The sequence below is a fragment of the Lactuca serriola genome, chromosome 3 (genome assembly GCF_051521515.1).
Source record: "Lactuca serriola cultivar US96UC23 chromosome 3, Lser_US96UC23_V15, whole genome shotgun sequence".
Lineage (NCBI taxonomy): Eukaryota > Viridiplantae > Streptophyta > Magnoliopsida > Asterales > Asteraceae > Lactuca > Lactuca serriola.
In genome coordinates, this window is record NC_136410.1 from 232,625,974 (window position 1) to 232,698,062 (window position 72,089).

Here is a 72,089-nt window from a genome sequence, read left to right on the forward strand (position 1 = left end):
TTGATCTAATTGAAGATATTTATCAATTAATAAAATATTTGTTTCCTTATGTGATAATTGATTAATTATTTTGATTAAATTGGTAAATTGTTTTGCAAGAAATCATTAAATGAATCAAATATGGATAATTATGTGATTAATTGTTAATTAAGATTATTTGTTATTTGATCCTTGTGTTATGAAAAGTTTCACATTTTCCCCTTTAGGTTTTATAGTTTAAATTTGACCTCAAAAGTTTTGTTGTTTTGAAATTTAAATAGTTGAAACCCTAATGTTTTGAAAAAGGTTTCAAAACTTGCCATCAAGTTTTGGAATTTAAATTTTGATTAATAGTTTAATTTTGATGTATATTTAAATTCTAAACCCTAATATTTTGAAATGTTTCAAAACTTGCCCTCAAGTTTTGGAATTTAAAAGTTGATTAAAAGTTTAATTATGATTGTTAAATTCTAAAACCCTAGTTTTGTTTTGAAAAGTTCAAATCACACCCTTATGGTTTTATTAATTAATTAAGGTGTATAATTAAAGGAGGTTTAATAAATCCATAAAAGTTTTGGTTTAAAATTTAATTGAATTAAAGGTATAATTATTAAATTTGACCACCTAGTATTTTGAAAGTGTAAAATACACCCTATACTATATATAACATTAAAAGTCTAACATTATATATATATATATATATATATATATGAGTAAAAGTCAGTCTTACCGTTAGTAGGCCTCGTTCACGAAGCTAGTCTATAAGGGGTGTTTAAGGAAATTACCTATAAAATGGCGATTGAATGGGTATCCACTCTTACCCACCGCACTCTTGACTAGTGGAGGGTCGTTATCCGAACAGGTAGGATAGGATAGAAACCTTCCATTATAAGTATAATGAAGTACAAAAGTAACTAAATGTTTTACAAATTCCCAATCTTAGTTACTTAGGCAAAAAGTGAATTGATGCAATTCCATGAAACTACACTTTGTACCCTTGCGAAGACGTTAGTGGAGCGTGTGTGGTTTACCGGCACACTAAATGGTTCTAAGCAAAGGTAGCAAAGGGTGACTCAATGTTTGTCATAGTTCGGTGGAGCGTGCTTGGTTTACCGGCACATCGAATAGGTGACTGTAACATGTGGGGGCACCATGTAGTTTGCATGGTTATTCACACCCGCTTTGTGATCCTCGGCATCCTAGTCACAAACAAGAGGGGCATATCGAGATTTAAACATGCCATTGAAATGTTCAATGAATCTCATAGGATCTAGGAGTTTTCATAGATTTAAAACTTAAATTTCTTTTTTTTTTCGTTTTTTTCATGGTGGAAATTAGTGAATCGTCATTCACTTACCTCCAAATGTTCAACAATTTGGGTTACGGCATCCCTCTCCCGAGTTGTAGAATATTGTGTTGGGTCCTAGCCTTAGTATCTCATTTGGGTGATTTACTAAGGACTCAATCAATCAACTAACTTGAATTCGTTTTCTCCCGTTTTGTAGATGTCAAAGTTCGACAACTATGGTCTTCCCAAATCCCGTGGAACAAGCTTTCCACATGAAGATGATATTCCACGATTCGATCGAGGAACAACAAATCATGCTTCACTTCCTCCACCTCCTCCAATTATTCTCCCTAACCCACAAGTTTAAAAGCTTGAAAAGTTCAAGATCACTCAAGCCCTTTTGGCAAGTAAACATAAAGAAGGAAAGCTGGTGTGTGCACACGTCCTAGGGATGAAGTCACACATTGATAGGTTAAGAATGTTGGGATCCGTTGTCTGTGAGGAAATGGCTGTTGATTGGGTTCTTCAGTCACTTCCTAACTCATATAGTGAGTTCGTAAGAGAGTACTATATGATGAACCGCGACGTGACCCTTATAGATCTCACCTATATGCTTATTGCTGCTGAATGAGCAATGGTTTGGCGCAATAGAAAAGCAAAGTTGAATGGTGAATCTGCCTTCAAGACCTCTATGGATATAGACAATGGCAACGAAAGACATGCTATGATCGAAAAGTTTGATCATAAGAGAAAGACAATGTCACACCCCAAAACCGGAACGGCGGAAACGTTCGGGGGTGGACGACGTCATGTCAAGTATCACGAGATATGTATATGGTAAGCAAGTAATGAACAACCATTTCATATAGAAAGAAAGTGTTTACAATGTATGTGTTCATAAAACATAGAAGTCATAAACAAATAACAAAACAAGACTTGAAGCTATAATGCTCCATATTCCGAAGTCCCAGCACGAGCACCTGTCTAATAGTCTCCTGAGAATACAAGTTATTTGAAAGAGTTGATCAACAATTAAGCTGGTGAGTTCATAAGATTTTAGTGATGTGAGTAAGCTGTAAAAATGTGGTTTAAAATGTATATGTAAAGTACTGTAAGCTGTAAGGTGTTGTTTTGTAAAGTTTGCCTGTTCCTCAAGAAAATCATATATTTCCTACTTAAAATGGGAGTTGAGTAAAATGACACTACAAGCCTTTCTATGCGTAATACGTGGGTACAAGTTATATATACTTGGAGTAAACAAACAATCGATTATGCGCATCTTCCCTCAACCTACAACCCGACGTGGTACAGTAAGTAAGGCGGATAGCACATATTCCATTGGTTATTAGATCGTTGTCATATATAACCTTGGGGTATTCACTTGTTACTCATGGAGTTATTTGTAATGGTTCCTTTATGTCTAATGGAGAGTTCCTTTTAAGAAAACCTATATTTCTTATAATAAAATATTGACTATGGTGATTGCTTTTATAATAGCTTTGTTTATACTGCTATATATAATTTGGTATCGGGTAGATAATAGATTGGGTGACCTCGGTGTAAACCCACATCCAACGGGAACAAGACGTACAACGAATAACACACATCCTATTAGCTGTCGGATATTAGTCTTATATATAAACATGGTGTATAAACTAAGGTATTATAGAGTTAACTCACTTAAAGTCTTTAAAACTGTACTGGCTTAATAAAATGGATTAAGCCCTTAACTGGGAAATCACTAGTTTTGTATATCCAAAAGTACTGACTTTGAAACGAAAGTTTTGTACTAGAAAAACTGTGCATTGATTCTGTGTCCTATGACCTGATCCATACTTGGTACCCTTATGATGACTTAACGTATACTAAGCATAAATATATATATAGGTTCAGGTAGATAATAGATTGTGGGAACTCAGTTCAAGACCCCAATCCAACGAGAACAGGCAGTGAGGCGGAGAACACACATCCTATTAGCTGTCGGAATCTATTAGCATATATGTATCCTGTAGTGTATACATTAAGGAATCATAAGGTTAGCATTATGGTCCTAACCTTTGAAAGTAGCCTTTTACCAAGACTCGATTGTTTGAAAGCAGTCTTCTACCAAGACCCTACTGTTTTGAAAACAGTCTTCTACCAAGACTCTACTGTTATGAAAGCAGTCTTCTACCAAGACTCTATTGTTCCTTTTTCAACTGTAAAGTACATTCTCCCTAGTTTATAACCTATCTCGATTAGAGAATAGATCAACCTTCAAGTGTTACCGACACTTTATGAAAGTAATGGGAGAAATGAGTACCCTGATGTCGTTTATAATGACATACGGAGGTACTATCAACCTAAAAACATATGTGTGTTTTATTACGATCATAATGTGAAAGCTAGAACCCCTACTAACCCGCTCTCATGTATGGAGATTGAGGGAACCAAACGCGACCCGAGCAAATCCATGCAAGCCGTGTAATTCACATTAAAGTTAGATCCTGTCTGCGTGTTGTCATGCTATAGCAAATTTACTTATTTGTTATGTTCTGTTCTGGTATTGTTTGATTCTCTTTACTGTTTGTTCTGTCCTGTTCTGTTCTGTTCTGGGTGTGCTTCATTGTACTAGAAGTAATGAATAGCATTCTCCTAAACTATACCTATAATAGTTTACTAATGTTCTAATTGGACCGATACTGAAAAGACTCATTTATCTACAAAGTTATGCTTATACTTTAAAAATGGAGTTTTGTATAACTATAAAGTAACATAACCTTTAGAAGAGTTTTGAAATGTTTTAACAACTTATAAATAACATAAGTAACATTTTGAAAGAATGTTTAACAACAAATAATTACACAATTATCATTGTGTTCAACTTGTATTCCCCCCTTAAAACAATTAAAATAGTTAAAAGATTCATTACGGGGTATGAACTCACCTGATGTGGGTGATTCAAACGGGTATGCGCGTACGGATGAGAAGTTCCACGAATAAATTTCCGAGACACAATAAGTCCTAAATGATATTTAAGGACACATAATGACATGAATATAGTGTTTATAAACAACTATATGAAAGGAAACACCTTCCGGGACTAGGAAACACCTTAACCAAGTGTTGGAATCACATGTGATTCAACCTAGGAGGGTATAAAGGCACTTAAATGCGTTTACTACCATGAGTTCACGGACCAAGGGAGTTTACGGCCTTAAACTCATGGTTACTCATGGGTTAGTGCAAGTTTGAAGTCTAGGGGGTGATTTAGGGACATTAGCTTTAACCTAGGATGAGAAAGACCACATCTTTTGGCACTTTTGGGGTGTTTACGGCCCAAATGAGTTTACAACCGTAAATTCATGGCCAAATATTCTTATGAGGGTCCTAAAGGTCATAAAGAAGCATTCTAAATTCATGCCTAAGCCCTTGGAAGTGTTTGTTGCATCAAAACACATCTATTTTGAGTTTACGGCCCAGAGACCATTTGGTCATGTGTTTACGGCCGTAAACACTTATGGAAGATGATATTTTGGTTGTTTTAGGTCCTAAACACATCTAGGTAAAGTTCTATACTTGTCTCTTGGGTTATGGAAGGCATTTAGGGCATTTTGGCACACTAAAATGGAGTTCACGACCCAAGAACTTCATTGGCCGTGAACTCACTTTTGGTCCTTGTTTTTAATTGCTTTTGATGCCTAAACATGTCAAGGTTTGTCCCATGTTTGGTTTCCAAGGTCTAGGGGTCATTGGGCACACTTTGGCCCTTGAAATGGAGTTTACTCCCCAAGGTGTTCTTGGGCGGTAAACTCACAGATCTTGTTGTTTTCCTATGATTGCTAGTGTATTAAGCATATATAAAGCTTTAAAACAACACTAGATAGAAGTACTGACTTTCCGGAACAAAAGTCCGAAGATCCTTGAGAGAGAATTTGGCTTTTCCCTAGTTGGAATTGTAACTAATGAAAAATTTGGTTCAGAATTCTATATATAGTCCTGGGATTTTTGGCAGAAAATATTTTATTCCTGGAATCAACTCTAATATCATAGAGTTTTGGAATAACGGAGTTGCACAAAAATCCAAGTGCAACCTCTCTCCTGATATTTCCTTAAGTGTAAATCCTGAATTGCTCAAACTTATCCTAAAAGTTTGAAAGTTAGCAGCAACAGACTTGGTTTCTATCGAAGTGGAAATTTTTGGGTTGTCACAGACAATGTCTGAAGTAGTTCCATGTCATGTTCCAAAAGAGTCAATTTGCTTTTATTGCCAAAAGAAAGGGCATTGGAGACGAAGCTGCTCCATTTACCTAAGAGATCTAAGAGATGGGAGAGTCGAAACGTATGGCTCTAATATAGGTAAAATCCATTAACTAACTCTTTTAAGCTTCTATTCCAGATTCTTAATACATAATGTGATAAGATTACAATTGATGTTTTGTAGGATCGAAGAAAAGAAAGGAAGCTTAAGGGAAGAAGTGAGCAGAATCTAACCGTGAAGGAATGGATTTCAATCGCATTTCTCGAAGATTAGATTCTTGAGCTAATACTTAGAGTTAGGATTAGATTGCTAAGAAAGATGTATTAGCATAGTTTTTCAATGAATTACATTGTAAGGACAAATTTTTTTTTCCGCAATAAAATAAATTTTGATTTTATATTATTTATTTATCCTTGTAATGGCGTGTATGAAAAATTGATGTTTTGAATGATTAGCAATAATGGATTTGATTCTTAGTTATGTTATTTGTGGAAATGTCGAGAATTTACCAAATAGGGAGAGTTTCTCATCACCCAAGTTTCAATTGGACAGAAACTTGGAATCATGCAACTTGGTTGCACGATGAATGAGAAATTTCATATTTGGAAATTAGACTAATTCATTGACAAAGTGTCAAGTGAAGGACTAGGAGATCGAATACACAAAGTTGCGTGTTGATCAAGTCCACCATAAGAGTAACAAAGATATTCGTCATGATTTACTAAAGGTTTAGTAAATATGATTATACTCATAAGATTAGGTGTAATTATGAATTGATTAAAAAAGTTTAAATCAATAGCAGAACGAATAAGAAGAATCAAGTAGGCAGAAAGATAAAAGTTTCTCCATTCTAAGAAGAAGGGAGAGTACCTTTTATGCTTTATGATAGGTCTTAATGATTAAGAACCATATCTCAATTGATCATCTAAGAGAGTCTTAGTACAATTGTATGTCTAAGAAGAGGAATCAAGAATTGAAGAAAGGGTTAAATCAAGAAGTCAATCATACTCCGTTCCAAAACAAGTCTTAAAGTTAAGATTGTGACATTGAGTGATAAGTGTTAAGAAGGTTTATAACATTCATCAAATGTGGAAAGTTGTGATGTCTTGGATAAGACAAAGACCAACTAAGACCAATTTATGAAGTGTTTTGATAAAAACTACACTAACTCTTGAATATTTGGTTGTCAAGAAATGTTTATTAACAAAAGAATCTTATATGTCAAGGAGTCAGTGGGAGTCTTAATGCTCTTGAAAGGTTTCAAGAACAAATCAAAATAGACCTTATCGATCATCACTAGCACACGAGTTGAGGTTTACAACCTATCGTGTTGACACTATTTTGTTTCTGTGTCATTCCAATTGAGTTAATTATGCATGTGAGTCCTATGAGTTCTCATTTGAACGCATAAAAGGCAAGACACCTTAATCAATGAAAGGTACATTGATAAGAAAGGGTGAGCTGCTTAACTACTTGGAAGACATGGTGGGCAGCTGTGCTACCATAAGGCAAGAAATCAAGATTAAGAAAGTCCGATCCATATGAGTTTGAATTTGTCGTAAACTTTGGTTTTGACAAATTCACATGGATAGGAACAAATACACCGTTTAAATCTAAGTGTCATAAGATTTCCTTCTTCATGAAAATGATTGTGAGGAAATACTTTCACTAAGAAAGATTTTAAGAAGATAGTGATTGTAAAATTGCATTCTCGAATTCGATTATGGTTACGGTATCCCTTTCCATAATTTGAATTGTGAGGTTTGGCAATTGTTTAGACACACATATGAACTATCTAAGGCAAAGGTGTATAAGTTCAAGAAGCCTTGATAAAAGATTATCAAAGCACTAAGAAACATGAACTTAAGAAATTCATAAGTATTGTTTTTCTAAAAGTTAAGCTGTTTCCGAATACATGTCAAAGCTAGTGGGAGCAGAAGTGTTATGTTTATAATAATCATCATGATAGTGGGAGCATAAATGTTATGATTGTATGATTATTAAGGAAAGTATTGCAAGTTGGCAATATTAATTATAGAAAAAAAGAGTCAACATTTGCAAAGTTGTAAGGATGGAATAGTTGTTTTGCTATAATTAAGGGAGAGAAGATTATGCTTCATTTCAAATCTAAAGGCTTAGGTTGTGGAATGTTAATAAATTTAGTCAAAGGTATATAGTGTGTTCTTAAAATTTCGATTATGATTACGGCATTCCTCTTCACAATTCGAATTTTGAGAACATAGCAAATAAAATATTATGGCAGAAGATTGATGAAGTATCAAATCTTTATGCATCGTGTCCCATACGCTTCGGGTATAGGATTGATTGCAAATGCTATAATATTTGACCATTCTAAAATTTTCCAAATGTCTAGCGCATTTAGAGGGAAAAAGGACGAGAATCGGTTTTGACTAAGATAATTAAACAACTATCAAAGGACAATCCAAAGTTCGCCAGGGATTGGTCGCTTGTAAGTAGTTGGAAGTATAGTATTGGATGGACCATATCGACATTATTATGAATAGATAAGATTCTATTAAGAATGAGTTGTCATATGGAAAATATGGAAACGTGTCCGTATTGGGAATTGAATATTGAAAATCTATGTCTAGATTAGAAACTTTTATGCAAAAGGATGTTCAAAGGAATGTACTTTGAGTGAGAGACATCATATCTAAGGAATTGTATTGTAACAATATCTGATAGAGGACTTTGTAATATAATTGGCAATAGTCTTTATGACTTTGGTGCAGTGATATTACGAAAGGCTCATTGCACAAAATGTTAGAATCTAGCATATTCTATAAGTGGCAAGAATTTGATATTCTTTCACTTATGAAAAAGGATTTGGAGTTGTGAAATGAGTATGATTGGAAATGGATTCAATGTGATCTATTTCACAAAAGTAAGAACCATAGGTAAACATTGTGTGCATACTAGGAGCATGGGACAAGTGTGATAATTCAAAGAAGTTGATTAACCGAAACAACAAATAATGAGTAATCGATATGGTGATAAATAAAAAGTGTTTTATTTATACTCAAAGGTTTAAGGCCATATGGGATTAGTATTATTCTTGTGTTTCACTTTGCATGTTTGACTTCCTGAATAATTTAATTGGTTGAGAACAGTCAAATTATTCGAACGGGCCACAGTCGTTCATATGTTGGAAGTAGGTATGAATAAAGACTGTCGTGAATTGGTGTGTGGATTGTCTAAAAAAGTATTAAACATAAGCAAATGTTTGTTGCAACGTTCATGAGTGCTTAGGAATGTGATTTGAGCATTGGATTAAACCCACGCTCACTTGGATCACTCCATGAATTGTATCACGAGTGATTGGTGAGACGATAACATCTTATATTCTTGAAATCGAGATGTGTGAGTTGTATCTTGCAAATCAGTTGCACATTGATAATATGTAAACGCACCAGTAACTTGGTGTCATAAAACATATTGTTGTGTATGATTCGGTGAGTGAGTGCAGGCGAGCATTGAATCAAAGTTTATCCGTTCTTTTTATCCAAAGTAGGATAAAAGCGATATCTTTGGGCCCCTCGATGATTTAGTGATGACAAACGTAAATGTTCGGCCGGGCTAAGGCTAATTTGATTTGTTCAATTAGTCAGTCGTCATAAATCGAAAGTCGAGATATAGTACAAAGAGAATGATTTGAAATCATGTCTCATATGATATCCAGAATGGAGGAATATATGATCCCTTATCTAAAGGACACGCGTATCTGATAGGATCAGAGTTGACAGCGGCTTTGGAAAGCTACGATTGCAGATCAGGATCTGAAGTCATATGCATAATAGTTATTAGACTTATCCAAGTGGGAGACTGTTGGATTAGTGTCTAAGTCCATAACTATTTTGGTATGTACTTGATCCGATGGTGCATGGTCCTTTTGGGTTGCCTTCACCAAAGCAACTTGATAGGATGAATTATGGAGAGAAAGGATTAAATATGATTTATTAATATATTATGAGAATAATATATTAAAGGAGAAATCATATTGTTTAATTAATATTAGTCAATAATTAATTGGTAATTAGTTTTGTGACTAAAAAAGATTAATTAAACTTAAGGGACTGAAATTGTAATTATAAGATAATTGCAATTGGGCCATGGATTGCCTTGTATTAAGGAGTGGACGAATTATATGGGGAAACCCATAAGGAAATCGTCCAAGGCCTTAAGGAAAGGGATCCATGGGTTGCTTAGGGCTTAAGCATCCAAATTAGGGTTTCCTTGTTGGATAACCCTAATAGCCTCATATATATATATATATATATATATATATATATATATATATATATATATATGACCCTTATGACCCAAAAACGTGGCTAAGCATCCTTCTAGGGTTTCACACGTTTTAGGGCAGCCTCCTTCCTCTCTCCTCCTCATCCTCTTGCTCTTGGTGTTTGTGAACCATTAGAGGAGTGACATTTGTGACTCTAAGCTTTCTAAAGTCAATACAAGAAGGATTTGGGATTGTTATTGCTACATAACAATCAAGGTAATATCTTAAACCCATTCTTATGTTAATATGATTACTTGTATGCTAGAATTAGGGTTTATAGTCTTGGATAACTTGCATGTACAATAGAGAAACCTAGATCCACGCATTAGGGTTTGTATGAGCACATAGGATGTTCTTATGACCAAAACCCATCAGAGTTGACCTTGGACTAGGGATGGGTCAGTCAATTAACCTAAGGATACTTACGAGTGGCTAATCTATGTTTATGGGTTTGTAGCCAGAGGATTACCGGTGCAGCAGCCAGACGTCTAGCAGTCGGACTTTCGGTAGCTACTCTTCGAGGTGAGTTTCCTTCCAGTAGTAACGGGTCTAAGGCACCAAGGCTGACCCGTATAGATGATATGCTAGTGTCGGAGTGTGGGTAGAGCCCGTATCTCATGGTTGAGTTTGATTATGATATATGTCAGTATGATAGATTTGTCTATACTCGTTGTCTGTGTGATACTTGTATGTTATGGATTAACAACTGAGTGTGGGCGAGGCCCGTATCTCTCTGATAGTGGAGTGTGGGCGAGGCCCGTATCTCTCAGATAGTGGAGTGTGGGCGAGGCCCGTATCTCCCAGATAGCGGAGTGTGGGCGAGGCCCGTATCTCCCAACTAGCAGAGTGTGGGCGAGGCTCGTATCTTCATGAGTGTGGGCAAGGCCCGTATCTCCTAGTTGTTCATTGTATGTTGTATGGTATGAGGTATTATAAGGGAACTCACTAAACTTCGTGCTTACAGTTTTCAGTTTTGGTTTCTGGTAACTCTTCTTCGAAGGGGAAGGAGCTGGTGCGGTAGCGGCCCATCACACACATGCCTCGTTTTCCGCACTATGAGATCTTCCTGGGGATTTGTACTCTGACATTATTATGTTTATGAAAATGTTTTCCAGACATGTGATATCTTTTATGAAATGTTATGATCAGTGAACGTTTTTATTTCTAATGCTTTACTAAGTATATGTTTTAAAAATGAAATTTTTGGCTTGTATTTTTGGGATGTTACATAAGTTGATGTCAATTGAGGAATTAGTTGGTATTTCAAATTAAAAGTGATAGTTTCATTTTATTACTTTTTTTTATAGTTTATTTTAGCATTTTTTTTCATTCATAGTTTAGCTAATTTTCATGCATATTTTCTTTTTTGTTATTTTATGACCATTTCAGGTATTTTCTACTTTCGTGAGCATAATTGCAGATTTTAAGGAGACTAGCAGATTAGGATCTTTGGGAAGCAATTGGACTTGGAGGACAACAAGGACTTTGGGATTGATAGCTATGGAGTGGGCTTGTTGATTATTAGAAGGCTTGGAGGAAACGAACTTTAAATTTGCAAGAAATGGAAGAATATTTGATCGTACAAAGATTATTGACCGGGAGTTGGGGCCTCCCAACTTGTTTAGGGTTTATCAAGCTTTGGCTAATCTTCATGTCTTGAACCCCTTGTTGAGTTTTGTTTTGGCAAAGTTAGCCCTAAATTCCATGCATGGACGTAAAGCTTGCAGCTTTACGTGGTATATAAGCCTTGGAAGGCTAGATCTAGAGTTTGGGGCCTTAGTCTCGCTTAAAAGCGTCTAAATAAGAGAAATGGTTAAAGGGACTTAACAAGTTGGTCAACTAACTCGACGAGTTGGTTAGGGTTTTAATCGACATTCTGGACCCTGTGCAAATTCGACGAGTTAGTGAGATAACTCGGCGAGTTTACTCGAATTTTTCCAATTTTCTGAGAACAGAAGGAACTCGACGAGTCGCATAGATGCACTCGACGAGTTAAGTCAACATAGACTGTTGACTTAAGTGTTGAGTTTTATTGAATTTTAGAGTTTGGTCAAGTTGTGAACTTTGGAGACCATGGAGGGGTAAAATGGTCTTTCACCCTTTCTGAGATTTAGTAGAGGGGTTAGCTTAACATCTTTAGAGGTGTTAATATAAATTGTTAATAAGAGGTGATTGTGATATATATAGGCGGAGTCTAGATCGACAGTTGAGTGTAAGACATTCTTGCTTTACTTACGAGATGAGTCTTCTTACTATACTTACCTGAGTGGTATTTACTGTGCGACCGAAGGGTCTTATCTGCTTAATAGTTATCATTTTGAACATTTTTTCCTTCATCAGATTATTGAAAATTAAACATAAATAAATGAAATTAGAGGTAATAGGCACTAACTTTGATTCATATGTCATTTTCATTCTTAATAAAAAAACAAAAAAAAAAAACTTTAAAAATGTAAGTTGAATATTCTATAACAATGAAAAAAATTGCTATGAAAAATTAAATTTTTTTTTATCGATTTTCGACCTATAATAACAACGGAGTTAGAGCTACATAGAACCCTTCAAATGTATAAAATATTTTTTAGTTTTAACTAAAATAATACATTTATGTTTTCAAAGTAAACATTATCTAAGTGCAAAGTTTTTGTTTTTATATTTTTATAGATTATTTTTGTAGCAATAAAAAGGTAAGATGGTAAAATTATATTGGATTGTGTAAATTCAAAGGTTGGTTTTACTGTGCTATTTTAGTAATTTAATTTTGAAAAATTATGGACTTAAAAAATGCCATCCGGCAAAATTTAATTTTTTTTGTTAGATAGAAAGATATAAAATAAAATAGAGTTTCACCTTTACATATTTATATCCTATAAATAAAGGTAAAAAATAGGATGAGTTAAAGATGCCTTGCTAAAATAGACTTTATGATAAATATATTTTTGAAGAACTAAAGTAACATTTTAGAGGGTGAATCGATTAGCATGAAATATCCAACTTAGAGTTTTATATTTATGTGAGACATGATGTTGGAAGTTCGATTCTTTTAAACTACCTATTGTGGTGTTACATATAAAGAATTTTTCCATGAAAATCGTTATGGAAGCTAGGTTTGTCTTGTAAAAAAGCTCGAACTCGAGGTGCTCGTTGAAATAAAAGTTTTGATTGAATGAACACCACATTGGTTGTAGTGTCTTCAAACAAACCCAATGTTGAGTCAATCGTTATGGAAGTTAGGTATGTACTGTAAAAAAACTCTTGCGACTAGGCTCCTGCTTAATTAAAGAAGCTCTAAATCAGGGTGCCGATGAAATATTACAAGTGACTTTGCTTAATTCGTTTGGCCGTTTAAAAAAATAGTGAATTGGCTAATAAGAGGGTGTTTGATTTTCCTTTTGAAATGACTTTTTGGACTTTTGGCTTTTCAAAAAGGAAAATCTTCAGAAAAATCCTAATATTTCACCATAATTTACGAAAAAGTCCCAAATTAAAATTGGTTTATCAAAAAGTCCCGATTACCGGAAAAATAACGATTTGACCTTTTTTTCCGGTTTACCGGTTTCAATATTTACTCGGTTTAATTAAAGTCTCATTATTTTACCATAATTTACATTAAAGTCTCATTATTTTACAATAATTTGAGACTTATTCGTAAATTATGGTAAAATAATAGGACTTTATTAAAACCGGGTAAGTAATGAAACCGGTAAACCGGGAAAATAGGGTCAAATCATCATTTTTACTGGTAATTGAAACTTTTTTATAAACAAATTTTAATTTAAGACTTTTTTGTAAATTAAGATAAAATATTGAGACTTTTTCAAAAATTACTTTTTAAAAATCAAAATTTTAAAAGTTTTTTGATAAATTGAAAAGATTTTTAATAAAAAGAAAAAGTGACGTGTAGAAATTTTTGGCTTTTTTACTTTTAGTTTTTAGTTTAAAAAAAAACACTGGCAAACCCCGAGTTACCGAAAGGATTGGACAAAACAAAGCGTTGGTGAGAGCAAGCGAGCCTTTAGCTAGAGAAGCTTAACGACAATGGCGACCATGAAGATAACGATGAACGTTCCTCAAACATTTTTCCAATTCAAAGACTGCAAAGTAACTTTCTGCAAACCCTACCTGTACTCCGATTCCATTTCTCGTAGATTTCTTATACTATGACTGCAATGCAGTAAATAAATCCATATCCTATTTGATTATATAGAATAACATGTTAGCTTATGCAGTTCGAACTCAAAATTAATCGGAAAGGAGTATATAACCTAGGATTATACCTACTGAATAATTAGCTCAAATATGTCAACTGCGGGACTGAAACTTCATGCTGATTTGCCCCGCATTTCTATTTGAGATGTAAATTGCTTACGCTGCCACTGCTAAAGTTTTTAGGTCTTAGTGTCATGTTAGAATTAGGGTTCCAAAAGGCAGTGAGCTTGAGAATCTATATGGGAGGAGGACGAAAATTAGTTTGTTTATGGTGGAATCAATGAGAAAAGTCTCTCAATACTTCCTCATTTGTCAAATTGATTATGTTGTGTGAAAATAACTTTATACGTAGGAGTTGATGCTGCCATTGTGAGTAGTTATAGCTATGAGTGAAGCAGAATGCATTCAGACATTATGTAATGCTTATTATCCTCTCCAAAACTCCCTCTATTCCATGTAGGAAAAAGAGAGGCATAGGTTGATTGTTAAGGTCAATGCAAACGCAAACCACCTTTAAGTCCATTAAGTCAAAAGAAACAACACCTTAGTCTTGTAATAATGTGAAAAAGTTTTCATCAATTCACTGGATTTTATATCAAGTTCCAAAAATTGAAAAGTCATTAAATTTTGAGGTAAATTGCATATCAGTATCCAAAATGTTCTAATGTATATCAACTGTTACACTGCTTCCTGTCTACAGCATCCTACTATTAAGAGCAACCACATACATGTTCTAAGTTGGCATACATTATCAACTATCAATCTTTTCTCTACAATCCAAAGTCGAGATGCAAGGTAACTTACTATTTTCTTGTGTAAAAATAATAATTGTTTTCACAGATAACCAAGTTATTTAAGTAGTTAAAGTGTTAAACCATAGGTTATAACCTTTTGCTTTACACAGAACAATGGACTCCTGCAACTCCCGTAAGATTCTTGGCTCCTATGTTAGACCACTACTTGCTGTTGAACCAGGTGATCTTCAACTTTTCAAAACCCCTCCAATAAAATCCATAAATAGCAACGTACTTTCATATGCTATGTATTACTATAATGTATATCATCGTACTTTTATCTCTCTTTTACAACATTTTACTTCTATTTTTTTCTTGTTAAGGCATTGTACTTTCAACAATCTTGAATCTTCCTAATTACAACATTGCACTTTCATTTATTCTTATTAGGACATTATACTTTGAAAATTTTATGCAACTAAAGCAGTGATTTTTTGTTTTTTATTCGATGACACTGATTTGATTGGATAGATTTTCAGATTACAATGCTATAATTGGAATAAATCCATGAAAGTACTTGCTATTTATTGCATTGACTTTTAACTGAAATCAGATTTCAGAAGTTATTTATATAATACATGGCAGGTGTTGAAGCTTCAATATCAGATGAGAATGTGGTAGTTATAAAAAATGCTAATATAGTTGTGGAGTCCCAAGATGATGATAAGATGCAAGTGAGCTCAATGTCTTATACTACTAATTTCTTATGCCATTTTCATGGATTATATATACGTTGTGCCACCTCACTTATACGAAAAGATAAAGTTCTTTTTTTTTTTTTTTTTTTATGTCTTAATTTATTATTCAGACATTTAGTGAGGATATTTGGTGGCAGGTAAAAGTGGAATTATCAGGGAAGGAGACACAAATTGTATTTGATAAGGTTCTCACAAATTTGGCTCGAACAGCACCACCAGTTCCAGGCTTCCGCAGACAAAAAGGAGGTAATGTCTTAATTTACAGAAAAAATGACTAAATTGCCCTTGTCTTTAAAGTTTCTTTTTTCCAGTCAAGAGTTTTTATTTCTCTCTCTCTCTCTCTCTCTCTCTCTCTCTCTCTCTCTCTCTCTCTCATATTACAAGTCCTTCAAATTCCAATTCCTTTGACATATTCCAATTTCTTCCAGAAAATTTTGCGAGCTAAAATCTCTTTTTGTTTAATTTTAATTATCCTCAAGTTATTTTGTGATGTAAAAGCGAAAGCACTGAAATTATTTGGTGAGAATTGAGATTTTAGAGTATTTGGTGCCTAGGGTTTCTCCATATACAAACCAATTTTCATTGCTATGAATGTTTATATTTTTCAAAGTATAATAATGTCCTGATAAGAAGAAAATTGAAATTACAATGTTATGTCAACATTGTACTTCCGATTGTTTTCTTATTAAGACATCGTACACCTAAAAATCATCCAATCATAGCTTTATACTTTTACTTTTTTTTTTTTTTTCTTATTCTGATATCATACTTTGAATAACTAATGAAAATCCTTAGTATGTGGATGACATATTGACATTGCTATAATGAGGTAGGTTTTTTCAAATTACAATGTTGTAATAGGGAAAATGATTGTAGGGTGTTATAATAAATAAAATAACATAAGTATGTTGCTATTTCTTGCATTTGAACCTATTGATTATTGCTTACTTTTCCACTCCATTCTTGTTTGTTTTGTATTTCTAACCTTGTTTCTCTTTTGCATGTGGATGGTGGCTTTCAGGGAAAACATCCAAGGTACCATCACGTAATCTATTTATTTTATGCAACATTTTACCTTTTTCCCAAATTATGCACCAAAGTGTTATTTTTAGAAATATTTTTTTTCCATAAATGCTAATTAATGCAACAATGTTTTACTGTTTTACCAAATTATGCAATAATGTTTCACTATTTTTTTTTATCAATTTATGCAACAATGTTTCATTTTATTAACAGTTTACACAACAATGTTTCATTTTACCAATTTATGCAACTCACACAAGTTATTCTACCATGTTTTACCAATTAAATATTGCATGTGTTGGTCGTAAAATGAAATGTCATTGTATATTTTATATAAAAAACCACTTTGTTGCATAAATTTAGGAAAAAAGTGAAATGTTGTTGCTTAAATACGCATTTAACCATTTTATTACATTACAAATTTAGAAAAAAAAGATGAAACATTGCTGAGAAAAATTAGATGCGTAATCTGATTGTATTATTCACTTTCTAGAATTATAATATTTATAGACAATTGCTTGTTTCCATGTTTGCCATGAATATGATGCAACCATTGGAATTTTAATGCTTTTGTCATTTTTCTTGAGATGATGGCAGTAAAAGGCTAACAGCAAGAAAAAGCAATTTACTTTTAATTACATGTGTATTATAGCACCCTATAATTAATTTCTATTTATTACAACATCCTACTTTTAATTTTTTTTTATTAAGACATTATACTTTGATCAATCTACCCCAATTATAGCAATGGAAATTTCTTATTTGGATGTTATTGCTATTATTGGTAGATTTTTCAAAGTACATTGTTGTAATTGAAAGAAATGAAAATACGATGATATAATAAACTAATCAATGAAGTATGTTTCTGTTTCTTTCATTTAAACCTTTATTCTATATGTAACTTTGGTTGTCCCTTTGTGAAATGCCTCAAATACCCTCTAATTACAATAAAATAAGGAAAACCTTTTGGACTAGAATCAGTAGCATCATCAAGTAGTATGACGATGGGCAGTTCGGTAATTCTAACTTTGAAATTTACCAAAAAAAAAAAAATCTTCCGATTTATATAATAATTCGAAAACTTTTTTCAGGTCCCGAAAAGCTTTCTATTGTCAATTATTGGTGAAGATCGTGTTACAAAATTTGTCATTCAAGAAATAGTTACTTCCACTGTGGCTGATTACGTGAAAAAGGCAAGTTATTATTTCTGTTTTATTTGGTCATTTCTTAGTATTTGGCATGATGGAATTGGTGAAGGACTGGAATGATTCAATCCACAGGAATCGAAAAAAGTTGTTTGTTTGTTTTTTGATGGAATGTGATTTCACAGTAGTTTTAGTCAACAACTTAAAGTTCTGTTTTCTAAAAATAACTGTAAAATTGCATTGCTTTTATTATAATTGTATTTGGGTTGGTTTGAAAAATCTACCCAATTATAACATTATAGGACATTATACTTTGATAGATTATTTCAAACTATAATGCTGTAATAGAAAGAAATAAAATTCGAATGTTATAACATACAAATCAATGAAATTACATTGATATTTTGTTGCAGAACAATATTTTGGTAAAAGAAAACAAGATCAACACAATTCAAAGTGCAGAAGAGCTAAAATCATCATTTAACCCTGGGAGTGATTTTGGATTCAGTGCAACATTAGAACTCGAAAAACTAGATACTGAAACAAGTAGTTCAGACACGACTGAAGCATGAAAAGCTCTTAATTCTTGTATGAACCACATACTATTTATCTTACTTGTATTAAGGAATGTCTCTGTTTTCTTTTTAAGATACAATTATGTAAATGAAATGTGAAATGCAAATCATTTTGTTTGTGTGGAAATTAAGATGGTTTTCATTTTATGACTTCCCATTTAGTCATGGATGATAGACTTTAAAATGTATTATAATTTTTTGCAAAAGGGTTATTCTTGTTGGAACATACTAGACTGATATAAGAGCTTATTGTCTTAATGAAGCCCAATCCTTATTGGAATTGAAAATTGTTGAGATTCAAACTTTTGACAATTTTTGCAAATATATCATCCCAGAACTACTGTGTTATATGGTGGGGCATGTTCAACCTTAATCAAGGGACATTATGATATATCTGTTCATGTTAGCTGTGGGACCGGTTGGTTAATTGCTTTCACCAAAAAAACATGTAATGTAATATGAATGTTGCTTCATGTTTACATCTTGAAAAAGAAAGTAATGATTAGTTTAAATGGAACATTGATTCATATCAATTATCAAACTCGATCTAAAGAGTGGGTTACTAACCACAATGAAAAGGGTCAAGATCAAAAACATATATAAACATACACATTTCATCATTCGTTAGACCTTCTCTATGTGATGAGATTCTAATTGTTGAGGTGTAAACTTTTATATAAAAAAAAAGTTTCTGGGTTCAAAATTCGCATATGACCAAAAGTCCAAAACATAGCTACAACTTCCCAGTTTACCTAGTGATTTCACCCTTGGGTGGGTTTAATAATAGGTGTTGTATGAATAAAATATTGTTGGGATTAAATAATGTAAAAAACATATTTGAGGAAAAAAAAACAACACCGATAAGGAAAAGGAAAGAAAAATAAACAAGGGTAACTTTCTAAAATGTTAATTTCTTAATAACCTTTGTTAAGTCGTTATTTCATTATTAAATAAAAAACCACCTCACATATCACTTAAAACCTATCAAGTAAAAAAAAAAAGAAACAAATTTCATCATAAATATATAAAAAAAAAAGATAAAATTAAAAGCTGAAACAAAACTGTATGCTTGTTCCCATCTCTCTACAATTTTAAACAGATAGCTCTATAAACATATTGAGACTCCGAGATGCATAACACAAACGAACAAACATAAACAAACATAAACAGTCAATAAGTTTCATGTAATATAATCTACTACGTTGTGTAGGTGTATATTTAGATAGATAATAACTATCACCACCACCAAACCCATCATCAATGCATGGCAGGGCGAGGTGCACGTGGGCGCACCGGGGTCTTCGAAGGACTTACCCTGCAAGCAAACAATCACACAGATACATGTCAAAACATGAATTTTATCACACTTAACTACTATTATTCTTCTAACAGTAACAACCCCTGAGCTGGACCACACTGTCTGTCTGGCTAGCCCAAAAGCATCATGTGAGATGTAAATCAGGTACTGAGACTGAGACTGAGACTGAGACTGAGACTGGAGCCCTTTGAAAAAATCTATCCGATTATAGCATTCGACTTTTAATGTTTATTTATTTATTTATTTTATGAAAGTAAAGTATGTTACCTTATCGGCAATGATCCCAATACCGCACCACTACAGTTCAGGGCAGCAATTGCACTCTCGGCCTATAAATGCAAGAAATAACAACATACTTTCATTTATCTGTTTATTAGTGTTAAATACAAGAAACATCAAAATATTTTTCCTCATTTGTTTATTATTATTAGAGTTGAATGCAAGAAATAGCAATAAACTTTTGTTTGATTTGTTCATTATAACATCCTACTTTCAGTTCTTGCTATTACAACATTGTAATTGGAAAATCTATCGAATTATATTATGTCATCGAAACACAAAGTAATTTTCACTGAATAACTGGATAAAATTTTCATAGTATAATATCTTTATAAGAAATAAATATAAAAGGGTAATTCTATAATTGGGTAGATTCTTCAAAGTACAATTTGTTAATGAATTCAAAAGATGTGAAGTTTAAAATATATAGGCCAATCAAGTTTGACAAACATATTGCATATTAAAGCAAAAAAAAACAAGATAAAAATACTTTAAAAAAAAAAAACTCACCATCACAAACTCCACAAATGCAATACGAGAGGAATGATGATAGTCTCCAAGCAACCTCAAGCGATAAACCTATCAAAAGCAAAGTTAATAACAACATCTTATTAACAATTCATATCACAACAAACTACTCAAAATGTTTTAAATGTAAAACAAAAAAAAAAAACTATAAAAGTATAAACCTCTCCACAAAGTGATTCAAAAAAGAGTTTGACATCTGCCTGAGTAACCTGCTTATAACAAAACACAGATCACACAAAAACATTCATAAAATACAAACACACACAAAAAAAAAAGATAAAACTTTAACTACCTTCTTATCAATGTTAGTACAATAAATAGTCCTTGCACACATTTCCCTTTCATCTTCAGACTAAAACAACATCAAAATTAATAGAGTTAGCACAACTGTGTACAATTGTACATAAATTATTTATTCAAGCTTCACAAGTCAAAAGTCAAAAGTCAAAAGTCAAAAGTCAAAAGTCAAAAGAATCTCACTCGAGGCAGAAAAGTGGGATTCACTGGTGCTATTGCAGTCTTTGAAGGCAAAACCCTAACTGGATAGAAACCAAGCATTGTTCCAGCAAGAGTTAATGCATTCTTTGCACCTTCTGCAAAAACATCAGAGAAACTAAATGTAAATTATGTAATGCAAAACATATATATAAGATATTACTTATTAAAGGCGCATAAAAAGGTTATATTTGCATACCCTCATCAGTAAACTCAACAAAAGCAAAACGAAGAACAGAATTAGGGTCACCACATACACGGCAATCAACAACCTTTAGTGGAATGAAAATAACCGAATAAGAGGAATAAAAGTTAGACAACTTTGATGTATATGAGCAAAATCAAAAGGCTTTAATGGTGGGAGTAACATGTTTAAAACTTACCTGTCCACAATGAATAAAAAGTGCTGCAAGTTGTTCTTCAGTTACCTGTAGTCAAACATCAATAGATTATTATTAGAAATTATTAGCTTGTAAAATTCAATGAAGTTGATATGATTACATTATGTGATAAACTGATAATATAAATCTTTTTACCTGTTGATCAATGTCGGACACATGAACTGTTCTCTTAATGGCATCTTCTTGTTGTGCCAAGTTAGTTCGGCTATTCATCCTCCTCTTTCCATTGCTAAAATGACCCTTCTTCTAAACATAAAACGATAAAAACCTAGATCAATCAGCAACAGAAATATAGGAAACTGCAAGTGTTGATTGATATCAATCATGAAATGAGTTAAGACAAGCAAGAAGAAATGGAAATGAGGATATGGATAAGAGTATACCCTTCCGGTGTTAATGCCATCGACATTGGCAAAAGCTGTGTGGTTATTTTGGAGTAGGAAATCATTAACAGCAGCATAACCAAAGTGAGTTGCAGGAGATGGTGGTTGTAGTAAAGCCCTATTATAAACGTTCTTGGAGAGTGAAGGGGGAACAAATTCTTCAGCCATAGGATTTAATTTCGACAGGATTTCCTCCAAATCTCTCATATCTTTCTTAAAACCCTCTTCGTGGCCATCGCGATCAGCCCCATTCACTACCAAATGATGCTGATGATGATTCGAGACACCATTTCCATTTATTAAAGTGCCGTTTGTGTTATTAGACGTTATCTTCTTCTCCTGATTTGACCTCGAAATCAAAATCGAAGACTCTGTCTGATCAGCATCCTTTGATTCCACCTGGTTATTCGACACACCGTTCTCAACAATAGCCATGGTATCGATGAACCACCGACTGACACTCGTCTCAAGGAGCTTTTCCCTGCTTATTAATTTTTTTTCCTTTATAGATTTTAGTCCGATCAATATTCGATGATAAACGACACGATCAAAAATCGTAAATTGAAATTGAAGAAGGAAGCTGTAAACATTTATTAAAATTACCTGTTTGGAGAATCTAAAATGGAGTGCTCATCAATTGATCGAAGTAAGCTGAAAGATCGTCAATCGAGATTTTATATATTGCGTATGTAAATCAGATGAAACTAGAACAAAAGTCAGAGGGGAAAGAACCTTGTTCTTCAATAATGCATCACTGTTTCCTTGTTTGAGAAAGAGAGAGAGAGAGAGAGAGAGAGGGTGTTCCTACTTCCTAGTATGGTCCGTTTCGGCACTCTAAGGCTTTGATATGGCACAGGGTCCAAGAAGTGTATTTTTATTTTGATTAATGGCGATTAACACATTTTTAGCATTTTTACCAAATTGACAATAATAAATAGGGAAATTCATTAAACTAACTATTATAATATAATTTTTGCTTTTTAAAAAACAAATATTTATTCCGGAATATAGCATTTCAGAATATTTTTGGTCATTCTGAGTTGGTGTTGGTTGGTATTAGACTTGTCCAAAACTCATACATTTCATATTATAAAAATACATTTAAGAGATTAGTTTGGATATACAGACGTTCCCAGACAATATTAAGGTATTTATATTGTCATTTTTGTTGTATAAACTCATAAATGTTTTGGATACTAAACAAAATGAATTCATATAAGGAATTTCTTAGAATACAAGTTTCTAGTTGAGGACAACGACAACGAATCGAGAAATCTATGCAATATATTGCTCCAGATTATTAAGGGTGACAATTTTGGACCTAACCCAAAACCCAACACGAACCCAACCAAAAAATAAACGATTTTGAGTTGAGATTTCTAACCCGTTAACCCGCCTATTTCATGGGTTAGGTTTGGGTTTGCGGGTCGACCCGCCAAATATATAGGATTTTTAAAAAATATTTAATATTTGTTAATTAATTGGTGTTTGCTTGGAGCATGTCCTAGAATGCTAGAATCGATAAATCCAAATCAGTTGTAACGCCCGATTCTCAGGTATTGCTTAAATAAGATTTATTGGGTTAAGCTCTACTTGACGAGTTGGTTGACCTACTCGTCGAGTAGCAGCTGGATGAGATCGCATTTTAAGTGACCTACTCGACGAGTCCATGTTGGGACTCGGCGAGTAGGAGTTGGCAGTGGAAACCCTAAATCCCGGGGTTTGCACCTCTATTTAAAGGAGCCTTAGCCTCCTTTGGCCTCTTTGCAGTCTTTGAGAGCCCCTTAAAACCCTAATTCGTGTGTGTGCCTTGGTGTGGTGTTTAAAGCTTGGAAAAGAGAATCTTGGAGGAAGAAGCTAAGAGTGCAAAGGAAATTGAAGCAAGGAAGGAGTGGGAAGCAGGCTTTACCTCAGCTAGCATCCTTTGGAGGTATCAAAGTGCCATCCCTACTTCCCTTTATCCCTTTTGTTGAGTTTATAGGGTTTTTTTTATGGATTTTCAAGCTGGTATGATGAGCTATGGGATAGATCTGAAGTTGTAACTTCAGATCTGGACCCTCCTTGGATTCTAGAAGCATAAAGTCATAGTCTTAGTTGTGATTAAGGTCCCTCTTGAGCATAAAGTTCCATTAAGAACTTAAATTAGGCATTTAGAGCCTTTATAGCCATGCATGCACGTAAAGTTTGCAACTTGACGTGATAAGCATGCCTTAGAAGCTTGGATCTATGAGTTGGAGCCGTTGCATGGCTCAAAACTAGTCTGTATGGAAAAAGGACTGAATGGACTCGGCGAGTCGCAAGGTTGACTCGGCGAGTCACATGAAGATGGCCGTGAACTCGAAGAGTTGGATGAACAACTCGGTGAGTCCGATGAAGTTTTCCATAAACTCGACGAGTTGAAGAACAACTTGGCGAGTCGGATGAGTTTTCTCTTGGATATGTATTAGTGTGTATCCGTCGAGTTGCAAGGAGGGAACTCGATGGGTGGCCTTAAAGTTTGATCGAAAATCAAAGAAAACTCGACGAGTCACTCCGATGACTCAGCGAGTTAGAATATACTTCAGGGAACTCGGTGAGTTAAGGTCAACATGGACTGTTGACTTTGACTGAGGACTTTGACTTTGACCAGGGGTTGACTAGTGGGTTATGGAGTACCATATAAGGTTAAGGACTTATGAGTATGATGTACTATGATAATAAGTGGTGGACTCTGTGTCAAGTGATCCGAGAGTTGGAGTTTACCCTTCGTGTCGACATCATTAAGGTGAGTTATCCTCACTATATCGATAGGGTCTACGACACCAAGGCCGACCCTTTAGTTGTTATTGTTATGGTATGCTACATGTGGTTATGATCTGTTAGATCGGAATCAGGGTAGACAGTATGTTACGCTCTTATAATCCGTAGGGATTGGTATGTTAGTGACCTGCTAGGTCCGTACTCTAGTTACAGGATAATTCTATGACTGATGATTAGTGTGACAGATGTGTTTGATGTTTGTATATGCCTGTATATGATAGTATGCGCACATGGTTATTTGCTTGTGGTTGGGTTGAGGCGGTCCTGCTTTGTGCTGAAGGCCAACATACCCTATGAGCGGTCCGGGGAGACTGTAGGCCCACGTGGCGGACCAGTCATGCCTAAGGCTCAGGATAGATTCAGACAGACTGTAGGCGCGGTCGGGCGGTCCAGTCAGGCCGATGGCCCAGTATGCATGTTGATTGATTGATTGTTACTAATATGGTATTGTCAGTGTGGTATTGGTATTTTGGGGGTAGCTCACTAAGCCCTCGGGCTTACAGTTTTCAGTTTATTGTTTCAGGTACTTCAGGAGATCATGGGAAGGCGAAGGCGTGACCGTACCGCTCCTCATCCTTATGTTATGATTTTGGGACACTCTGATGGAAAATGATTTGAAAACAGTTTGTAAACAATGCTATTTGGTTTTTATTTATGTTTAAAAAAGTTTAAATTTGGCGTAAAATTTATGGATGTTACAAGTTGGTATCAGAGCCTTGGTTTGAGTGAATTGGAGGAACACTCATGTGAATCCAATCTCAAATCAAGGAGATTTTCGGAAAATAAGTTTTAAAATGGATTTCAAAATAAAGGATGGAGGATGCAAAGGGTACGATCAACCGAAGCCTGTAAGTAAACCCCAAAATACCATGCAGGTATTTGATATTCTGATATGTTAGAACAACATGCTAGTGCTAGGATAGGGATCTTCAGGAATCACATGATAGATTTGCCTGATTGCATGATGCCCATTAGCCTAGGGTTCCTTGTATGTGGAATTGACATCATAACTGTAGATGTTTAATGTATGCCTCACGACTGTGCATAATAAAGATCTAATAGCCTGAGAATGTTGATTAAGCCCTCGGGTAGGATTGGATATTCGAAAGTCTATTGGGTCCAGCGTTATGTGCAACTAGCATGCACTAGCACTGCACGGGATGATGGAAGTTTCATGGATGTGTGAGTCATGATAAGTAGTGAAACTAGATGCGAGATATTTAGTATTCCCCTAGAAATGAGGGTTGAGCGCATTTCCTATGTTGATGATATTGTTAGGGCGTTGAGGTGATACTTGAGACAAATATGGGTAGGTGTGGAAGGTAGTATAGGCCCGTACTACTGAAAGCACAGGACCCATATGCGTAGCAAGGAAATCACAACCCCTAGAGTTTTGGGTTTTGGTCTCCCGACATTATGTTATTTATCTGATGACTTGTATATATATATATTTCAGTATGGTGGTGACTAGACGTGTTGCTTCGGGATCCGGATCAGGATTAGGATCAGGATCGGGGTCGGGAGACGGAGGGTTGGAGGTGCCGGTAGCACCTGAGCCCGTGGTTCAGATAGGGACCGAGGAGTTGGATGCCAGGATCCGGGAGATCATGCACGATGAGATTGCTGCTGCGTTCCGAGCGCAGCTGCCAGAGATGTTTGGGTCGATTAAGACCGTGATAGTTGAGTACTTTGATGAGCGATATGCAACTCTAGCAGAGACAACTGCCGCTGCAGCCACTTCGGCTGTAATCGCGGCAGGGGTTAGAGGAGGAGCCGACAGGGCTTTCCAGTACCGGGACTTCGATAATACGAAGCCCCCGACGTTTGATGGTACACAGGATGCGATTAGGGCTATGAGGTGGTTATCTGATGTGACAACCCGAAATTTCCATTCTGAACAAACCATATCAAGCCAATAGAAGTAGAACAGTTTCAGTGAAAATTCAGACTTCGAGTATAAGTTTAGCAGTTTTCAGGATTTACACTTAAGGAGATATTAGGAGAGTGGATGCACTAGGGTTTTGTGCAACACTGTTATTCCAATACTCTAGGATATTAGAGTTCATTCCGGGAATAAAAATATTTTCTGCCAAAAATCCCAGGACTATATATAGAAAACTGAACCAAATAGTTCATTAGTTACATTTCCAATTAGAGAAAAGCCAAAATTCTCTCTCACGGATCTTCGGGTTTTTATCCCAAATTGTGAGTACTTCGATCTAGTTATGTTATATAGCTTAGATTGTGTTTAGAAACATCAATTACAAATCACGGGGAAAGGACTAGGTAGCATTTAAGCCACATATTGGAGTTTACTCTCCAAGAACGTTCTTGGGCGGTAAACTCCCGAATCTCACAGATTTAATATGTAATTGATGTTTCTAAACACAATCTAAGCTATATAACATAACTAGATCGAAGTACTCACAATTTGGGATAAAAACCCGAAGATCCGTGAGAGAGAATTTTGGCTTTTCTCTAATTGGAAATGTAACTAATGAACTATTTGGTTCAGTTTTCTATATATAGTCCTGGGATTTTTGGCAGAAAATATTTTTATTCCCGAAATGAAATCTAATATCCTAGAGTATTGGAATAACAGTGTTGCACAAAACCCTAGTGCATCCACTCTCCTAATATCTCCTTAAGTGTAAATCCTGAAAACTGCCCAACTTATACTCGAAGTCTGAATTTTCACTGAAATTGTTCTACTTCTATTGGCTTGATATGGTTTGTTCAGAATGAAAATTTCGGGTTGTCACATCATCCCCTGTTGAAGGGAATTTCGACCCAAAATTAGAATTTAGGCAAGGAAGTAGGAACGAATGATCGAGTCGCGAGGAGGAAACTTCCTAATCGATTGGTTCTAGCGCACCTAAGTGAAATTGGGTTCTCGGTTGGAATCCCAACGAACCTTCACTATCGGGTGATGGCGTTGTTTCATCCGCTTGACCTCTCGGTCGAGGGTCACTATGGTTCTAATACGAAGGCGAGGATCTCGACGAGTGGACTTACAAGAGTCCTATCGGAAAGGTATGGTTTCACGATCGAGACGCTAAGAGTAGAATGTACGCTAATGAGATCGAGGGGTAGGTCTAGTTTGTGTGAGGCACATGACCGATTCTTATAAGAATCTCGGAGGTCCTAACTATATTGGATTTAGCTTTCCACGCGATACAAAGCGTATTAAGCCATTCCCAAAGTGAGTTCTCCTAAAGAACTTGGTCACTCACTTGGAATCTCCAAGGTTTCTTTTTCTTGATTAACTTCCCAGTCAAGGGCCACCCCTTGCTGGGTCAGAGTCGAAAGGGTTTCTGTAATTTGCAAGGAGTTCTGAATGAATTAAGATAGTAGGTCTGTAAGACCTAGAATTTGGCATATGACTGTCGGCGTCTCTGGTGTCGACAAATTCTCAACGGCTTTGACAAATTGTAAGAGTACTCAAAATTTCCCACATCACTAACAATGTGTCATAGAAATTTAACTCTTAAATTTCAAAACTCGTGCCTAGAGAACTTCGCAAAAAGTACCTCTAAAGGTAAAGTTTCCAGGGGTTCCTTCTTACTACGAGGGTAGATAAGTAAGTTATTATATGGAGAAATGATGAACTGATCCAAGTAAGAAATACGTACCCTATTCGTTTAGCTCATGAAAACTATGGGCGTATTGGTCTTATCCGAGGGGTATTACTACGGACTCGAAGTGTCCGCATCGAGTTTGGAAGGTAGTCTTCCGGACATCCTTCCCTAACACTCGAACTGGTGATATTCAAATCTCATATCCATTCCTGGAAGTAATTCTTTCCTTGTGTTTGCTCAACCATTTCATCTATGCGAGGTAGGGATAACGACTTCTAATGAAAAATCTTGATGGAGTACTCGATAGCCGAGGTACATACGATGCGATCCGTCGATCTCTAGAAGAATATGACCGGGGTTCTCCAGGGTGAGAAGCCTAGTCTTCTAATTCTATTTCTGTGTAGTTCGTTAAGTTGTTCGGGTTGTTTTTAGTCTTTGTTGGTGTTTAGACTTTAGGGCGCTCTGTTTACGGGAGTCATACTGGGTTCTAAGTTTGTTCACATGTCGATGTGATTACTCGTAGACTTAGGCAGTTCTCCATCCTGAAGTTCATATTAGAATTCATACATGGTTTCAAAATCACAATCTCGTGTACACGAGTCGTATATAATTAAGATTGAAAAGGTAGTCGAATAACTGGTTCTTCTTTAAGCTCACATCCCATTGAGGGAAAAGAAGTTAAAGTGGAATCATCAATTCTAAACCTGTAGAACCTTGATTATATATCACTCTTATGCATACATTCCTCAATGATAGATCAACCGCATGAATCCCTGGATTAAACTTGACGTACTACACGAGTGGTACTTCGGGGGTTTCTTCGGAAAGAAAGGAACTATGAGGTACTCCTAGCATGAGTACTTCGGTGTTCTGATATGTCGGTTTCGCTAAAAGACGCTTACTGAAAAGGAGACGTACGTATGAAGCTGTTTTCGTGAGGATGAAACTGAATCGAGTCGTATGATAATGTCGAAATCATACTAAAACTTAAAGACATTAGATTTGAACATAAGGCGTTTATAGACAAAACGCAACCGTGCAACCATGAACAGAGTTACAATACTTTAGACTTACAACAACACCATTGCTGCGAATTAGGTATACTACAAAAGACAAGTATACGCAGCACGAGCATCCTTATACTGACAGGATCTCACAAAAGGTAAGACTCTAGTTGCACTATAACTGGATAGTTTATAAGTCTGTTACAACGAAACGCCTTAATTACATTAACGTGGGTTCCGGAGCAGGTTCTCCCGCAGCTGTGATCCTGAGAATCCTCCCATCTGCGCCAGAGTTCTTTGCTATAGGGCAATCTTTCTTGAAGTGCCCTATCTCCCCGCATTGGTGGCATGACTGGCTAGTACTAGCTTTGGTAACGGGATTGCGGTGTTTAGCCAGTGTTATGTGGACACGAGTGCCTTCCTCGTTACTCCACTTTGAAAATTGCTTCTTAAAGCGTTCAGCTTTATAAGTACTCTCGTGTGTAGGGTTAGTCCCGATGAAAGGGACTTGAGTGATGGGTCGTGCCGGTGCTCCGCAGCCACGAGCATGGTGCCTATTTTTAGGAAATTGCAACATTGCATCACATGGGAAGCCCCATGATGATGGAAACTACACTTATCACACTTCGGGAGTTTTCCCTCGTATGGCCTACTCGGTACGGGAGTGGCAGGGGTTTCTACTTGCTGCTGTTGCATAGCCAGCCTTTCGGATCTCTTGTGTTCTTTCCGGGATTGACGCTTTCGTTTCTTGTTCTCTGCTTTTCGGCTTTGCGAGCCTGTGACTGTTACTGTTTGACGACTTCCTGGATGGATACCACGATTGGAAACTTCATTCCCATCAGCAACATTGACTGTGCTGATAGCGCTACGGTGCGCAAGGACCGCGGTTACGGCAGCCACCACGGCAACTATAACTGCTGTTTGAAAGGTAGCGGCGTCCATAGGAAAGGCGGAGGTTTCGTCGTTTGACTGATTGCTTCCGGATGATGACATGATTCTGTAACACGAAAGATAAGGATTTTATGAGCGATTCTGGTTGACCCTTGATATACTTAGATTGTTCATGAAAAGAGTACGACTATGTTCTCGAAAGTTTGACCTACATCCCTATGATGTAGTCCTAGTACAGAATGGAAGTATGTTCGCGAAGGTTTGACCTACATCCCTATGACGCAATCCTAGTAATGAGTAGGAGTATGTTCGTAGAATGGTCTCAAAACGTTTGTCGTTCAATCCAAGGTATCGTGGTTGGTGAATAAAAGGATCCAACCACTAAAAGAGACTTGGAAATGTCTCCGGCGCTAAATTACTATAGTCCAATGACTTGACTAAAGCATGATTCAGTTAGACTCCAATGAAAGTATGTTAAGAGTACTTGAATGAAGAATGACACAGAAGTTAGCCGGCTGTCAATATCTTTGATATTCACGATGTAAAGATTCGGGAAAATGACCTTGTAAAGGTCTTACATCATATCCACAAAGAAGATAGTTCTTGACAGCATAAAGACCTAACTAAAGTACTTACGGTATAAGATAATTTCATAGAAAGTGCCACATTGGGCATAGACAGAAAAAAACGATTCCTTTTTTTTATAAGGAAAATAAAGTAAAGCGTCTGCTACTGGCGACGGTTATCCCTCTGGTGAACTCTCAGTTCAGCCAGTTGACGTTCCACGTCAAGTAGGTGTCTTTCGTACACCCTCTGGCATACTCGGAGCTCTATAACTTCGGCTCGTGATTCAGTCGGTGCTTGCAGCAGGGTTTCATGGTTTCTCTCTGATCTCTCGTGAGCATCTTCTAGACGAATGGCGCGGAGGGTATGCATTCTCGCATCGGCGACAACTTCGGTAATCTGATGTAGGGCTGTCCTGCCTTGAATCTCATTTCGGGCGACTCTGCGGACCAAGATTGGCAAGATTCTGTATACTGAGCCCCCATTGTTCAGGTCGTAAAAGCTTCCGTCGCCATTAAATGGCATGGGCTGATCTTGTCCTTGGCTCCTTGTTTCCAAGCATTCCACCCACTCATGGGTCGGGCCATGAAAAGCCGGACGAGGGTTAGGAATTGGAAAGGGAGCTGCTCGGGGTAGGTTCTCAACCTCTGGTTCGGAGTTAGCATCATATGAAAGATCTTCATCATGGTGATCATTCAAAGGGATAGGATGATCATTCTCTGGTTCTTCTCCAAACCAACCAGCTATGAATTCGTTCGGAAGGTACTGGTTGTCGTGGGGATGGAGTCCAGCTATGTTTTCTATGCGAGAATTTAGGGTAAGAGAATAATTATTAGACGAACTATCTAGATAATTATTTAGAAAACCTTCATTAGTTACATCGCTATTTGTGAAGTGCATACCAGCTATGTGTAATCTAAACAGGATAGACCTTCGAATAAGTGACCTTAACTCCGTATTCACACAAAATAGGGGTGAAGTAAAATTTCCACAGATTCTAAGTCTATAACATCCTAATTACATATAGCCTTAGTGTATCCACTTAGCAACTATCAACTTAGTAATGAAGATCCCGTTTTAGTTCTCAAGTATAAAGTACTTATAGTAACACCAAATACTCCTATATTATTTTAATTTTAATGTTATGTTCTATTGTTCTCATTGTGGTAGGGTTGGTAAGATTTTTACATTGTTGCAACCACACAATTAAACTTAGGCACATGCTAGTCAACCCTCGGATAATATAGTTGATCAGGCTATATCTTCCCAGTTTTGACCATATGTCTCTAAGCCCACTTGTGTTGCCCAACAATCGTAATTCTTTTGTATTGTCCTAGTGACACTGATTTTAGTATGAATGCAACACGTATACTTACTTAAATATTTTATTATTTAAAGTATAAACTCTTGGTCAGAGTATTTTTAATCCCTTATGTATTTATAGTTAGTATATCTTTTATGGGTTGATATACTTAATTCACTTTAAACAATGCTCTGATACCAATCTGTCACACCCCAAAACTAAGAACGGCGGAAACGTTCTGGGGCGGAGGACGTCATGTACAATATCACAACAATAAAAAGTAGTAAACAAGCAACAACATCATCCATTGCATTAATAATAATATTATTATACAGGTGTTCTGTCAAATTTTGATAAACACTAAAGCATAAATCAAAATGAAAGATGAGTCTTCAACGAGCTCCATCTTCCCTAATCCTTGCATCGGTACCTGTCTATGATGACCTGAGGATACAAGTAATTTTGAAAGCGAGTATCAGCTTTAAAGCTGGTGAGATCATAAGTATTTTAGTGTCTTAATTTGTATGTAAATACTTGTATGTATTTGAAATGTAAGTATTTGTATGTATACGAATTGTACGTATTGAAAATGTAAATGAACTGTAAGTATAAAAATGTTTGTAAAACAACTGTAAACGTTTGAAAAACTCTAGAAATCCCTATGATTCCTACTAGTAACAAAAGGAGTCTTCTACCAAGACTTAACTGTTCTCAATGTATGTTTCTTGTAAAAGTGTGTAATTTTCCCAAGTGTAACTATCATTAACAAAATATAGTTTTTACATTTATAGTTTAAGTGAAAAGATCACTAAATATATGTACAAGGAAAATTAATGTAGTACTGTAATGTTGTATTATAGGAACTACTGCTGTACTAACTACCTTAAACCGGATTTATATTAAGGCATCATGTGATTAATTGCACCATACTATTGACTGGTAACAACGACATACGAATGGTCGTAAAACGGAATGACGTTTGGCACCCGCAGACCTGCAGGTCCGGCTGTAGCTACTAGCAAGGTGTAGGATAGTCAATCCAGTATAGATCTATACGCAAACTCACTCTCTCCCTCCAAGAGAATTCTGGCTACAACTCGGGCCATGACATTTAAGGCATGCTCCGATACAGTGGATCACAATAATTAACGTATTCATATATATATATATATATATATATATATATATATATATATTTAATGTAATGAACTGTTCTAGCTGTAATGTACGTGCTCTCTACCTAGCAAGTATAGTAATGTACTCGTTCTAATATCGTTGTATATGTTCTTCTCTAGTATAGTTGTATATGTTCTTCTCTAGTATAGTTATATATGTTCTTCTAATAGTAAGTATTGACTCATGAATGAACTGACTCATAGTATGATATTGTGTTCTAGTGATAGTTCTAGTATCTTCCTAAACTACCCATATGGTAGTTTACTAGTAATCTAACTGGTACGTATGGACATGGATGTATACCCTTGCTACCCAAGGGCATGGGATGAACTGGAAGGACCTTTTATGACTATATATGTACACATGATATATAACTAATATTTAAACGACCTTCGGACGAGTACCCGATATTCTATCAGCCCACATCCAAATCGAGGAAAAGGACACAAGATGGATAGCCTTCCTAAGTCTTTTAAACATTACTTATATAACTATACATATAGAGGCATGCAATTTATAATATAAAAACATAAAATAAGTTTTGTAAAACCTTTGAACATAATTATTATCTAAGAAAAGATCGACTTGATGTCGATCTATAAAACGGTTTTGAAGGCATGGGTTTGATTAAAACAGTTTAGTATAAAGGACATTTGTTTGAAACACAATTGTAAATAAGTTTGAAATGTAATATACAGAGTAAAATGTAAAGTGTAATAAAGAGTTTCAAACACATAAAGTGTTTATGAAAATCATTTGAAGGAAACTGTTTGGTAAAACGACTAATGAGTAGTAAATCATATAAATGGTGCTTATTAATCACATGTGATTGATATAATAAGTAGCATGATTGTAACGACCTGAAAATCACGACTAAAAATTTCTTTTAAAACATTACTAAAACAGGATTTATAAAACGTATCATAAGTCAGACATAACTTTCGAGTATTAAATTCAAAACATAATATCATTATCAGAGTTAAACATTCCCAGGCTAACTGACTATGGTGTGTGCTCTGCAATCTTCCCGAGCTCCTCTTCTGAAAACCGAGTACCTGAAACCAAAACTGAAAACCGTAAGCACGAAGCTTAGTGAGCTCCCCCAATCTACCACATACCACACAAAAACATATAAAGCACATACTGGGGCCTTGCCCCTACATCGAACCGAAGTCCGAAGCTGACATCGGACCGAAGTCCGAAGCTAACTGACTGGGGCCTTGCCCCCTACATCGAACCGAAGTCCGAAGCTGACATCGGACCGAAGTCCGAAGCTAACTGACTGGGGCCTTGCCCCCTCCATCGGACCGGAGTCCGAAGCTAACTGTCTGGGACCTTGTCCCCTCCATTGGACCGAAGTCCGAAGCTAACTGACTAGGGCCTTGCCCCCTCCATCGGACCGGAGTCCGAAGCTAACTGTCTGGGACCTTGTCCCCTCCATCGGACCGAAGTCCGAAGCTAACTGAACACAACATATCATAACATATCAACTGGCATAAACTCACATATACTGCATACTACATCGGGCCGTAGCCCGGGACACATAACACATAAATCCTGTCTGAGCCACGAAGGCATCAAACATACTAACTACTGTATCAGATCAACATCCGAAAACTACTGCTAGCTAAACGGGCCGACATTGTGGCCTTAGACCCATTCCTACTGGAAGGAAACTCACCTGAGACTGCTGAACTGATGCTGCTAATCCTCTTGACTGCTACTTGACCTCTGACTCCGAACTGCTGCTCCACTAACTCTTCGAGCTTCAAAAGCCAATAAAACACTTAGTCCAACTGACCTCCAAAGGTCACTAGGTCAACTCTGGTCAAGGTCAAAATCCTGGTCAACGTCAACCTTCCAGGTCAACCCTACTCGCCGAGTCTACCTACTGACTCGCCGAGTTCATACGCTCAGGGTCTTTCTTATTCGCGACTCGACTCGCCGAGTCAGTCTATGACTCGCCAGAGTCCAACTAGTTCCAAGTCCTGTCCTGTCCAACTCGCTGAGTCACCACCCGACTCACTGATTCGAGTCTCAACTCGAAGGGTTTAGGGTTTCGCGATCTGACTCGCCGAGTCCAAGAACAGACTCGCCGAGTCCTAGACAATCTTCAACCAACTCGTCGAGTTGTTCGTCCAACTCGCCGAGTCCATGCCTAACTTCAACCGAATCGACGAGCTGTTCATCCTACTCGTCGAGTTCCTCCTCATCTTCAAGCTACTCGCCGAGTCCACTCGAAGGACTCGCCGAGTCTATCCAGTCCTCAATCCATGTAGTGGCTTTTCGAGCCAAACAGAGCTTCCAACTCATAGATCCATACTTCTAGGGCCTATCCCCCACGTAAAGTGGCAAACTTTACGTGTAGATTAAGAGATCTAGGCTCAAAACACACTAAACTAGGGTTTATGGCAAACATACTTCTTCAACATACCAAGGGCTGATACTTTAGGGGATTCAAGACCAAAACCATCATGGATCTGAGGTAGCAAGCTCAGATATGAACTTCCAACTCGAATTGGTTACATATCATACCAATAATGACCAAAACTCACACATAAGAATAGATCTAGATGCAAAGGGAGTCCAAGCAACAACTTATTACCTCCAATTGGTCTGAAATGACTCCTCAATCCCAGATCTACAGTCCCTTCTTGCACCTCCAAGGTCTTTCTTCCTCCTCCAAGCTTTAGTGCACTCTTCAAGGCAAGATCTAGCTCAAAAACGGATATGGCGGCTAGGGTTTGGTGTTCTGAGGTAGAGAGGCAGTAAAGGAACCCTAGGAAAGAGAATGAGACGCTTAAATAGGCTCCAAGTCCTGGATTTAGGGTTTTCCTCGATCAGACCCAACTCGTCGAGTCTCCTTGGCCGACTCGCCGAGTCGGTCGCTCACACCTCAACCCGGATCCTGCTCGGACTCGCCGAGTCCCTCCATGGACTCGCCGAGTCTCTCCTTAAAATTGAGGTCTTCTTTCTTTTCTTGACTTTCCAAACTTTGGGGTGTTACAACTCTCCCCCACTTAAACTAAACTTCGTCCTCGAAGTTTGCTATGATCAACTGCCTGCGAACTGCCTCCAACTCTCTGTCTGGAAAATCTAACACCCTTTTGTCCATCACTCCAGCCACTCACAGTGCCGATCACTACCGATAGAACATACTGAATCTTTCTCTTTTCCATAATTTCCTCAATGTTACTTCCTCCGACTGAAAATCCTGCTGCCTCCCATCCGCCTACCGGATGCACTGAGACTACTCTGGTCTAACCAATCTACCGATATCAGAGTTACCGGACTCCCACCGGTCACTACACTCCATTGCAATCTCCTAGTCGCTTCCAGCGACTCCTGAAGATACTTCGACTATCTATAACTGTTCTATCTATTCTGCCGCTCATACTGAAACGATGCTGCTGGAAACAGCTTGCTTATATCCCATCTGATTACTCAACTCCTACTAACTCGAGCCTTCCATCCTGAAAGAAAGGCTACCTGCCTAGCTATCCTTACAGATCACTTACACTTGGCAGAAGGTTCAACTGATCCTGCTGAGAGAGACTTGCCATTTCCAAATCAACCAACTATACCGTCAGCACTTGCATTCCAACATAAAACTAATACTGTCCCAAAACTCTGAAACCTTCCAAACACTGAACTGCCTGCAGTACTGAACATGCCTGAAACTCTAAGCTGCCTGAAACGCTGAACCGACTGAAACGTTGAACGGCCTGAAACACTGAACTGGCTGAAACACTGAGCTGCCTGAAACACTGAACTGGCTGAAACACTGAGCTGCCTGAAACACTGATCTGACTGAAACACTGAGTTCCAGCTCAACCGTAGAGTCGAAGGACTCCTCTCTCAGTCGTTCCCATGACTTCTAAACAAAATCTTTCTCTGGAGCTAGTTTCCACTAGTTATTCTATCACTGCGGCTCTAACAATCTTCCGATCCAACCGATCGGGTCCATACGTCACATCCTGACATCATCAATTCCACGACTAACATCATGATGGCTCCCAGACTGACGGTAGCCCTTAACATACCCGAACCCCAACGGTCCACTGCTACTCTGATCTCATAACTGATGCAACGATCTATAGCCAAAATTGCTGGCTTAGCCATCACTGAACCATTTGGGAAATCCGAAATCTAACCCGTGGATTCCCATATCCTCACTGCTGCACTAGAACTGGTGGGTACTACTACTTTCCCGCGTCCAACACGCGCTCATGCCACCTACCAATCTGATAAAGGCTGCGACTACGCTCGCGGACTTACAACTCTCTAGTACTATCTGGCTACTAGTGAATGCTACGGCTACCCCCGCAGACTTACAACACCACTACTACTATCTGACTGCTAGTGAATGCTACGGCTACCCCCGCAGACTTACAACACTACTACTACTATCTGACTGCTAGTGAATGCTACGGCTACCCCCGCAGACTTACAACACTACTACTACTATCTGACTGCTAGTGAATGCTACGGCTACCCCCGCAGACTTACAACACTACTACTACTACTCTATCCCAAGGACATCCTGACTATCCCTAGTCCCGCTAGTGATTCCTCATCCCGATTTCTCAAACCAGCCCTCAGTCTTTGAATTCTGCATCATCCTCGACATCTTATATCCTTGATATACTTAGCGCTTCGTCGAGGAATTCTTCGGCTTGGTTCCCAAACCAACCGTCTACTAATCCGGATACAAGAAGCTATTGTTGGGAAGTTTCCAACCTCCCAACTCCCGAATCTACGCAACCTGCATGCTGCCTCAGACACTGGCTACTAATACGAAAACATCTCTTGATACCCGTTCTCAGGATCCTCATTCCGACTCTCATGCGTCCGACAGGTGGTCCTCCAATCCTGGATTCCCAACCAGCTTCTAACCATCTCGATTACATGAACTAACTGCTGGGAAAAATTCTCGAACTCCCAATTCTGAACTTCTCAATCCATCCATCACTGAGCTACTACCATTTCTTCTCAGAGGCCGCGCACTCATTCTGAGTCTACGTGACTCTTATCCATGTATACCCGGAGGGTTCTCCCCCACTTCGATCCTGCTTACCCCTTGCTGCTTCACACTCAGAAGAGATCCTGATCTTCACTACCATTCCGGAACATCTACTGGGGAACCCAAGCCCGCCAGGTAGGAATTTGACCAATCCATCCAAATCACTAACCACTCCGAACTAGCAAAACGAACCAAATCTCTCCCAACCATGCTACAGTTACTGCATCCTCCGAAACCTTCTCCATAAGAGCACATCCCCTAACTACCAACCAATTATCCGAGGTATGCAAATGGCATATAACATAATCACAAGCAAGCCACACTATAACACAACACTTATACCACAAATTGATGCAGAACCATAACAATATAATCATGACCTAAGCTGACAGAAAAGCAAAAGTTACGTACCTTCATTACTCAGTGCTGCTCGAATCCCTGCTGAAATCTACCGGAAAACTCGGCTCTGAGCCGTAGGCACCCTTGCCCGGCCTCGACAACTGCTGGCGGTACTTGAAGTCCCAAGGGCAGGAGCTGGCACCTGCCCTGCTGGATACAACCTCGGACAGTGGGCCTTCTTGTGGCCCCTCTGACTGCAATGGAAACATAACGGATCAAGTCCCTGGGCGATGGTAACAACACAGTCTCTGCTAAAATGACTAATCTGGCCGCACTTGAAACACCCAGCATCGCCACCACTTCTACGCCTACACACACCCATGTGCGTCCTTCCGCACTTCTCGCATCGACTGTGGCTCTGATAGTTCTTCGTCCTCAAATCTGGACCCTTGGGCCTCTTACCCGAACCTGTGGCTACCTGAGTCTCATCCATTTTCCTCTTCCCTTCCGACTCCCTGCCCGACTCTCGCTCCTGCGTTACCCCAACGGCAACGCCTGCTGACTGAACAACAGATGTCTGATCCTGAAGCCTCGATATCAATCTATCAGTGATCCTCACGACCATGTCGGGCAGATCCTCGCGAATGGCTCGCGAAACTTTCTCAACTATCCAATCATGCAATGGTCTCTCTTGGAGACAGAATGCCCCACTCACCCCTGCCCCCCTGATGGCAGGAACTAGAAATGGGATCTCCCTCCCTGATGGATCCCTGAACTCCATAAGATTCGGGACCTAGACGAGCCCCAATCTGTCCTGAAACTAACCCGGCCTTAAAGGCCTCAAGATGACTGTCCATGAGCTCCACAATGGCCTCTCTAACTGAACCAAAAATCACTGGAGTCTGATCAATGATGTTGCGCATAATCTCTGCGGAAATGAAATCCCTCATCTGATCATCAAGCTGCCCGGCTCTGAAGCCCGAGCCAGACCCCTCCTCGACACCTGAACTGCTAACTGGTAGCTCGCGCAATGTCACCATGCTGAAAATATAACAAAATCCTGATCAATTTACATACTACTGCTGAGGGATTTCTCACATACTCTACTAGTTCCTTGATTTTGCCTCGGCCCCTCTTGAATCGAATACGGATCCTCTGCTTTAAGTAGTATGGGCCCCTACTACCTTCCACATCTATCCGTACTTTCCTCAAGAGTTACCTCAACTCCACCAAGTCCCCTTTACTCTTCAACTGATCTCTGCTACTCTCATCCTAGGCTTGCCCTAGGGAACCTCTGACTCTACTCAAACCAGTCCTCAGCTGCTGAAGGCCTCCTTGTAATGCCAATTAGCCACCACCTGAATACCATCACATGTAATGAGGCTCGGATAATCCTTCGAGTAAAAGTCTCGTCCCTACAACGGTTGGACTCAAACGAGAGCTGCGCAGTAGGGCCAAATCCAACACTCTGAGATTATTCAACCCTGCTCACATGTGATGTGACGTATTTACCTAATGGCTAACTCCCACCACTCAGAGTCCCACAAGCACAAAGCAAGCAGCATTCGGATAAAGGAAACATACTCAGGCAAAACTATTCTCATAACGAGAAACTACACTAGCATACAATGCTAAGCTCGCGCTACCAGGCATAACCTAAACAGGCTATCCTACTGCTGTCTACTCAATACTAGCATGCAATTCTCATAAAGCTGAACACATAAAGCAAGCACATAAGGCATCATCCTAGATCCTTAGTCCTATTCTAGCATGATGTTCTACTGAAGCTGGAACTGAAACTGAAACTGAAACCGATACTGAAACTGATACTGATAATCATAATATAACTTGTATGGGTAAATTGGGAGTACTTACTTGAGCTCGGCTGATTGCATGCACCACACCCTTTTCTCTTTTCAAAACTCTTTTTGCTTTTTCTAAAACTCTTTTCTTTACACTTTTTCTAAAATTGTTTTCTTTTCTCAAAATTCTTTTGTAACTATGATTTTTCTTTTGAAAACTATATACCACTTCCTTAGTTTGAGTTCAGACACACTCGGGAGTGCGCCCGAATCCCTCAAACCAAGGCTCTGATACCAACTTGTAACGACCTGAAAATCACGACTAAAAATTTCTTTTAAAACATTACTAAAACTGGATTTATAAAACGTATCATAAGTCAGACATAACTTTCGAGTATTAAATTCAAAACATAATATCATTATCAGAGTCAAACATTCCCAGGCTAGCTGACTATGGTGTGTGCTCTGCAATCTTCCCGAGCTCCTCTTCTGAAAACCGAGTACCTGAAACCAAAACTGAAAACCGTAAGCACGAAGCTTAGTGAGCTCCCCCAATCTACCACATACCACACAAAAACATATAAAGCACATACTGGGGCCTTGCCCCTACATCGAACCGAAGTCCGAAGCTGACATCGGACCGAAGTCCGAAGCTAACTGACTGGGGCCTTGCCCCCTACATCGAACCGAAGTCCGAAGCTGACATCGGACCGAAGTCCGAAGCTAACTGACTGGGGACTTGCCCCCTCCATCGGACCGGAGTCCGAAGCTAACTGTCTGGGACCTTGTCCCCTCCATCGGACCGAAGTCCGAAGCTAACTGACTAGGGCCTTGCCCCCTCCATCGGACCGGAGTCCGAAGCTAACTGTCTGGGACCTTGTCCCCTCCATCGGACCGAAGTCCGAAGCTAACTGAACACAGCATATCATAACATATCAACTGGCATATACTCACATATACTGCATACTACATCGGGCCGTAGCCCGGGACACATAACACATAAATCCTGTCTGAGCCACGAAGGCATCAAACATACTAACTACTGTATCAGATCAACATCCGAAAACTACTGCTAGCTAAACGGGCCGACATTGTGGCCTTAGACCCATTCCTACTGGAAGGAAACTCACCTGAGACTGCTGAACTGATGTTGCTAATCCTCTTGACTGCTACTTGACCTCTGACTCCGAACTGCTGCTCCACTAACTCTTCGAGCTTCAAAAGCCAATAAAACACTTAGTCCAACTGACCTCCAAAGGTCACTAGGTCAACTCTGGTCAAGGTCAAAATCCTGGTCAACGTCAACCTTCCAGGTCAACCCTACTCGCCGAGTTCATACGCTCAGGGTCTTTCTTATTCGCGACTCGACTCGCCGAGTCAGTCTATGACTCGCCGAGTCCAACTAGTTCCAAGTCCTGTCCTGTCCAACTCGCTGAGTCACCACCCGACTCACTGATTCGAGTCTCAACTCGAAGGGTTTAGGGTTTCGCGATCTGACTCGCCGAGTCCAAGAACAGACTCGCCGAGTCCTAGACAATCTTCAACCAACTCGTCGAGTTGTTCGTCCAACTCGCCGAGTCCATGCCTAACTTCAACCGAATCGACGAGCTGTTCATCCTACTCGTCGAGTTCCTCCTCATCTTCAAGCTACTCGCCGAGTCCACTCGAAGGACTCGCCGAGTCTATCCAGTCCTCAATCCATGTAGTGGCTTTTCGAGCCAAACAAAGCTTCCAACTCATAGATCCATACTTCTAGGGCCTATCCCCCACATAAAGTGGCAAACTTTACGTGTAGATTAAGAGATCTAGGCTCAAAACACACTAAACTAGGGTTTATGGAAAACATACTTCTTCAACATACCAAGGGCTGATACTTTAGGGGATTCAAGACCAAAACCATCATGGATCTGAGGTAGCAACCTCAGATCTGAACTTCCAACTCGAATTGGTTACATATCATACCAATAATGACCAAAACTCACACATAAGAATAGATCTAGATGCAAAGGGAGTCCAAGCAAGAGCTTATTACCTCCAATTGGTCTGAAATGACTCCTCAATCCCAGATCTACAGTCCCTTCTTGCACCTCCAAGGTCTTTCTTCCTCCTCCAAGCTTTAGTGCACTCTTCAAGGCAAGATCTAGCTCAAAAACGGATATGGCGGCTAGGGTTTGGTGTTTTGAGGTAGAGAGGCAGTAAAGGAACCCTAGAAAAGAGAATGAGACGCTTAAATAGGCTCCAAGTCCCGGATTTAGGGTTTTCCTCGATCAGACCCAACTCGTCGAGTCTCCTTGGCCGACTCGCCGAGTCGGTCGCTCACACCTCGACCCGGATCCCGCTCGGACTCGCCGAGTCCCTCCATGGACTCGCCGAGTCTCTCCTTAAAATTGAGGTCTTCTTTCTTTTCTTGACTTTCCAAACTTTGGGGTGTTACAATGATTCTACTTGTATCCCCCCATAAAACATTTAAAAGTAGTTTAAAACATCAATTACATATCAAATCTGTGAGATTCGGGAGTTTACCGCCCATGAACGTTCTTGGAGAGTAAACTCCAATATGTGGCTTCAATGCTACCTAGTCCTTTCTCCGTGATTTGTAACTACCTTAGACTTGTATGCTAGTGTTTACATGACTAGAAACCATCAAAATCGGAACAAGACACCAAGATTTGGGAGTTTTACCGCCCAAGAACACTTGGGGAGTAAACTCCATTTTAAGGGCCAAAAGTGTCCCAATGACCCTCAAAGCTTTAGAACTCGAACTAGAACCCACCATTTCATGTTTAGGACACCAAAAGCAATTAAAATCAATGATGAAAGTGAGTTCACGGCCAAGGAGGTTCTTGGGCCGTGAACTCAATGTTTAAGTGCCAAAATGCCTTGAAACACTTCCTAAGGCTTAGGCTTGAATTAGGACAAGTACCCTAGTGTGTTTGGAGCAAGCAAACACCATTAAAACACCAAGAGTAAGGTGTTCACGGCCCAAAAGGTTCTAGGGCCGTGAACTCCATAAAATGTTGCCAAATGGTGTCATAAACTCTTCTAAAGCCAAGTACAAAAGCCTAGTTTAGTTCCTAGTTAAATTAGAGACTTGAAAGCACCATAAACCTTCCCCCAAGGGAGATTACGGCCGTAATCTCCATGGGATATGGTCCTAGGGCCGAAAACTCCTTAAAGGAGTTTATAGCAAGCCCAAACACTTGTTTAAGCCTTGGAACAATTCACCACTAGAGTTGTATTAAAGTTAGGCTTCATTTAGTGACCCTAAAGAGAGTTTACGGCCAGGAGTTTACTCCCCTGGGCCGTAAACTCCAAAGCATATGGTCATTTGACCATAAACTCCCATTAGAGGCTTTGCACTCCTTTGTTGCAACCCATTAGCCTCCTAGCACTTGACCAAACGTGTTTTCCCCGCGTTAAAATGTTTATACTTGTATAATTAGTGTTTTAATCACTAATTATTTATATACATATGTCTTCATATGTAATTAGGATCATTGTGTGTGTCTAAAGTCTTCACTTGACACCAAGCACTTGTCCGATCTTTCCTTACGATAACAGTCCGTTTAATTCCAGTCACTTACTGCAGGTGAGTTCATACCCCTTAAATAATGTTTTAAACTACTTTTAAATGTTTTATGGGGGGGGGGGGGTACAAGTAGAATCATGCTACTTATTATATCAATCACATGTGATTAATAAGCAACATTTATATGATTTACTACTCATTAGCCGTTTTACCAAACGGTTTCCGAGTACATTACTATACTTGCTAGGTAGAGAGCACGTACATTACAGCTAGAATAGTTCATTACATTACATATATATGAATACGTTAATTATTGTGATCCACTGTATCGGAGCATGCCTTAAATGTCATCGCCCGAGTTGTAGCCAGAATTCTCTTGGAGGGAGAGCATGATTTTGCGTATAGATCTATACTGGATTGACTATCCTACACCTTGCTGCTAGCTACAGCCGGACCTGCAGGTCTGCGGGTGCCAAACGTCATTCTGTTTTACGACCATTCGTATGTCGTTGTTACCAGTCAATAGTATGGTGCAATTAATCACATGATTCCTTAATATAAATCCGGTTTAAGGTAGTTAGTACAGCAGTAGTTCCTATAATACAACACTACAATACTACATTAATTTTCCCTGTACATATATTTAGTGATCTTTTCACTTAAACTATAAATGTAAAAACTATATTTTGTTAATGATAGTTACACTTGGGAAAATTACACACTTTTACAAGAAACGTACATTGAGAACAGTTAAGTCTTGGTAGAAGACTCCTTTTGTTACTAGTAGGAATCATAGGGATTTCTAGAGTTTTTCAAACGTTTACAGTTGTTTTACAAACATTTTTATACTTACAGTTCATTTACATTTTCAATACTTACAATTCGTATACATATAAATACTTACATTTCCAATACATACAAGTATTTACATACAAATTAAGACACTAAAATACTTATGATCTCACCAGCTTTAAAGCTGATACTCACTTTCAAAATTACTTGTATCCTCAGGTCATCATAGACAGGTACCGATGCAAGGATTAGGGAAGATGGAGCTCGTTGAAGACTCATCTTTCATTTTGATTTATGCTTTAGTGTTTATCAAAATTTGACAGAACACCTATATAATAATAATATTATTAATGCAATGGATGATGTTGTTGCTTGTTTACTATTTTTCGTTGTTGTGATACTGTACATGACGTCCTCCGCCCCAGAACGTTTCTGCCGTTCTTGGTTTTGGGGTGTGACATCTGACGTGGGGGGCTGTTTCTTCACGTGATCATGCCCTGCTGACCAAAAGGTCAGGTGTACCCTGAACCTACTGAGGCTTGGGGCAAAGGACTGGTGGAGGCTGACGGTTGGGTCGTATACTGATGATCAGCGGGCTGCTGTTACTTGGGAGCAATTCAGAGATATGTTTCGCACCCGCTACATTCCACGCGTTGAGCGGGAGCGGCTTGCACAAGAGTTTTTGACGTTGAGACAGGATGGGGAGTCTATGATGGAGATTACCCGTATGTTCACGGAGAGGGCTATGTTTTTCCCAGAGTTTGCTTAAGAGCAGTCTCAGATACTCGTTATCTGAGTATGATCAAGACCGATATTCGATGGTTTGTGTCTACACAGCGATGTGATAATCTCCTAGATCTTCAGGAAGTCGCGAAGCAGCGTGAGTTGGAGATAGAGCTGCAGCTGAAGGAGCAGCATCAGGCACCGACACAGTCTCTATCGGCGCCTAAGCGGTCTAAGACCGCTGATACACGGTTTGTGGGTCAGCAGAGCCGCACTTGTGGAAAGTGTGGCAGGGTTCATTCGGGAGTTTTTCGAGCAGGAGGTGGGTGCCACAAATGTGGCAAGGAGGGGCACTATGCCAAGGACTGCCATCAGTCCGCCCCTCCAACAGATATGAGGTTTTGTTACCATTGTCACCAGGTTGGTCATGTGAAGACCAACTGTCCGCAGCTCGCCACCAAGTCGGCGCAGGATTCCACGCCCGCTATTGTGAGGATTGGAGATGGGAGGTCGGTCAAGGTGGAGCCTACGAAGGCCCAGGGTCGCGCTTTCCAGATCACGGCCGAGGAGGCCAAGTCATCACCAGATGTGGTTGCTGGTACGTTTCTATTCTCTGTCTTAGTTATTGTATCTGTGTTATGCTTATTGTTTGTTCCTGTGATTAGGTACGTTTTTAGTGAATTCTTTGCCCGCTTTGGTATTATTTGACTCGGGGGCGAGTCGGTCGTTTGTATCTCAGACCTTCTCTAAAGGGTTCAGTGTGCCGATAGATGATCTTGAGTGTCCGTTGCGAGTTTCGATCGCCAACGAGCATGGGGTTTCTGCTTCTTCGGTCTACCGGAGATGCAAGTTGGAGATTCTTGGGATGTCCTTCCCGATAGATTTGATTCCTATCCCCATGGGGAAGTGTGCGTGATTGTAGGGATGGATTGGCTTAGCCATTTTGGCGCCATGATCGACTATGAGGGACAACGGGTGGTGGTTCGAACCCCAAGTGGGGGAGAACTTGTAGTATATGGTGAGGGCACCAGGTTGGGATCATGGTTTTGTTTGGCAGCCAAGGCTCGACAGTATATTTAGCACGGGTGTGCCAGTTATTTGGCGTATATGGTAGATACGCGGGTTAGAGAGCAACTCTTAGTTTCTGAGGTCCCGGTGGTGAGGGAGTTTGCTGATGTGTTTCCGGAGGAGTTACCTGGAGTGCCTCCGGAGAGGCAGGTTGAGTTCAGGATTGACCTAGTGTCAGGTGTGGCCCCTATCGCCAAGGCGTCATACCGACTGGCACCGCCTGAGATGCGGGAGTTGTCATCTCAGTTGCAAGAACTGCTGGGTAAGCAGTTTATTCATCCGAGTAGTTCACCCTGGGGAGCACCGATCCTTTTCGTCAGGAAGAAGGACGGTTCGCACAGGATGTGCATTGACTATAGGGAGTTGAACAAGTTAACGATGAAGAACCGTTATCCACTCCCGAGGATAGATGATCTTTTCGATCAGCTGCAGGGTGCATCTTGGTTTTCCAAGATTGATTTGAGATCAGGATATCACCAGGTCAGGGTGAGGGAGGAGGACGTGGAGAAGACTGTGTTTCGGACTCGTTATGGTCATTACGAGTTCGTGGTAATGCCGTTTGGGCTCACCAACGCGCCAACAGTGTTCATGGATCTGATGAACCGAGTCTGCAGACCGATGCTCGATCGGTCGGTCATTATGTTCATAGATGATATCTTGGTGTATTCCAAGACTCGAGAGCAGCATGAGGAGCATCTTAGGGAGCTGCTGGAGGTTTTGAGGCGAGAATGGCTGTATGCCAAGTTCTCGAAATGCGATTTTTGGTTACGAGAGGTCTAGTTCCTCGGACATCTTGTTAATCAGGAGGGGATTTTGGTCGATCCGGCCAAGGTGGAGGCGGTAATGCAGTGGGAGACTCCGAAATCTCCCTCAGACATCAGGAGTTTCCTGGGTTTAGCAGGGTACTATCGGAGATTCATTTGTGATTTCTCCAAGATTGTCGTACCCATCACTTGTCTAATGAGGAAGGGGGTGGATTTCCGGTGGGGCCCTGAGCAGCAGGGGGCATTTGAGACCCTTCGGCGATGTTTATGCGAGGCGCCGATATTGACACTCCCCGAGGGAGTTGAGGATTTTGTGGTATTTTGTGATGCATCTATCACAGGCTTGGATGCAGTCCTCATGCAGAAGGGACGAGTGATAGCCTACGCATCGCGGCAGCTAAAGCCGCATGAGACGAGATACCCTATGCACGATATTGAGTTGGGAGCGGTGGTTTTCGCTCTCAAGATTTGGAGGCACTATCTGTACGGGGTCTGTTGTACTATATACACGGATCACAAGAGTTTGAGACATATCATGGATCAGCCGAACCTGAACATGAGGCAGCACAGGTGGCTGGATGTGGTCAAGGACTATGATTGTGAGATCCTTTACCATCCTGGTAAAGTGAACGTGGTTGCGGATGATCTGAGCCGCAAGTCAGCTGGGTCCTCGACCCCAGCCAGGTGTATGAGGATAGCGGTGGATTCCCCGCTGGTGGGTTTGGTCAGGGATGCTCAGATTGAGGGCATGAGACCAGAGAATTGGAATTTGGAAAGGATTAAGGGAGAAAGTGCCTAGTTTGTTCAGGATAGCCGCAGGTTGTTGACCCGTTACGGTCGGGTTTGGGTTCCGATGTCCGGAGGGGTCTGGCAGACAGTGATGGAGGAGGCTCATAAGTCTCGTTTTTCAATTCACCCGGGAGCCAACAAGATGTACCGTGATCTGAGTTCGAGTTATTAGTGGCCTGGCATGAAGCGAGATATCACTTGGTTTGTTAAGAGGTGCTTGACCTGTAGGATGGTCAAGGCTGAGCATCAGAGGCCGCATGGTAAGCTACAGCCTCTAGAGATTCCCATGTGGAAATGGGAACGGATTGCGATGGATTTCATCACGAAGTTGCCGAAAATGGCAAGAGGGTTCGATGCTATATGGGTCATCGTGGATCGATTGACCAAGAGTGCCCACTTTCTAGCCATACGGGAGAGTTCGTCGGCAGACAAGGTGGCTGACTTGTACGTCAGAGAGATTGTCTCTCGCCATGGGGTTCCAGTTTCTATAATTTCCGATCGAGATGTCAGGTTTACTTCCCGTTTTTGGCAGAAGTTCCACGAGGAACTGGGTATGAGAGTGCATTTTAGCACAGCGTTCCATCCGCAGACTGATGGGAAGAGTGAGCGGACCATTCAGACCCTCGAGGATATGTTGAGGGCGTACATCAACAATTTTGGTGGGAGTTGGGATTCCTACCTAACGCTTACAGAATTCGCCTACAACAACATCTATCATTCCAGTATCAGCGCCCCGCCATTCAAGCTGTTGTATGGGGGAGGTGCAGGACCCCAGTCTGCTGGGGTGAGGTTGGGCATAGGGTGATGGGTCAGACTGAGGTAGTTCTGCAAACTACCGAGATGATACAACAGATTAGACAGCGACTGTAGAACACTCAGAGCCGGCAGAAAAGTTATGCCGACCGATGCCGATTTGAGCTGGAATTTCAGGTGGGTGACATGGTTCTTCTGAAGGTCTCACCCTGGAAGGGTGTGATCCGCTTCAGGAAGAGGGGAAAATTGGGTCCCCGTTACATTGGGTCGTTCAGGATTGTTGCCAGGGTTGGCAGGGTGGCTTATAGGCTAGAGCTTCCGGAGGAGCTTAGCCGGATCCACAACACATTTCATGTTTCACAATTGCGTAAATGCATTATGGACCAGGAGGCAGTGGTATCGTTGGATGACATTCAAGTCGATGAGCGCCTGAACTATGTGGAAAGGCTTGTAGCTATTTTGGAAAGGAAGAAGAAGATTCTGCGGAACAAGGAAATACCTTTAGTAAAGGTATAGTGGAAACATCGGAAGGGATCCAAGTGGACATGGGAGCCGGAGGCGGAGATGCACGAGCATTACCCGACATTGTTTATTCCAGCGGACTTCGAGGACGAAGTCTAGTTCAAGTGGGGGAGAGTAGTAACGCCCGATTCTCAGGTATTCCTTGATTAAGATTTATTGGGTTAAGCTCTACTCGACGAGTTGGTTGACCTACTCGTCGAGTAGCAATTGGATGAGATCGCGTTTTAAGTGACCTACTCAACGACTCCATGTTGGGACTCGACGAGTATGAGCTGGGAGTGGAAACCCTAAATCCCAGGGTTTGCACCTCTATTTAAAGGAGCCTTAGCCTCCTTTGGCCTCTTTGCAGTCTTTGAGAGCCCCTTAAAACCCGAATTCGTGTGTGTGCCTTGGTGTGGTGTTTAAATCTTGGAAAAGAGAATCTTGGAGGAAGAAGCTAAGAGTGCAAAGGAAATTGAAGCAAGGAAGTAGTGGGAAGCAGGATTTACCTCAGCTAGCATCCTTTGGAGGTATCAAAGTGCCATCCCTACTTCCCTTTATCCCTTTTGTTGAGTTTATAAGGTTTTTTTTATGGATTTTCAAGCTGGTATGATGAGCTATGGGATAGATCTGAAGTTGTAACTTCAGATCTGGACCCTCCTTGGATTCTAGAAGCATAAAGTCACAGTCTTGGTTGTGATTAAGGTCCCTCTTGAGCATAAAGTTCCATTAAGAACTTAAATTAGGCATTTAGAGCCTTTATAGCCATGCATGCACGTAAAGTTTGCAACTTGACGTGATAAGCATGCCCTAGAAGCTTGGATCTATGAGTTGGAGCCGTTGCATGGCTCAAAAATAGTCTGTATGGAAAAAGGACTGAATGGACTCGGCGAGTCGCAAGGTTGACTCGGCGAGTCACATGAAGATGGCCGTGAACTCGAAGAGTTGGATGAACAACTCGGCGAGTCCGATGAAGTTTTCCATAAACTCGACGAGTTGAAGAACAACTCGGCGAGTCGGATGAGTTTTCTCTTGGATATGTATTAGTGTGTATCCGTCGAGTTGCAAGGAGGGAAATCGACGGGTGACCTTAAAGTTTGATCGAAAATCAAAGGAAACTCGACGAGTTGGAATGTACTTCAGGGAACTCGGCGAGTAGCTAAGGGTACTCGGCGAGTTAAGGTCAACATGGACTGTTGACTTTGACTGAGGACTTTGACTTTGACCAGGGGTTGACTAGTGGGTTATGGAGTACCATATAAGGTTAAGGACTTATGAGTATGATGTACTATGATAATAGGTGGTGGAGCCTGTGTCAAGGGATCCGAGAGTTGGAGTTTACCCTTCGTGTCGACATCTGCAAGGTGAGTTATGCTCACTATATCGATAGGGTCTACGGCACCAAGGCCGACCCTTTAGTTGTTTTTGTTATGGTATGCTACATGTGGTTATGATCTGTTAGATCGGAATCAGGGTAGACAGTATGTTTTGCTCTTATGATCCGCAGGGATTGGTATGTTAGTGACCTGCTAGGTCCGTAGTCTAGTTACAGGACAATTCTATGACTGATGATTAGTGTGATAGATGTGTTTGATGTTTTTGTATGCATGTATATCGTAGTATGCGCACATGGTTATTTGCTTGTGGTTGAGTTGAGGCGGTCCTGCTTTGTGTTGAAGGCCAACATAGCCAATGAGCGGTCCAGGGAGACTGTAAGCCCACGTGGCGGACCAGTCATGCCGAAGGCTCGGGATAGATTCAGACAGACTGTAGGCCTGGTCGGGCGGTCAGTCATACCGATGGCCCAGTATGCATGTTGATTGATTGATTATTACTAATATGGTATTGTCAGTGTGGTATTGGTTGTCACACCCCAAAACCGGAATGACGAAAACGTTCTGGGATGGATGACGTCATGTCAAGTATCACAACATATGCAGTATAGTAATCAAAGTACAACAATCATTGCATTAATAGTAATAGTTTTACATAAGTTACATTTCATAGAGACATTAAAGTAATACAGAAACTAGTATAGATGCAGCTCGGTACTAAACTGTCTTCAATAAAAGGTTCTGGGATGTACCTGTCTATTGCTGACCTGAGAATACAAGTTATTTTGAAAGCGAGTATCAGCATTTTTATAAATGATGGTGAGTTCATAAGTATTTATTGTCATTTGTGTAAGTAAGCATTTTATTCAAAATAACTTTATAAAAAGTAGTAGTTTAGAATCTACAATGTATTAGCGTCCTTTCCAGAAAATCCTATATTTTCTAATTAAAAGCAGTCTTCTACCAAGACTCGACAGTGTTATGTTTGAAAGAGAAATTTTCCCTAAAATGTTATCATTACCAAAATACGGTATTTGACTTTAAAGAAAGTAGGAGAATATCACTAGTAAAAGTACTAGGGGAAAATAACATATGCCTCAGCAGAAAATACTGCTGACTAAGGCAAAGAAATCATAGACTCCAGGAGAGTATCGAATGAATGATACACCTGGCTCAGTCTAACAAAAGGAAACACAGATCCCAGACGGTATCAAATGTACGATACGGCTAGCAAGGTCTAAAACAAAGAAACATAGACCCCAGACAGTATCAAATGAAAGATACAGCTAGCAAGGTCTAAGACAAAGGAACACAGACCCCAGACAATATCAAATGAAAGATACAACTAGCAAGGTCTAAGACAAAGGAACACAGACCCCAGACATTATCAAATGAAACAGCTAGCAAGGTCTAAGACAAAGGAACACAGACCCCAGACAATATCAAATGAAAGATACAGCTAGCAAGGTGTAAAACAAAGAGTAATCCAAAGAGTGTTGTTTCCAGAATACAATATTAATTCTCGTTACCTTAAGTCCATGAATTATAAGGTAAACATGGAGATACTCGTAACCATACTAATTGACACTAGAGTACTTGACGCCCTACAAGCGTCGGAATAAATATGACATTTGTCACCCCTTGGCTTGGTAGGCCATGGACTGTAGCTAGCAGTCAGGGTGCGGGAGTGTCAGTCCCATATAGATCTATACACACAATGCCCGCTCTCCCTATAGGAGACTCTGGTTACCAACTCGACGACGGGGAGATCCGTGTCTTGAAGATGCATCCCGTAATCTGAATTCTATTAGAGGCGGTGGAGAAATGATATAGACTCGCGTATGAACTGACTCCTGTGGAATTCTTGTACTAGAAAGAGTGAATATAACCTCCTAACTATTCCTATAATAGTTACTAGTGTCTCTGATCTATGAATGATGAATGGAAGGATGCCCTTGCTACCCAAGGGAAATGAACGGATCGATGTAAACCTTTATGTCTATACATGTATACATGATATATAATTAATGTTTAAACAACCTTCGGACGGGTATCCGATACCCACCAGACCACATCCAAACGAGGAAAAGGAAATAGGGCGAACTAGCCTTCCTAAGTACTTTAAACATTATTTATATAACTATACAAGTACAAGCATGCATTTAATGACGTAGAAGCATTTAACGAAGTAGAAGCACTTAACGAAGTAGTAGCATTTAACGAAGTAGAAGCATTGAAGAAAACTTTGACGAAAACTTTGGAAAACCTTTACACTTAAGAAAATCATGACTTAATATCCTTTTGTAAAATAAGTTTGAAGACCTTTGGAAATCCTTAAAAATCTTTCATAAACAAGTTTTGAATATAACTTCGATAAAACAATATAAGTAAAGAAAAACCTTTGTTTAAAATATTGCTGTAACTGGTTTTGAAGTAAAACCTACAGTGTGAGAGACAATTTGAGAAAAGATTTAAACAAGTAAAGACATTTTGGAAAACCTTTTATAGTATCATACTTGGTAAAACAACTGAAAGTGTAATAAATCCTTGTGCATGCGGGTTATTAATCACATATGATTGATATGATAACTGGCATGTTTTAACTTGTATTCCCCCCATAAAAGCATGTAGAAACATTTAAAAGGTTAATTCAGGGGTATGAACTCACCTGTTGTAAGTGGATCGGACGGAGATGCCGGTTGGGTGCTCGGTGTCAAGTAAAGACTTGAACACACTTAATGACCTATTAACATATGATGACATATGTTTACATACAATTAGTAATTATAATACTAATTAAACACGTATACGCATCCTAATGAGCAGAAAACACTTTGGTCAAGTGCTAGAAGTGTCTCGGGTAACATCTAAGGGAGTGTATGGCCTAGTTAGGGAGTTTACTCTTCATTTGTAAACTCTTTATAGAGTTTACGGCCCTAAGACCTTATCTCCATGAATTTACGGCCGTAAACTCATGGGTGGTGTGTCCTTGGATGCTTTAAGGTCTTATCTCACTCGTGGAACTAGGCTAGGTTCAATTCTAGGTCATAGGAAGGGCTTAAGGCCTCATATGGACCATTTTAGGGAGTTTATGGTTCATGACCACTCCTTGAGGAGTTTATGGCAGTAAACACATGAGTTTACGGTCGTAAACTCATGTTAGCCCATTCCTTTTGTTGTTTGGTGGTTCTAACTCATTCATGCATGGTTCTAGTCACTTATAAGAGCATAGGAAGGCGTTAAAGGCACTTAAACACCTTGGAAAGGTGTTTACGGTCTATGAAGGTGTTCTTGGGGATTTTACTACCTTAAACACATGAGTTTACGGTAGTAAACTCATGTTAGTCCATGAATCATGTGTTTTGGTGCATCAAATGAAGGATTTTAAGGCTCTAGGCACTCACAGAAGCTTTTGGAGGTATTTGAGGGGTAGTTTAACACCCAAAAAGGTGTTTATGGTCCATGAAGATGGGTTTACGGTCTAAGAATGTCCTTAGACCGTAAAATCATGTTTACTCCCCATTTGCTAAGATTTTGGTGTTCTAAGTCCTTTAATGTAAGCCTCTAAGTCATTGCTAAGCATTAGAAGTGGTTTGGAGGGGTTTTTGGGCACCAAAACCCTCCTTCAAGGTGTTTATGGTTTTGGGATGCTCTCAAGACTGTAAACTCTTGTTCTTGGGGTTTTTGAATGTTTAAGCCACAAATTTGCAAGCTAGATGAGATAAGCAACAAGCCAGGAAGGTTAACTTACCGATTTGAAGCTCGAAGGGGCGATTTTTGACCAAAACCCGATTTGTAGAGAGAGAAAGTGTCTAAGGTAGGGAAAAGGGTGGGATGAAACCCACTCAACCCTTATATATGGTGGAGTTTATGGCCTGGTTGGGGGTTCACCTAACACCAACCGCGAACGCGGTTTTTTTTTCACGACTACCGTTAAACACGACAAATTTTAGAATTATACCTCCTTAATTTTGGTTCGTTTGACGAATATTATTTAAAATATTTCAACGGGTTTAAATCCGGTCAAAAATATTTTTGGGATATATTTGGCTAATTTTTGACGTACTTAATTTCGACGTTAAAACTAACGGAAATTTCTTTGGGTTGTCACATCATCCCCCCGTTAGAGGGAATTTCGTCCCGAAATTCAGGTTTAGGCAAGGAAGTAATCATGAACAATCGGGTAGAGGTATGAGGGCACTTCTTATTCGGTTGGTCCTCGCACTCCCAAGTGAACTCTAGTCTTCGCTTGGCGTTCCAGCGAACCTTCACTAGTGGGAGGCGGATTCGTTACGCTCGCTTGATTCCTCGGTACATAGTTTCCTACGGGTTTTTCTACGAAGTTAGGGTTCCCAATGATTGCTGTCAAGACAAGTGGGTTTATACAAGTCACGTCGGACAAATACTTTGTCCATGCTGGGGACATGAATAGACTATGGTGGAATTTATGGAATTCCAAAAGTAGTTGTGGCCTGAAAAGGGTTGGACCAAATCTTATAGAGAATCTCGGATGGTCCTAAGCTCTCGGGAAGATAGAGCTTTTCGGTCCTCAGAACATAATGCACTTCTATGGTGAGATCATCATTGGTGTGATCGCCATTTTGAAGTTCCAAATGTTCTCTCATACTGGAAGTGTAGTCCTTCAGGTTGGTTCTTAGAAAGCTCGGGTTGTCCTTGGATTTGTGTTCCCTGTTGATTGGCTTTCAGAAGTTTTCTGGATCATCAGATGGATCGGATGTCTACGGGTATCTATTTGCTGCAGAGTGTCTATCTCAATCTTGTGCAAAATGAACCTGCACTTTGGATTCTTGAGATGTTTCTAACGGAAACTCTCAGGGTCGGGGAGATAGGGTTTCACCAGGCGTGTGCTTAGAAAGTTTTTAAACTTTAAATTATCATTTAGTTAGCGCTTTCACAATATGATCCTTAACGGGAAAGGATCATGCTCTTACTTGCCTTGCTGTTTCATGAACAGCAGGCTCTGCTCAGGGCTAACTCAATTCTTAGAGATTTTCTAAAGTGTTGGACTATCTCGGGAGGTGGTTCTACTATTTCTGCACGAGATTGTATTCGTGGAACACCTAGTAGTCCAATGAATCTCTAAGACATGCCTATTCTCTAAGGCGTTGGTTTATCTTAGTTGCAGAAAGTGCGTGTTCTTGTATAACCCATCGACTAACAACACCTAGACTGGTGTCTAGTCTATAATCTCTTCGGGATCTGGGTTATAAGGCTTAACACAACCTTCTTTCGCACTTTATTCAAGTATTCTTGGTTGCGGAGGTTATCCAGTGGTTCTCGGTATTTTAGTGTTCACTTCGAAGAATGCAGTCTATCGTCTACAGGGCGACGGTGACTTCTTCCACGTGAGGAGGCAGAGTGTCCTAGGCACTACTCGTCGGTAACGGGGTGGACGAAGTGCCTGAGTAGTGCGAGCATCTTCTGCAACTACTCTTTCGAAGGTTCTGAGTTTTCTCGATCTAGGTCAAATCTAGTGAGTATAGGGTTCCATCACTCGGAACTTTTAATCTCTTCATCCACTCTTATCAAGGGTTAACGTATCCCAGCTTATGGATTTATGGGATATCCTTTGAGATGCTTAATTCGGGGGATTAAGCGTGAGTGGATGGTCATAGTCAATGTCCTTGACTCTTAAGACTCAGATTTCTTTATCAGCTAAGGGTGTTAGCTACTATGTTGGCTTAACCGAGATGACAACAAATTTTGGATTTATGGTCATTATAGTAGCTCAACCCGTAGGGGTTCTCTTGAATCTAGCTCCTATTCTATGGAATAGGATGAAGGGTTTTACTATGAGGTTCGTGGTAGAGCTCATACTCGGCTTAACCACTACTACTTGGTGTATGCAAGCCGTATATAATTGAGGTCGGCAGGATGTTCAGTTGTGCGACTCCACCCCAGACCCACAACCCAACGAGGAACAGGGAGTAGGGAGGAAGCACACATCTTAAATCTTTTTGATCTCAATTATATACCGCCCTTATGCATATACTCAGTTATAGTGGTCAGTCCCATGAGTTTTATCCTCTTGATTCACGAACCTGATTGCGAGGTGCGAAGGGTCTTCCTGGGAGATCTACGGAGTAGGCTTCGAGTGGTTATCATCTTCTGGAATACCTATAGTATCTTTCGCTTCGGGTTCTATCTGTCTAATAAGGGTTGGCTAACAGCGCACGGTACCCTTCTCCTGGGTACTTCGGAAGGTTTGAAATAAGAGTGACGACTGATGGATCACATTAGTCTTTATTATTTTTATTATGTTTAGGTTTGGAAGAACCTTTATTTGCCGAAATGGCTACGGTGAAAGTTCTTTTTACACAGCACTAGGGAGTTACACACGGTTGCACTAAGTCGAACCATGATTGATAGAGGCATCGAAGTTGGCATACATCGACATGACATAGAATGAGGGCCGATAGGGCCATGTGCCGAACGGGCACACAAGTTCTTGGCGTCTCGGGTTTCGTCCCGTGTATCACTATCGCGGATACTTGGACCGATAGATTCGACGTGGAATTGTAGAGGGTCCTGAGTGTTCCTGAGTAGAGTACCTTTTCATGAATGGATTCTCACGAGGCCTTTCTATAATCGCCTAACATATACTAGTAATGTAAAATTAAGGTGGGGAGGATTGTTGACTGAGCGACTCCACCCTGAATCCACAACTAAACGAGGAACAGGAAATGAGGCGGCATTCACTCACTCTAGGTCTATCCATCTCAATTATACATGACCGTAACGTATATATCTAGCCTTATAGTTTTACCTGATGAAATTTTAAATTTTATAACTGTGTTGCGACTTTCACCTTAACGGGGAAGTAATTACATTTAGAATTAGCCTTTTAATGTTTTCGGTTAGTTATCTGAATTGAGAGACGTACCAAAAATCTACCGGGTTTCTTGATGCTTTTCCCCAAGCATTAGAGTTAGGCTCCTCTTGTGTCCTTGTCTTTTCTTTCCGTTGGGCAATCTCGCTTTAGGTGCCCAATCTCACCACATAGGCGGCAAACCGTATTGGTCGCCACATTGGTGGTTGATGTAATAAACTCAACCGGGGTTTTGCAGACGCGAGCAGTATGCCCCTTTATGTTTCACCTAGCACAAAAGAGTTCCCGACATATACCATGATGATGGTAGCTACACTTGCTGCAGTGGGGAAGGTTTCCTAGGTATGGTTTTCTTGAAGTCGGGATGGAAGGGCTGGCAGGGGTATTGACTGTCTCAGCTCGTTGTCTTTCGGAAGGTCCTTGAGCCGAGGTACTTCCCTCCTCGTTCTTGAACTTTCTCTTCAGTGGATTTGGTTGAGGTTCTTGGGTGGCTGGGTACACAGAGGTTGGTTGCTGCTGTTGTCACACCCCCGAACCGAAAGGCGAAAACGTATGAGGGCTCTTGTGACTCAAATTGAATACCATCACAATGAATATACATGAATCATAACACAAATCATCACCATGCATTGGAATATTACAACTGATATTGTTTACATTTAGTACATTGTTTTAAATATTACAATTCCATAACATAGACTGTCTGATAGATAATTTAAGCAAAACACCATGACATTTCCTGATACTTATTCTTCGGCTTACCTGTTACCTGAGAATACAAGTTATTGTGGAAAAACGTCAACATATGAAATGTTGGTGAGTTCATAAGTAATGTTATGGAAAAATGATTTTTGTGAAGTTTGAAAAACCCAGAAAATCCGATATTTTCTGAAAAGAGTATTTGTTTATAAAAAGCGTGAAGATCCGTAAATATGCTTGTCGATTTTGAAAACATGTATAATTGTTGAACTTTGTATACATCACATAGGTGAAAATGTTGAACTTTCCGGGAAAAACCCGATGTTTTCCCAATACGCAAATTACATGACTTGTTTATTGTTATACCGATACGACGAATGTTTTTGATTACCCAGGTGACATTGGATTAACTAGGGTTTGTGAGTTGTTACAATCACGCATTAATGAAAATGACTAGTTTATAACTACAGGTTACGAACGATCCTTAAGGCGTCGTCCGTACTACTCACATAATCCAACCACCCTGACTTCTCTTGATTAACGCCACAAATCTATTTACTTGAATTCTCATAAGCCGGTTAACCGAGGAGAAAGGAGGGTACGAAGACCCCTTTATTTCCATAAGTTATTCAAGGCTATCGGGAATGCGAAAGGCACTTGGCCCAACTCGCATTTGACTTCTCGACCTCACTAGCAGTACTAATGGACCATTAGGGCCTAATAGCACAATAGAGCTATTGAAAGTCCTTTTACATGGAATCGGGTCATAGGAGGCCCATTAACATGCAAGCGCGTTCCCTTCGGGCCCAAAGATCAGGTTATTGGGCTAGCAAGGCCCAACAAGCATGATTTGAAACTTTCAAGCCCAAAATTTGAATGTTGACTCATCATAGTTATCGCGTGTTTATTGAAATACTTTGGTTTATTGATTTTTGTTTTGTTATTGATTCGAGACCGAATGAATTCGTTTTGTAACGATATTTGTTGTTGAGAGTGTATTTGTTTTTCCGTTTCGTCGGTAGTCGTGGATCATGTATTTTGTCTTAGTGAATTAATTTGTTTAAAAGTAAGATTTTTTACCTTTTCACAACCTTTCTTTTATAAAAACAGCACTTTTAGTCCTTTATATAAAAGAATTTCATTTTAGTCCTTAAAACATTATTTTGATACTTTTGTATCATAAACTTGTTGAAAAGACATTTTTAACCCAAATTTATTTTGTAAACAGCTTTAGCCCTTCCAGAATGATGTTTTCTTGGTTAAAACCCCCAGTTTCGCAACTTTTACAGTTTTGGCCCAAAATAGAAATTTTTTACATTTTTGATCCTTTTTGAATTTGAAAAGCATTTTTGACCTTTGAAATAGTTTTAATACACTTCAAATCCCCTGTTTTACAGAAAATTGCATTTTCAGCCCCTCAAACTTAGAAATCTCGCATTTTGAGGCTTATTGGGCCGAAAAGCCCAAATCTAGCCCATTAGGTTCAAAATTTACACTTTAAGTCCCTTAAAAATGTTGTTCAGAAAAATTATTATAGAAACTGTTTGGAACCTTTTGACCCTCCAGAAACTATAAATTTGTCGGTTTGTACCCTAAGTTTTGTATTTTTGACATTTTATGCCCTAAAATGTGTTTTATGTTAGGATATGTTCATCCTAACCTCATAAACTATTTTTGTTGACTTGATTAGTGTATAATAACTTAAGATATGTTTGTTTCCTTTCTCATGCCTTAGATCTCGGTTTTTACACACTTTTTGATAACATATTCATCACAAAACACATGATATCACACACATACATGCATCAAATCACACATAGCATACATTTACACATAGATCTACACATTTACTTGTATTCTTCCCCATAAAACTCATAAAAACCAAAAAGGAAGGGGTATGAAACTCACCTTGGGTGTGGTTTCGGTTTTGGAAGGAAAAGATGAAGAAGAATTCGATCCTAGCAACCTTTCTTGGAGGATCTCGAACTTGGATGCTTCTAAGGTGCAAGATCATGAGTTTGAATGAATTAAGAGATGATTCTTGAATGAAAGGAAATAGCTAGATTATGGATCTAACATCAACTTACCTTAGATGATGTGTTTATGGGTTAAATCTCCTTGAAAGCTTCCTTAATCTTGAAAATATGGAGAGGAGTGGAGAGAGTTTTCTTGAGAGAATTATGAGTGAAGTGTGTGTGTGTTTGTTTGGATTCGGCCGAGAGGGAGAGATAACTATTGGCCCAAAATAAATCAAGTAATGATTTTTATGGCCCATTAGGGCTAATTAGGTTAGTTATGGCCCAATGAGGTTCATTTAAATATTTTGTTTCATTCTAGGCCCAATATGGCCCAAAATATTAAAATAAATGAAAGTGGGTCCAATTAGAGCCCATTCAAGAGTTCTAAGCCCATGATATTCCAGTTGGAAGCTTATTGGTCCATTGGGCCCAATAAGGAAGTCCTAGTCCAAAATGGACTTAAACAAGGACTTCTAGGGTTTCCAATTATCTGTTGACTATTTGTAGTGCTTGTATGAAGTGTTTGATTGAAATTCTGTTGTCATAAAGTAAGCATCATGCATGCTTTCATGTTTTTGATTCACAATTGACATAAGTGTTGTAGTTACAAGGCACCAAAAATTTCTAGTTGTGACAGCTGTCTATTACTAGGATCGGAATTCTTGATAGGGCTCTTGCTAACATTGGCGTTGTTAGCATTCAGTTCAGCCATGACAGCTGCTACGGTTGCCGAGACTGCAGCTTGGAACGTAGCTTCATTGAGTAGGAGAGTCGGTTTCTTGCCAGTGGATTGGTTACACTTCTTCGGAGGCATGGTTTTCCTACATGGAAAGGAACACAACTGGTGAGAGACGATGGTTAACCCTTAGACGTATCTATCCTTACTATATTTGGCATAAATTTTTCCCTTTCCTCGGATATTGATTGTCTGAGTGTCGACCTACATCCCTATGATGTTGTCCGGGTATTCAAGGTAGGAGTATGGGTATCAGAGAAGCCATAAGATGGGAGTCGTTCCTACTAAGTTACCTTTATACTGGGAAAGGTTCACTCTCCGGCTTGGAAAGATATGAGAACAGTTCGGAACGAAGATCGCGGTTAGAAAGGCTCATGAAGACTTATGGCTAAACACTCTCAATAGAGGTGTGGGGATCCACTCTAATCGTATTACTTGCGACGGGAAAAAGGCGATTTACCTAACACATAGTGTGAGTAGTGTAATCACTAACTCACTAAATTGTATTATTTTATGGGTGTATTAGCGCGACTAACACGAGGAAAAGACACTTCTCGGGTTCCATGTACTGGCTCCCTCTGTCTACCTCGTATCTTTGACTGGGACCGACGTTGTTTTCCTTCGGGTAGTTACCTAGGGTTCTCTTCTCCTATAGACATATTGAATTTCTACTCCGTCTTACTTCCGATTCCGACTCTCGGTGTCATCACTTCATGATGGATGACTGGAAATCTCAGAAGTTTAGGCGAATTTCCCACCATGTCCCTAAAAAAAAGATATAGGCACTCGGTGATTTCAATAGTCTCGACCTAATTCATTTATTTCCGAACTGGAAATCTTCTCAATGAACCTCTTCTGGGTCTGAATCAACTCTTCTGCCGAGTACCGAAGTGGATAGGGTTTTCTACAGGGTTCGTGCGAGAATGGAAATGTCTAAATAATCCTAAGAGATTATTAACATTTCACTAGGTGATCCATATCGAGTCCTGCTACGATTACATAGGGTACACAAATCATATATAGCTTAGATCCGATAGGCCTTCGAATATGTGATACTACTCTATATCCACATCCCAACGAGGAAAAGGAAGTAGAGCGAAACCACACATTCTTAGTCTATGGGATCCTTATTATATATGACCTTGGGAGTATACCCTCTGTAATTGTAGGTATATCAATAAGGATCTTTTTAGTTCTTCACAGAAGGTTATTTAATGGATCCTAAAATACCCCTATGGTATTTTAATTTCTTGTTTGATTCTTAACTCCTGAATATGATTCTGGGATTAATGTGAGTCTTTTAGTATTCCAAAATACTCCCATAGTATTTTAAACTTTATGTTTGGCTCTATCATTCCTAGTTGGTAAGTTTCAGACCTGTTGCAACACCATTATCACTCCCAAGCACACGTTCATCGCATCTTGAATAAATGTAGTTGATCAGGTTACATTTATTCCAGCTTACGATTACATAACTGCCCAGGTTTGACGGTAATGCTCAACATCCGAAGACTTTTATTCTTGTTCTTCTTGTGATACTTGTGCTCGAGTGTTTAGATTCTAGATGTTCTTATACTTTGGTAAAATATGGTTATATTTTAAAGAATAATTCTTGGTCAGAGTGTTTTATCCCTATGTATTTATAAGCTGTATATCTTTTATGAATTGATATACTTAGCTCACTATAAACAATGCTCTGATACCAATCTGTCACACCCCAAAACCGGAACGACGGAAATGTTCTGGGGTGGATGACGTCATGTCAAGTATCACAACATATGCAGTATAGTAATCAAAGTACAACAATCATTGCATTAATAGTAATAGTTTTACATAAGTTACATTTCATAGAGACATTAAAGTAATACAGAAACTAGTATAGATGCAGCTCGGTACTAAACTGTCTTCAATAAAAGGTTCTGGGATGTACCTGTCTATTGCTGACCTGAGAATACAAGTTATTTTGAAAGCGAGGTATCAACATTTTTATAAATGCTGGTGAGTTCATAAGTATTTAGTGTCATTTGTGTAAGTAAGCATTTTATTCAAAATAACTTTATAAAAAGTAGTAGTTTAGAATCTACAATGTATTAGCGTCCTTTCCAAAAAATCCTATATTTTCTAAGTAAAAGCAGTCTTCTACCAAGACTCGACAGTGTTATGTTTTAAAGAGAAATTTTCCCTGAAATGTTATCATTACCAAAATACGGTATTTGACTTTAAAGAAAGTAGGAGAATATCACTAGTAAAAGTACTAGGGAAAAATAACATATGCCTCAGCAGAAAATACTGCTGACTAAGGCAAAGAAATCATAGACTCCAGGAGAGTATCAAATGAATGATACTCCTGGCTCAGTCTAACAAAAGGAAACACAGATCCCAGACGGTATCAAATGTATGATACGGCTAGCAAGGTCTAAAACAAAGAAACACAGACCCCAGACAGTATCAAACAAAGAAACACAGACCCCAGACAGTGCGGGAGTGTCAGTCCCGTATAGATCTATACACACAATGCCCGCTCTCCCTACAGGAGACTCTGGTTACCAACTCGCCAATGGGGAGATCCGTGTCTTGAAGATGCATCTCGTAATCTGAATTCTATTAGAGGTGGTGGAGAAATGATATAGACTCGCATATGAACTGACTCCTGTGGAATTCTCGTACTAGAAAGAGTGAATATAACCTCCTAGCTATTCCTATAATAGTTACTAGTGTCTCTGATCTATGAATGATGAATGGAAGGATACCCTTGCTACCCAAGGGAAATGAACGGATCGATGTAAACATTTATGTCTATACATGTATACATGATATATAATTAATGTTTAAACGACCTTCGAACGGATATCTGATACCCACCAGACCACATCCAAACGAGGAAATGGAAATAGGGCGAACTAGCCTTCCTAAGTCCTTTAAACATTATTTATATAACTATACTAGTACATGCATGCATTTAACGACGTAGAAGCATTTAACGAAGTAGAAGCACTTAACGAAGTAGTAGCATTTTGTTGGGTTTTGAGCATTCTAACACTCCTAAGTGTACATGCAACCCTAAATACCTTGGATCTATGTTTTCTCTATTATACATGCAAGTATGAACATCCAAGGTATTATCCTAATCTAGCATACAAAACAATGAATATAACAACATAGAATACATACCTCTTTGGTGTAGAATGTCCTCATGTAGCTTGAGTGCCTAGTGCCCCAAGTGTGACACCTCAAATGGTTCACACAACATCAATTACGCTTGAAATAACTTGAGAGAAATGTAGAACACTTGAAATCGGCTAGCCCTTCTCTCTCTTACATAGTGGCCAATTTTTCCAAGAGTATGATCTTTATATAGTGTTACAATTAGTGTAAACCCTAATTGTCATGACTTTCCATTTCTTTGGATCCATGGGTTCAAATACACCATGGATCATCCATGGAGCATCATATGGGTTTTAGCCCAACTTGATAATCCATGGAGCATTAGCCCACTATACAAGTATGGATGATTTACACAATCAACCCATATATTTAATTAGTCTTCTTTTGATCACTTAATTAATTCTAGATTAATTCTTGATCAATACTAATTAAATAATCTTATTAATATATATTATAAATTATAATATATTAATAAACCTTAAGTGTTATTTCTCTCATTATAGTCTATCCAAGTGCATGATGCCATGCAACCCAAATAGACCATGCCGGGTCGGGTCAAGTCTTACCAATTATAGTTATGGACTTAGATATTAATCCAACAGTCTCCCACTTGGATAAGTCTAAAATTATTATTGCGTATGACTTCAAGAACCAACTGGCAATCGTAGCTCTCAAATGCTTCCGTCGAACTCTGACCTCGCCGATAATCTCTGACCTTTGTCAATGACTTGTCCATTAGATAAGGGATCATATATTCCTCCATTCTAGATATCATATGGACTGATACATGGATTATAAATCATTCTCTCTGTACATTTGTTGTTTCCTGATTTCTGATTTATGATGACTGACTGATTGAAGAAATCAAATCAGTCCTGGCTTGGCCAAGCACTCACATGTGTCATCGCTAAATCATCGAGGGGCCCACATATATCGCTTTTATCCCGAAGGTAAAAGGAATGGATAAACTTCGACTCATATGGCTTGTTCTGCTACTTGTTGAATCATACACAAAGACACGTTTTATAACATCGAGTTACCAATGTGGTTTCGTGCAATCAATGTATAACCAACTCATAGTAACAACTCATATCTCTAGGTTTGAAGAATATAAGATATTATCGTCTCATGATCACTCGTGATAAAATCCATGAAGTGATTCAAATGAGCACGGGTTGAATTCAATACTCAGAACTTATGAGCACTCATGAGCGTTGTAGCACAACTTTGTCCACCAACTTGGACCTCTACAGGCCAACCCATGACAGTCTTGATTCATATCTACTTCCAACATATGACCGACTGTGGATGGTTTAAATAACTTAGTCATTCAGGGAGAATAACCTAGTTATTATGGAAGTCAAAACATGCAAAGTGAAACACGAGAATAAATGAATCAAATATGGTATCAAACCCTATGAATATAAATAGAACACTTCTATTTATCACCATACTTATTACTCATTATTCATTGTTTCAGTTTTATCAACTTTACACTTGAATTAAAACACTAGGTATCCCATGCTCCAAGCATGTACACTATTTTTTTTTCCTAAACAATAGCTTTGCCATACACCAAGTATGCACTTCTATGTTTATCTATGATCCTTACTTTGAGAAATAAACCAATTGACCAAACTTTCAATGATTCTAATTTCACACTCCCAAATCGAAATCTATTAGATTTTGAACTTAAATGCACCACCCTCTTGCAATGAGTGTGCACAAAGTCACAAATACTTGTCAACAACCATTACAGGGTATTCCAATGAAGACCTACTCCATGGACACAAAGCCTTATGTTCAAAGTATGCATTGCTTTGAACATGCTTCTTGCACTAAGTTCTTTCTAATCTTACACAGATTGCTTCTATCTATAGAGACAACTCTATATTCCCATTTTGACTACAACTTCTGAACAAAAGTTGCCTTTTTGCAGACTACGTCAAATTGGCCCTTCCACAATTCACACTATACTTCCAACTGTCCTTGAGCAACCAATCTTTGGTAAACCTTAGATTGTCTTCGACAATTGCTTAATCACTTTAGTCATATCCAGTTCTAGACATTTTCCTCCTTAATGCCCCAAGGCATTTGGAAAATTCAGAAAGAATAAATATTATAGCACAAGTAATCGATCTTGTACCCAAAGTAAATGGGCCACGATACGATACATGATGTTTCACATAAAGACATGGTTCTAGACCAGTCTTTTGCCATAATAATATTTGTTTGCCATATTCTCAAAATTTTATTATGAAAAGGGATGCCGTGATCATAATCGAATTTTGAGAATGCAATATATAGAATTTTCTTAGGTTGAACCAATCCAACATGAAATTCATATATATATTCTTGACTAAAGGTGATTAAAATCTCAATATAAGCTCTTTAGAATGATTATAAACTCAATCTAAGCTTTTCATAAATGAAATGAAGTATAATTTCCTCTCCCTTAATTATAGCAAAACAACTTTTTCAACCCCTGCTACCTCACGAATTGAAACTTTTGTTTTTCTATAATTAACATTGCTAACTTGCAATACTTATCATAATTATCATGCTCCCACTAACACGATGATTATTAGCATAACACTTATGCTCCCACTAGCTTTGACATGTACTTAGAAATCAGTTATTGACTTTTTTTACCAAAGTTCAGATTTCTGATACTAGATTGCTTTGATAAGACTTTATCAAAAATCATACACCTTATCCTAGATAGCTCACAGGTGTGTCTAAACGATTTCAGAACTATGAAAAGGGATTCCGTAATCATAGTCTTAATTGTTTAGACCTTTTCTATTTCTCATAAGTCCATGTTAGTGTGCCTACTAACAACTTTGAGAATGCAAAGATTACTATCTACTTACAAATCTACTTAGTGGAAGTGTTTCCTCACCATCATTTTCATGAATCGGAGAGAAACATTATGACACTTAGATTTTTATGGTGTATGAGTTCCTACCCATATGAATTTGTCAAAACCTTAGTCACAAGACACAGATAATGACAAATCCAAACACATATGGATTGAACTTGTGCAATCTTAAGTTCTTGCCATTTGGCAGCATAAGGGCCTGCCATAGCTTCCAAGTAGCTGTGCAACCAATTGAGGACTCTAAGAACTCATATGCAAAGCCAACTTTAACTGGAATGTGCACATAAATGTCAATACGATAGGTTATAAACCTCAAGTCGTGTGCTAGTGAAGAACCTTAGGTTTTATTCTTGATTAGTTCTTGAGACTTTCAAGACCTTTAAGACTCCCACTGTCCTCTTGATATATAAGACTCCCTTGTCAAAAATCCAAGAGATAGTGTGGATTCTAATCAAGACAAACACCTCACACAATTGGCCTTAGTTGGTCTTTGTTTTGTCCAAAACATCACAACTTACCAATTTCAAATATACAAGAGTATAAAACTTTTACTCTTACATTTGACTAGTGTTTTAAACCTTTCTTTAAGATATGTCACTCAAGTTACAGTCTTAGAGTATAACTCTAAGGATTGTTTTAGAACGAAGTATGACTCATGTTCTTGATTTAACCACTTCAACAATTCATAAATCCTCTTCTTAGCTATCAGAATGCACTTAGAGGATGAATTGTGATAAGGTCTCTTAATCATTAAGATGATCATATATCATAAAGTACTCTCCCATCTTTTCAGATTTGAGAAACTTTTATCCTTCTGCCTAATTTGATTCTTCTCATCCGTTCTGCCATACATCGAGACTTTTCCAATGCTTCAGAATTATACTTAGACTTATAAGTATAACCATATTTACTAAGCTTTAGTAAATCATGACGAATAGTCTTATCGACTATTTGTGGTGGGCTTGATCAGTGCACAGGAATGTGTACTCGATCTCTTAGTCCTTTACTTGACTTACACATCCATGTGAACAAGTAATTAGTCTTAATTTTCCAATGCTTGGAAGTTCTCATTCATCATACTATACAACTTGCATGATTCCAAGTTTCGGTCCAATTGAAACTTGGGTGATGAGAAATTTTCTTTATTTGGTAAATTTAGACACTACCACAAATGAAAGAATAAAAACCATTTTCCATTATTGTCATCAATGGAATCATATAAACAACAAAATTTTTCACAGATGGCATTGTAAGGATATTTTAAAATAAATAAAATTATAAATTTTCCTTTTATTTTAAAAACTTTGCAGAAAACTTATCCTTACAATCCATATGAAAATCTTGTTGTTATCTATTCCTAAGAAAAGTGTCATAACTCCTTAGTAACAGCTTCAAAATTCTGACGCAATCGAAATCCATCTTTGCGATCAGAAGCAACATATACTTCCTTTACGCTTTCTCTCTTTTCTTTGATTCTTATAACATCACCATGTGACTCAGTCACATTATGTCATAAGAATCTCAGAGTAGAAACTTAACAGAGTTAGACAATGGACTTTACCTGAAATAAGGTCAAACCCATTGACTTTACCATCCTTAGGTAAGTTTGACAGCTTCGTAACCAATGCCCCTTCCTTTGGCAATTTAACATATGGGCTCTTTGATAATGGTACATGGGACTATCACAGACTTAGCATTTCTCTTTACCATTTGGTTAATCGAGTTGACTATGGCCGATCCCCTTTCCATTGGGAAGAGAATGCTTTTTCTGGATTTCCAGTGTCACCATTGCCAATGTCCATAAAGTTTTGGGAAGTCGATCATCTAATCAAATTTGCTTTACTAGCCTTTCAAATCATTGCTGATTCAGCAGTACCAAGCAAATAGATAGGATCATTAAGGGTCTTGTCATAGTCTGTTTCATAGGAGTCCCAAAGGAACACACTATGTGACTTAGAAAGTGATTGAACCACCAACTTTCTCAAGACTTTGACACCCAACTCTCCCAGCTTGTCAATATGTGACTTCATCTCCAAGATGTGATCACACCTAGACCTTGCCTTGCCAATAGGGCTTGAGTGACCTTGAACATGTGGGTTAGGGAGAATAATTGGAGGAAGTGGAGGAAGTGAAGTTCCAAAAGATTTGGGAAGATCATAGATGTCTGAACTAGACATCTTTTGGGAGATATTCAAGTTGAGTTGATTTAAAAGTCCTTAATATAACACCCAATATGAAATATTAAGGCTAGGACCCTACAAACTATTTTATAACTCAGAAGAGGGATGCCGTAATCCAAGCTATAAAATATTTGAAGGTAGGTAAATGACGATTTACCAATTTCTACCATGAAAAACGAAATATAATTAAGTTTTAATTGGATTTGAAACTCCTAGATCTTTTGAGATTCATTGAACTTTTCAATGGCATGTTTCAATCTCGAGTGTGCCCTTTAGGTTTTGTGACTGGGATGCCGAGGATCACAAAACAAGGTGTGAAGTAACCATGCAAATTACTTGGTACTCTTAAATGTTTATCACCCATCCAATGTGCTGGTAAACCACACACGCTCCACCAGCCTATGATAAACTTTAAGAAAACCCTTTGCCTACCTTGTTAAGTCAATCCAGTGTGCTGGTAAACCACACACGCTCCACCAACTGACTTAAGCAAAGTACAAAGTGTAATTTCATGGGTTAGCACCTTATTCACATTTTTCCTAAGTAACTAAGATTGGGAATTATAAGTGTTTAGTTACTTAGTATTTATCATTAATACTTTTAATGAAGGGAGAACTTATAGGCTTTGTCCTACCCGTTCGGCTAACGACCCTCCACCAGTCAAGGAAGCGGTGGGTGAGAGTGGACACCCATTAAATTGCCATTTTATAGGCAGTAACCTTGTACCCCCTTATAGACCGGCTTCGTGAATGAGGCCTACTAACGGTAAGACTGACTTTTACTCTTATACATATATATATATATATATATATATATATATATATATATATATATATATATATTATTATTAACTTATAATATTATAAAGTATAAAGGTTGAAATTTAACTTTTAAAATTCTAAAGGGCTAACTTGGAATTAAAGTATTCATAAGGAAAACTTTTCAAATTCCAAAACTTGAGGGCAAGTTTTGAAACTATTCAAAACTAATTAATTCCATAAATTATGAGTTTAAAGTAGTTTTAATTTAAAAACTCTTCAAGTTCCATAACTTGAGGACAAGTTATGGAAGACTTTAAACTAATTAAAAAAAATAACCTTTTTTTTTATTGTAACTTATGGAACTAATTAAGGTTACATTTTATTTATTTATTATTTAATGAAGAGACTCTTGAACCTCCATAACTTGAGGACAAGTTATGGAGTCATAAAACCATTTAATTGGAACTAGACTCTTCATTTTGTAACCTTTACCAACTTTTATTAGTTTTATGATTCTTAAATATGACTTTTCATATAACTTGAGGACAAGTTACAAAAACACACTTTGGAATCAACTCTTAGATTAAAATGGATTGAAATCAACTATTTCACACAACTTTTCTATTAATCTAAGAACAAGATAATTCAAATCATCAATCTTCAAGAAATTAGCATGAACATAAAAACTAATACAAATCTTGAAATTATGACAATTATCTTAGAAATTGGATTAGCATGAACATTACCACATCAAAAACAAGTTTATAAGTCCAAAAACATCTTAGGGTAATGTTCCTAGTCCAATTCCAGCCAAAAAAGTCGAATTTATGCTGTCTGGGGGTCCAACTCGTTGAGTGCATGAACCAAATCGGCGAGTTGGATCGATTTGATCACTTTTTAGGCATGGACTCGCCGAGTCTCCTGATGGACTCGCCGAGTCTGATGATCAGACAACAAACAACTTCGATTTTTTAAGCAGTTTTGCAAGTATAACAAGAAAACAAACCTAGGCTCTGATACCACTGTTGGGTTTTGAGCATTCTAACACTCCTAAGTGTACATGCAACCCTAAATACCTTGGATCTATGTTTTCTCTATTATACATGAAAGTATGAACATCCAAGGTATTATCCTAATCTAGCATACAAAACAATGAATATAACAAGATAAAATACATACCTTTTTGGTGTAGAATGTCCTCATGAAGCTTGAGTGCCTAGTGCCCCAAGTGTGACACCTCAAATGGTTCACACAACATCAATTACACTTGAAATAACTTGAGAGAAATATAGAACACTTGAAATCGGCTAGCCCTTCTCTCTCTTACATAGTGGCCGATTTTTCCAAGAGTATGATCTTTATATAGTGTTACAATTAGTGTAAACCCTAATTGTCATGACTTTCCATTTCCTTGGATCCATGGGTTCAAATACACCATGAAGCATCCATGGAGCATCATATGGGTTTTAGCCCAACTTGATAATCCATGGAGCATTAGCCCACTATACAAGTATGGATGATTTACACAATCAACCCATATATTTAATTAGTCTTCTTTCGATCACTTAATTAATGCTAGATTAATTCTTGATCAATACTAATTAAATAATCTTATTAATATATATTATAACTTATAATATATTAATAAACCTTAAGTGTTATTTCTCTCATTATAGTCTATCCAAGTGCATGATGCCATGCAACCTAAATGGACCATGCCGGGTCGGGTCAAGTCTTACCAATTATAGTTATGGACTTAGACATTAATCCAACACATTTAACGAAGTAGAAGCATTGAAGAAAACTTTGACGAAAACTTTGGAAAACCTTTACACTTAAGAAAATCATGACTTGATATCCTTTTGTAAAATAAGTTTGAAGACCTTTGGAAATCCTTGAAAATCTTTCATAAACAAGTTTTGAATATAACTTTGATAAAACAATATAAGAAAAACCTTTGTTTAAAATACTGATGTAACTGGTTTTGAAGTAAAACCTACAGCGCGAGAGACAATTTGAGAAAAGATTTAAACAAGTAAAGACGTTTTGGAAAACCTTTTATAGTATCATACTTGGTAAAACGGCTGAAAGTGTAATAAATCCTTGTGCATGCGGGTTATTAATCACATATGATTGATATGATAATTGGCATGTTTTAACTTGTATTCCACCCCATAAAAGCATGTAAACACATTTAAAAGGTTACTTCAGGGGTATGAACTCACCTGTTGTAAGTGGATCGGACGGAGATACCAGCTGGGTGCTTGTTGTCAAGTAAAGACTTGAACACACTTAGTGACCTATTAACATATGATGATATATGTTTGAAGGGTTTGAGCCTTAAGAACTTTCCTATGTGCACATGCAAACCCTAATGCTTGGATCTAGGTTTCTCTAATTGAA

The 72,089-nt window shown here is 38.6% G+C and overlaps 2 protein-coding genes across 7 annotated transcripts; one reads left to right on the forward strand and one right to left on the reverse strand.

Annotated features, from left to right (window-relative positions):
* Positions 1-13,774: 13,774 nt before the first annotated feature.
* Positions 13,775-18,387, forward strand: LOC145093688 (bacterial trigger factor). The gene is made up of 8 exons (XM_079031903.1): positions 13,775-13,917; positions 14,726-14,820; positions 14,930-15,000; positions 15,405-15,493; positions 15,655-15,763; positions 16,539-16,552; positions 17,632-17,733; positions 18,099-18,387. The coding sequence occupies exons 1-8, from the start codon at positions 13,855-13,857 to the stop codon at positions 18,255-18,257; spliced, it is 702 nt and encodes a 233-aa protein (XP_078888029.1). The 5' UTR covers positions 13,775-13,854; the 3' UTR covers positions 18,258-18,387.
* An 896-nt stretch (positions 18,388-19,283) lies between these two features.
* LOC145093689 (polyadenylate-binding protein-interacting protein 12-like) lies at positions 19,284-22,510 on the reverse strand. Of its 6 annotated transcripts, none has more exons than XM_079031905.1 (12): positions 22,397-22,510; positions 22,268-22,315; positions 21,665-22,145; positions 21,417-21,527; positions 21,264-21,308; positions 21,080-21,152; positions 20,866-20,978; positions 20,678-20,737; positions 20,547-20,594; positions 20,368-20,436; positions 19,846-19,907; positions 19,284-19,575 (listed from the first exon to the last, which is right to left on the reverse strand). In XM_079031905.1, exons 3-12 carry the CDS (start codon positions 22,097-22,099, stop codon positions 19,518-19,520), a joined length of 1,074 nt encoding a protein of 357 aa, XP_078888031.1. In that variant the 5' UTR covers positions 22,100-22,145; positions 22,268-22,315; positions 22,397-22,510; the 3' UTR covers positions 19,284-19,517. The 6 variants fall into 6 exon arrangements, with proteins under 6 accessions (XP_078888031.1, XP_078888034.1, XP_078888036.1 ...); XM_079031908.1 differs by having other exon boundaries at positions 21,665-22,148; XM_079031910.1 differs by having other exon boundaries at positions 21,417-21,524; positions 21,665-22,165.
* Positions 22,511-72,089: the final 49,579 nt, after the last annotated feature.

Coding starts and splice junctions, on each gene's coding strand:
- LOC145093689 (XM_079031905.1), bottom strand. CDS start 22,099: ATGGCTATTGTTGAGAACGGTGTGTCGAATAACCAGGTGGAATCAAAG. Junction 20,979..21,079: donor TGTTGAGTTTACTGATGAGG/GTATGCAAATAT, acceptor ATGTTTTTGCAG/AAGGTGCAAAGAATGCATTA. Junction 20,738..20,865: donor ATCCCACTTTTCTGCCTCGA/GTGAGATTCTTT, acceptor ATGTTGTTTTAG/TCTGAAGATGAAAGGGAAAT.
- LOC145093688 (XM_079031903.1), top strand. CDS start 13,855: ATGGCGACCATGAAGATAACGATGAACGTTCCTCAAACATTTTTCCAA. Junction 15,001..15,404: donor ACTACTTGCTGTTGAACCAG/GTGATCTTCAAC, acceptor AATACATGGCAG/GTGTTGAAGCTTCAATATCA. Junction 17,734..18,098: donor TGGCTGATTACGTGAAAAAG/GCAAGTTATTAT, acceptor ATTTTGTTGCAG/AACAATATTTTGGTAAAAGA.